Consider the following 60,948-nt stretch of genomic DNA (forward strand, 5'->3'; position numbering starts at 1 on the left):
TACTGTGTCCACAAAGAGGCACCGAACGAGAGCAACTGGGCGTGAATTTGCCATTAGTAAAGGAAATATTCTTCAGCAAGTAGACCGCGTTTCTGTATTTTCTTGCCAATCACTTCAAAAGACCCAAGACTTGTGGATACCCACAAGCAAGTGAAGGCTGGTCACCTTTTGTTTACTGAGCTAAGGCTTGCTTACCAAGAAGCGCAACCAACCGAAGGCAGAAGAACAGGCCAGATCCCTCAGAATGGATGAGAGATGTCAAAGCAATGAGAGACCAGTGAGAATCACTACGTGCGTCACAAAGGACTGTTGTCAAGATGGGGTCAGGGTTTAAGGGGCGGTGGGTTTTCTTTTTTAGAGATAGTCCAGCTAATGACGGGTCTTACCATCCAAGGTCTCTTAGACTTGATAAGGCATAGCGTTCTCCCTTTTGGAAAGAAAATAAGTAAATTCGGCATAATGTGAGTACCGTCTCAGGTCTGAAGTCGCACTGGGATCCGGACATGACAGGAGCGCCAGAGCGGTGGACCCTGCTGCCCCCAGGAGTGGCGGTAGGGGAGGGACCTCTGCCTTCCTTCCTGATGGCTTTGCCCTTCATGATTCCTCCTCCTCGCAAGGCCCAGCTGCGCTTCCGGCTCTGAGACACCCTTTCATCCTTGTAGATGGAACTCCCTCTACCTTCTTTACTTTCCTCATTGGCTGGGTTCTTCTCCTGCGGTCATGATAGTCTTGCTGAGGCATGAGTCCTGCTACCTACCCTCACCCATTAGTCTGCGTCCCCAGTTTGGATTCCTCTTTCTCAAGGAGTGATCGTGAGTTCTACGGACTCACCCACTTCCTTGTTTAGACTCCGGACAGCCCAAGATGCGCAGGTGGTGATCCCGAGGAAGTGAGAATCTTCTGACTGAGAGATCACCACCACAACCACCCTGACTCTCCCCGCAGGTTGGCCTATGGTTTGTGGTAAGATAGTTAACATTAAGCGTTTAAATAACCATTTAATATAGGGCAAAAAAATTAGTTATCTGAAGTGACCGAGTGTGGTGTGGTCTACTTAGATAAATGTTCTGATTATTAGATAAATATCACACACTCCATAAGCAAATAAAAATACAAAGAACGATAACAGAACGCTTTATTCTGAGCACAATTGAACCTTGCAAGATGTTATGGTTCTTTGTTGTGAATATCAACTGTCTTCATCCTGTAGGGTTGAAACTCCAGGTTCAATAAAGAGACCTGATTAATAGAATGGTAAATCAGCATTTCCTGTCTGAGTTTTAGAAGAAACTTCTGAGAAGTTAGTTGCATATTCAGTGTGCCTTTCATTAGTTTCAAGTTTTATGTCTCCTCTAAAAATGATAAGGACAGGGGCGCCTGGGTGCCTCAGTCCACGGAGCATCTGACTTTTTTTTTTAATGTTTATTTATTTTTGAGAGAGACAGCCTGAGCGGGGGAGGGACAGAGAGAGAGAAGGGGACAGAGGATCCCAAGCAGGCTCTGTGCTGAGAGCAGACAGCCTGATGTGGGGCTCAAACTCACAAACTGCGAGATCGTGATCTGAGCTGAAGTGGGACGCTTGGCTGACTGAGCCTCCCAGGCGCCCCTTGATTTCTGCTCAGGTCATGATCCAGGGTCACGGGATCGAGCCCCACGTTAGGCTCTGTGCTGAGTGTGGAGCCTTTTTGGGATTCTCCCTCTCTCTCTCTCTCTCTCCCTCTGCCCTCTCCCCCGCTTGTTTTTTTTTTTCCTCTCTCTCTAAAATAAAAATAAATAAATGTAAAAAATAAAATTAAAATGACGAGGACAGAAGTCATTTCCCTGAAGCTGTTCGTGAAGCTGAACGAGCTTAGAACATCCACATTCCCCTCCTCTCAGAAGCACATTACCATCTCCAGCATTGCCGGCTGGAGGCAGAATCTCATTTCCAAGGAGTGAACCCTGGATGCCCAATGATTATCTAGAACCCGCCCCCCATGCAGGGGACCTCTTGGCGCCGGGGCACAAGTGGGGCCCAGCCTTAGTGTTGCCACTGCAGTTCCAAGGGCAGGGAGGCGAGGCAGGTCGGAGGATGTAAGAAAGCTGAGTATTCTGGTAAAGCCGGAGACTGGGATTTCTGACCCTTGTATGCGGAAAAGGATGTGGCCGTGTGGCCCTGGGGCACGTTAAGGCCCACATGCAGAGCGCGCGTTTGAGAATTAAACCATCCATAAGGGAAGGCGTTATAAATGGGCTGTGACTGTGGCAAACATTTACGTTGGGCCACAGAGGTCTGGATTTGCTAAGCGTCACGGGTGAGTGGATGATGGGCGTCAGAGCCAGGAGGGCCCCAGACTCTGGTCTGGGGCTCTGGAGTGTTTGCAAGTCAATAAAACTCCCCCGGGGTGATCTGGTGGTGGCCGAATGGGACAGTATAAAAAACCCCCGCAGAGAGACTCCAGCCTCGTTCGTTGTCTTTTTAAATAAAATCGGGTGGGCGGGGGCGGGGGGTTCCTATTAGAAAGTTTCGGGGGGGCCTTTTGTGGCAAATTATGAATTCCACTTAGGAACCAAACAGAACGGGCTTGAACATACCGCTCTCTGAAGCTGGAAGGACAGGCCGCCCGCGCTGGCTGGCTTTGCTCACCACCTGTCTACTCGCGGAAGAGACAAATCACCCCTGTGGTCTCGTTGCCCTGGCTCACCCCTTGAGAACCTCCTTTTTCTCTCTTCCCTGCTCCCCTTCCTTTATGTACATTTGGTTCCCACAGGCTTCCTTTATCAATATTTCAATTGGTCGCTGCTGACCTATACTTGAATCCAAATATTTGCCCTATTCAGCGTGAATTGTGCATTCAGCCAAACGCTTGATTACGTCTGTGCTCTTTTGAGCACACTGAATGGGCTACTTGACTAGGTAATGCCGATACAGCCTGGTCATTAGTAGTATTTGTTCGCGCTGACGAGATGCCACAAGGAAAGAAGGAGAGAGAAGAAGGGGTTTATGTTCAGGTTTCCTCCCAGCACAGCCACGGGGCAGAGAATGAAATTGTGTACTTTCCGGGGCGCGATTGCAAACTGTCTCCGTGCTCTTCGGAACAGACTCGGAGTCCAGCGTGAAGCAAACGAGCCAGCAACCAAAGGGGATGAAAACCCCTGAAGGCTCACGGTTGTATTTGCTCCTTGGCAAATCGTCCCCTGTAAAACGAATATGGTATTTTTCGTGGTGGCCGGCGTGCTAATTTCCATCGTTCAGCTGAGGACGCAAAGAATGAAATCGAGCTTTCCACCCCACTTGCCTTCCGTCACCACCCGTCCCTGCAATGCCGCACGAGCGTGGCATTTTGCCCCCCACACAGGCTGACCTGTTGTGAAAATCCGCAGGACGGCACGCTTTCCCACTGTAATACGCTAAAGCATTATTCCTACAGTTACATATCCACCTACAACGCGCCCAGGACTGAGTTGTGTTGCAGAAACACTTGGCGTGGAAGAAACCGGAGTTAAAATTCTTGGCCCTGACCTGGCGGAGGAAACCAGCACAGGTCCCCGAGGATTTTGCCAGAAACAAGAGTGGCTTTGAAAGAGACGTGAATTTGGCCAGCACCCCAGAGCAGGAAGTGGTAGTAAGAACGCACCTGTGTGTTTGCACTTGCCCTCGAGGAGTTCACAGCCGGTTGGAGGAGGCAGACCCGCAAAGGGTGCAGAAAAGGCAGGAATGACAATACTTGGGGCAACATACAAAGTGAGGTAATTACGGACCCAACCAAAGTGTGAATGAAAGGACTCGGGTCCTCCAGGAGTCCGTTAGAGGAGATCATTCACAGACACAAACAAACAGTATCCAAGGCAGACTGTGTTTTAAAAGATGACAAGGCAACGTGGCTATTCAGAGCCACGAGAAGTCACATCCAAGTACGCTGGGTATGTCTAACCTATGTTTTTTAAAGCCTTGCTTGAAGCCCATGGCTCTGCCATACCCGGAAGTTCACACCGTGCATATTTTACATTTGTCTGAAGAGTTTACAGAATTCTTTGAGTATGTCCCACATAGCGCTTTGATTAAAAGTGGGTTTGCTAGGTGCACCTGGGTGGCTCAGTCGGTTAAGCGTCCGACTCTTGACTTGGGGTCAGGTCATGATCTCGCTGTTTGTGAGTTCGAGCCCCGCATCGGGCTCTGTGCTGGCAGCGTGGAGCCTGCTTGGGAGTCTGTCTCCCTCTCTCTCTGCCCCTCCCCCACTTGCTCGCGCGTGCGCACGCGCGCGCGCACTCTCTCTTTCTCTCTCTCTCTCTCTTTCAAAATAGAATAAAAATAAAACTTTAAAAAAAGAGTGGACTTGGCTGCCTGACCTCCCTGTTTCTTTTATACTAATGCCCTGTTTTATTTCTTTTAACATCTTATTTATTTCTGAGAGAGAGAAAGAGGGCACAAGCCAGGGAGGGGCAGAGAGAGAGAGAGAGAGAGGGAGACAGAGAAGCAGAAGCAGGCTCCAGGCTCCGAGCTGTCAGTGCAGAGCCTGATGTGGGGCTCAAACTCACAAACCTTGAGATCATGAACCCGAGCCAAGGCCGGACGCTTAACCGACTGAGCCACCCAGGCGCCCCTAATGCCCCGTTTTATAAAAGAGGAGCGGGGTGGACAGAAACGGATGTCTCTTAAGCACTTACTATGCACCAGCTGTTGAACTAGACAGTTTCAACTTTGTTTCTCATTTCTTTATGTAAAAGATTTTCACTTACTCCTTTGTTCTTGATTCTGTCAATGCCGTACTTACATCATTTCTCCTCTGACTTTTGAAACGTACATATTATCTTCATCTTAACAACGAGAGATGCAAGTGACTTCCCTTAACGAGAAGCTCACCTTGACATCCGGTGTTGCTCTGTGGTCAAGAACACCACAGAGCAAGGGCGAGACATTGAAGTGGCCCGCACATATGGTATTTTATTTAGGGGGTGGGGAAAGGGACGGTATCAGAGAAGTGACTCAGAATTTTTTTTTTTTTCTGATAAATATCCACCAGTGATCAAACTGTTACTGCTTGACGGTCTTTGGAAGGAAAAGGATTATATGAACAAAAAATGAATACATAAATATTGTGCTAATAAGAGCATACGAACATGATTTAGATAATAAATCACTATATTACTAATAATTGTGATGACAGAAGAGTAAGGCCCATCACTTATAATGAGGTTAAATAATAGCTTCCTTTTTTTAATGTTTATTTATTTTTGAGAGAGACAGAGAGCCCACGTGCACACACATGCACACGCGCACGTGTAGGGGAGGGGCAGAGAGAGAGGGAGACACAGAATCCGAAGCAGGCTCCAGGCTCTGAGCTGTCAGCACAGGGCCTCATGACCGGAGCTGAAGTTGGATGCTTAACCAACTGAGCCACCCAGGCGCCCCTAAATAATAGCTTCTAAAAACATTTGTATCCCACCTGTCATTCTGGAGGGCTGCCAAACAAAGTACCGTAAAAGGGGTGGCTTCGAACGCAGAAACTTACTATCTCACAGTTCTGGAGGCTAGACGTCAAAATCAAGGTGTTGGCAGAGGCACGGTCCCTGTGAGGACTCTGGGGGAGGCTCCATGGGTTAAGTCCGCCCTATGCTAATAGGACCTCATCTTGACTAGTCACATCTGTAGTGACCCTCTTTTTAAATAAGGTCACATTTCCAGATATGGGGGGTTAGGACTTCAAACTCTCTTTTTGCGGGGAACACAAGTCAACCCATAACAGCGCCTATTTGCCAATGGCCTTGAAGCAACTTGGTATCTTATGTGGACTACACGGCCAATACAATACAATATGTTTCTAATTCTAGAACTGAATCACAGTGGTCTAATGATTTATTGATATCAGTGATGTGCCAACAGAAAATCCTCAGTTAAGGGGAAGCGCACAAAAAGGTGCTTCCCAAACCCTTCTCTTTTGGTATCAGAAGCCTGAGGTCATGTCTAAAGATTGCACTGATGGAGTAAGGGGAAGGGGAGCAGCACGGCTGGAGACACCATTGTGTAGAACATTACATTTAATGAGGTATGTTGTCCACATCGCTGTGCCTGACATGTCAGGAAGACCAGAAGGCTCACAATCCAAGCCAGCCGAGGTTTTAACCTTTCTCAATGTCACACACACACACACACACACACACACACACACACACACACACACTGACCATAAACAGGGAAGGAGTGGGAAGCTGATTTAAGTAAAACAGCAGCCAACATGAAGGAAGCTTTCCCTGAGAAGATCCGGCATTCCCAGCTCTCCCAAACCCGAGTATGCTTCATGTTTCCAAGTCAACAAAATAAGAGCCTTGATCCAAAACACACAGTGGCCATTTCAACAATGAGCAAGTCCGGTAAATTATAACCAAAGACCAGAAAAATATTGGTGCTTACATTGGCATGAAGGATTATTTGCTAGAACAACTGATATTATATTAATGAAGGGAGATAGTTCGTTTTGCAAATAAATAGTTCTTTATTTTTTTTTTCAAATAATATGCTTGGCTGTGACAACAAAGAAGAGGTTAAAATTTGTAAATTATCTGATGGAATTACGTGGACTTGATGTAAAAAAACCCCACATTTTCCCCATCGTCAGTATTTTCTTTAATCTCAAGGGCTCAGAAATGTATAAAGTCTATAGTGGCATGATTTTTATAGTGACATGATTAATATCTGGTAGTTTTAAGAGAGTTATTACTTAAAATATGATCTTGTAAACCATACATATTAAAGTATATGAATTAATACAAAAACATGTGAATTGATGCATCTTTCCAAGATACGGAAGGAGTTTCGCTAGGTTCAATAAATGGTTATTTTTAATACCATATTTTTCTTATGAAGGGGTCCAGAATAAGCCATGGTGGCATAAAAATTTTGTTAAGCTGAAACCATTTAAGTTCCTGAAACCCCTTATCTGCCTAAAAGCAGGGTCTCCTAAAAAGGAGTCAGTTGTCATAAATCCTTTCCCCCTAGAGCAACTCTAATCTCTACTTGGAGGGGAAGTCTACACCACACCCAAACCTACACGGCCACAAAACTATCATATCTCCGTCTATTCTCCCAAGGGCCATTTGTTTTTAAATGCCCTTTCTTCCTCTTCTCCACCCTGTTTCTAAGAAGCCATTTGTTCTCCCAGAGGTGCCCCTCTGCCCCTCCCCATCTCCTGTTAAAATGGTATGTGTAGTCCCAGATTCCTCCTTAAGTCACATTTTCCCGTGAATAAAAATCTGTCTTTTCTCTTGAGAACCTGTCTTTTGTCAGTTTCACTGGCAGGCCTCAAGTATAGAACCTAAGAGAGTAGAGGGAAAATATTTTCTCCCCAACATTTACTCTCTGAAACTTGTAAGGCCCTGTTTATTTGTGTACTCTTTTCATATGTCATCTCATCCTTACAAATTGGTTTTGTTATTCCCCTTGGACAAATGAGGTGGCTGAGACGGAGAAAACAGAAGTAAGCTCTCCGTGGTAGAGGTGGGATTTTTAAAGCAGATCTATCTGACCCAAGTCCCATACTCTTTCTATGGAGTCCCTTTGTTGTTTAGATGGTGGGGTTTTTTTAAAGATTTTATTTTTAAGTAATCTCTATACCCAGTGCGGGGCTCCAACTCACAACCCTGAGATCAAGAATCCCACACTCCACCGACCGAGCCAGATAGTCGGTTATGGTTTTGATGGTTATGGCCATAAATTCAGATTTTAAAAAAATGACCTACTCCATCCACTTGTGATTCGTATGTGTGACATGTAATAAACCATGTGCTACATGATTATATATACATATGTGTATATATTGCGTGTGCGTGTGTGTGTGTGTATGTATATCTCACCGGGCAATATATTTCAGATAGGAGAGTATTTAGTATTACCTGGCAATGTAAACTTTCCTTTATTTACACATTCAGATTGAGCCAACGTAAACCCACTTGAAACTCTGGATGTTACAAAAAGGCAGCTGTGTCCTCAAAACTGGAGTATAAGGGCGCTCCCCCCAGCTTGCAGCGTCGTAGCTTCTGGTCCTGCGTTTGCCACTAGCCGTGATTTTTTTTTTTTTTTTTTTTTAGTAAATCCCTCAGACTCCCTGAACCTCTGCTTTTTCACCAGGCACTTAATATCTAAGCCTTCCTTCCTAGGATTGTTGTCTCGGATGAGAAAATGTCAAGGAAAGAGGTTTCTAAAGGTTAAATCCCCACAGTGCTATAACTTTAAAAATCATTATGAAACACGCCAGTGGAGCTCCCTTATCTGGTGCTCCCCGCGCTGAGGTGTTAGGTCAACCACCCGCTTGCTCGGTCCACACACTTAAGGGTTTGTTTTTCCCTGGAAACAGAGGCATGCATGGCGCCCCTCAGGACTCCTGCTAGAAAGCACGGATAATAAATTATTAAGAGAACAAAGACTGAGCTCATCGAAAAGCTATTGCTCTGTGGGTAAATACAACCCCACTGTGTATTAAACAAAAATTAAACCCCATTTTCTTTTTTGATAGTTAACTTGCCATCAATTCAAATAGAGGGAACAAGGCACTGGACACAGTTAATAGTCTGCAGACCGGCCAGGCCCGGCTTTGAAAGCATTTAAGCTTCTCTGAAGTGCTTCTTGTGCCCAATTATAACTCACTACTTACCATCTTCATAATTTAAATCTGTCCGCCCCTTAGGGGGGAAAATTTTTTGCTAATCAAAGCCATGAATGCACCTTTTTCCTTTTGACAGCATTAAATTAAAGCTAAATGGTCGGTTTTGAATGAGTTACTGTGGAGAATAAAGGCATTAATGAGGTAATTTCATTATGGAGACTCATCCAGGCCTATGTGAAAGCGAGGGAAGTAAGCGGAGGGGAAAGCGGCGGAGGAAATTAGGGTTCCTTCCACCCTAATTAATGTTTGGGGGCATTTAGTACAGGCACCAAATTAACTGCTCCAAAGAACGCTCATTGAAAAAAAAAAAAAATACATTGTTGCCCTCCTGTGTAATTAGAAGACACTACAAGGAGAACCCTCTGTGAGGATAAAGCCAGGCTTTAACTGAGTCGGCTGCTCCCAGGGAGCTCGCCATTAGGGAGGCTGAAGTTTAGGGAAGCACCAGGCGGACAATATAGGATTGTTTAGGTCCGGGCTCCGGGAGCTGTAAACAGGTAGCCTCTGAATTAGGAATTATGAGACTCCCAGGAGGCCTGTCTTCCCAGCAAAACAGTCTTAAATGCATCCAAAAGGAAGAAAGAAAGGTGAATAGGCCCAGAGTGGTTAGCAAAGAGAATGGTCAATGCTTGTCTTAAGTGATTACAGGAGGTTGTGCCAGCCTCTCTCATTGAGTTATCTTTACACTGCCTTTGTCTCCTCTAATTGGAGCTGATGAGGTGCTAATTGGAGGCCTTTTTTAAAAGCCCACTACTTTAATCATTGGAAAATCTGGGGAGACTGAGGGAGTGGAGTTAATGAGACCAAAAAAGAAAAAAAAGAGAGAGAACTATGAAGTGTAGCCTGACAATGAATAAAGCTGTCATTTGTGTGTGTGTCCAGGAGGGGTGAAAGGGGAAGGTTCGGTGGGGGAGACAGGGGCGCGTTGGAGAGATTGGATTTCCAGATCTTTCCAGAGCATCTTCCCAGGTTAGCCAGGACGGGAATCATCTGGTTAGTCGGGCTGTGTCCCCACCCCCCACCCCCTTAATTCCCATATTGGGCTGAATGCGGGCTAAAACCTTTGTGTTCCAACTCCCTGGCTCCCCTTCAACCCCGCAGGGAGAGACTGTATGGAGACAGGCGTGCGTCATCCCGACCTCTGTCCCTCTTCTCAAAGAGAAAAACGTTTTTGGATGTGATTTTGTGATTTGCCATTTCTTCTTGCTGCGAAGGAGTCTCCATCTCAGACCTGCCCAGGAACGGAGTGATACGCGGTCACGAAAATTTGTCTTCAAGGAATATGAACTAGTGAAAAGAAGGGAGAAGTGACTTGCCAATGCTGCTTCTGAGGGTTGAATGTGTTGATCTGGTTTGTTTGTTTGTTTGTTTGTTTTTGCTTCTTCTTTATGCTTTTCTATGCTTCCCAAATCTTTAGCATGAGCCCGTGTGACTGTTATCAGCAGCAAAACAGCATCTTAATCCCTTCAGTCAAGGTGACTGTTTAAAGTTGTAAGTAGCAATGAAGAGGGCAGGAGAGGCGTGCTGTGGAGCAGGGGGCTTCCAGAAACACCTTCTGGCGGGTGGGGCGCCTGGCTTGCCTGCTCTGGCTGTGTAACAGGACCCCGTAGAAAGGATGCCAGGTGGACCCGGAGATAAGCATCGAGCACGTGGCTACACAGGCTGCGGTTCACCTCTCCCTTCCCTGCCCTCTTGGAGGATTTAGAAAGTATGCCAAGGGATTTAGCACTTTATATATTATCTTGCACTGTCGTCAAACGCTCCTTACAGCTTGCAGGTTAATTTCCCGACACATTGTAACTTCCTTTAGGGCGCTGACCCTGCCCTCCGTCTTCCGTTCCCACCTAAGGATTCTCAAGTGCTTAAGTTACCTTTCCATGCCACCTTAATGTAAAATCTAGCCACCCCAGGGCCATCAGTCAAAGAAATAAGTCGACTGCCACAGCTCAGCTGGTAATACGAGCCCCCGACGGGAGCAAACCCTGGGGCAACTGTACTTTATCCTTGTGAAATGAGTCGACACGTGTCAAGTGCTTGGAACAGTGCCTGGCACAGACGTTAGGTGTGGATAACTGAAAGCCAACGCAAGGGGACCAAGTGAGAGATGGACAGGAACCCAGGGAGCAGACAGGGTCGTAAAAGGCAACAATGGTTGTGCAGCATCGGGTCTGAAAACTGTAAATCTAAGGAAGAGTTTGGTTTAGGGGGAGACACTCGGAATGAACCTCATTTATGTCAACTGTGGGCCGAGAAGGCAGGCAGCCTGCCGGTACCCTGGCCCTGCATCGGTGAGACCACACTCCGGCGCGTGGAGACCCTTAGGATTGTAACGCTGGGAAGATCCCTACAGGTGCCACTGTTCTGCGGGTGAAGTGATGAGCTTACAATCACCCAGGGCTGAGCCTGCCCCAGATTCTAGATCTTCAACCTGGCGGGTCAATGTTTGTTTGTTTTTTTGCCCCCTAATGACATGCAGCCCCACAGGACCAGAAACGGGCCAGTCTCCTCCTGTGAAGTCCCTGGGTATGTTAGATTCGAACAGGAGGGCCCTGCTGTCCGTTACATACACACACGTGGATCTGCACACACAGTCGGATACTTAGACCTATGTGTCAGCCCCGCCCCCAGGGGCAAAATCCTTCTTTAATTGTACGTGGACAATTGGAACATCAAAAGGAAGGTCTCTGTGTGTCCGGGTGGCTCGCCATCAAACCACTGCATCTGGTCCCTCGCGCACCTGTGCATTCAGCGTCGAACAAGTCCTGGGATGCCTACAGAGCCCCATACCCTGAGCTGAGCACAGGGGCTATGAAGGTGAGCAAAACCCAACACAGCCTGCCCTCATGGAGCTTCTTGTCCAGGACGGGAGGCAGGCATTGCACAAAGATTGATGCAAGAAATGTCCTGATTCCTGATGCTGTCAGAAATGCTGCGGAGGAAAAGCTGTGCGTGATGCCGGAGTATGGATCTCGTGGGACACGTTTCCCAAGGTCTCTGGGTGACACTGAGGCAGGTGCTTGGAGCTACAGTCAGCAGACAGCAAAACCTCCCCTCAGCTGTCCTCAAAGCAGCTTCTAATGAGTTAATGAGCAGCCTGGGGATGGGGGTCGAGTAGGCAGGGGTGGGGTGGGGGGGGGGAGCGAGGCCACACCGCAATCTGCAGAGCCTTCGCAGATGCTTCAGCAGGAGGCGGGGGACCCTATTTGCCAGTTGATTGCAGCTTCTGAAAGAGCAAGCAGAAGGGTCAATCAATGTGGCCTCTGTTAGTTCGGTGACCATATTTTTTAATATTAAAAAAATAAAAACAACCCGAACGTGTATCTAATGATGTTTATGTTTTACAAACGAATTTCATAAACTAAGGTGCACGGACAAAAATGAAATTGAACCCAGTTATATAATTATTTAATGGACTCCATCGGAAAAAATAGCTTTGAGGTCTGAGACACAGGAGGGCCAGAAAGTAGAGACACGTCTCCCGATTTGATAAGGAAGAAAGGAAGATCCAGAAAGGCAAGTGACTCCCTCACAGATCATGCCAATGGCAAGATGAGAGAACAGGGCTCCTGGATAATAATAGAAGTGGAACAAAGTGCATCAAATACAATAAAGCGATGAGTTCAAAATGACATCATCCAACAGAATGCCAACAACAAGAAAAACACATAGGTCACTCCTGGATGATGCCTGGGAACTAACTCTTTAGTTTGGAACTGTTGGAGAAGAGGGAGAAGAAGAGGGAGAAGGAAAGGGAGGAGGAGGAGGAGGAGGAGGAGGAGGAGGAGGAGGAGGAGAGGCGCCTGGGTGGCTTAGCTGGTTAAGCGTCCAACTCAATTTCAGCTCAAGTCACGACCTCACAGTTCGTGGGATCCAGCCCCACGTTGGGCTCTGTGCTGACAGCATGAAGCCTGCTTGAGATTCTCTCCCTCTCTCTCGGCCATCTCTCTCTCTCTCTCTCTTAAAATAAATAAACCTTAAAAATAAAAAAAGGAAAGAATCAAGAGTTTCCCTGCCCTTGTAAGAACAGAAGATCAAATTAAATGGATGAGAAGTTGGTTTTCATAGAACTATCCAACTAATAAAGGACATAGAAGTTATGGAGTTAGAATATCGCCATCTCTCAGAATGTACCAAATGTGAGACTTTCGCTGCCGAAGGAAAGGACACCGATGGTCCCCCTTCATTGCTCACCCCTGCTCCCAGTACCTCTTGAGAGCAGACTGTTTTCCTGCTCTGTGGTGGGTGCTGGGGGCATGTGAGAAGTCCAGTCGAGTCCTGCAGTCCTGGTCTACAGGGGGCGGTGCTGTAAGGGGGAGGACCCCGTGATCAGGGGAATCACAGAGTATACAAGAGGAGCACCGTGGGAGGTGCTCCTGAAACCTCCTGATCAGAGAAAAGCTTTGTGGAGCCAGGCCAGAATTCCAGGCCAGAATTAAGCAGAAGGAGGAGAACCCCAAGGCCCAAGGGTCTACAGGAGGACCTGTGGGCAATAGTAGAAGGAAGTGACGATTTTCTGGAGAAGAGAAGCTTCGGAGTTCAGAGGTGAACCCGGTGCACACCGGGAAGGGGCCAGCTTCCTGGGGACCACAGAACTTGGGCACGTTCGTGAGGTTAAGTGGTAGGTTTGGATAGACAGACGCCATCTTGCCTGGGCATAGTTTTCACGTTCTTGCTTTTGTCATATTTCATTTTGCCTCTAGATGGTTTCAACAGCATTACTTACCATTTACTCGTGGGTTGGGTTTTTTTCTTAATTTTGATCAAAATATTTACTAAACGCGTTCTATGTGCCAACAAAAATATCACCAGCTTATCACACCCGATGAAATACTGGATGGGATGGCGGAAAGAATCGTCAGTGCCTTCTCAGAACCAGACCCCATTCGTCTCCTGGTAAAAGGACACATTCCTCACTGCCTATGAACTGTCCTTGCCCCAAATTCCAATGAGACTGGCTGGTGCTTCTGATGGCTCAGCGTTCTTAAAGGTGACCTTTGTGCAGGCCTCAGGAGTTCTCACTGTTTTGCAATAAACCCCTAAGTGGCCCTCCAACATCTCATGGTCCTCCCATTTCCTCATCTCAAGCCCCCAGAGCAATCCACGTAAAATATGTATTTACGTGCGTCTCTCCCCTGGTCTTAAAAGGCCAATCCCTGCCTTAGGTTGAATTGTATCTCCCCCACCTACAACAAAAGACATGTTCTAGTCCCACCCCCCAGCCCCGTACCTTTGAATGAGACCTCATTTGGAAATAGGGTGTTTTCAGATGTATACAAGTTAAAATGAGGCTATCCTGGGTTAGGGTGGACTTTTGTTTATTTAAAAAAAAACACTTTTTTAATGTTTATTTTATTTTTGAGAGGGAGACAGCGCATGAGCAGGGGAGGAGTAGAGAGGGGGAGACACGGAATCGGAAGTAGACCCCAGGCTCTGAGCTGTTGGCACAGAGCCTGACGTGGGGCTCAAACTCACAAACTACGAGATCGTGACCTGAGGCAAAATTGGCCGCTTAACCCACTGAGCCACCCAGGCGCCCCTAAGTTTATTTATTTATTTTGAGAGTGACAGAGAGAGTGCAAGTGGGGGAGGGGCAGAGAAAGAGGGAGAATCTCAAGTAGGCTCCATTCTGTCAGCACAGAGCCCATGCGGGGCTCGAACTCACGAAACCACGAGATCCCGACCTGAGCGGAAATCAAGAGTGGGATGCTCGACCGACTGAGCCACCCAGGTGCCCCAGGGTGGACATCAATGACTAGTCCCCTTATAAAAAAGAATCAAATTGAGACACAGAAACACACAGAGAAGCGGGCCACGTGAACAGAGACTAAAACGGACTGATAGAACCACAAGAAATGCCGAAAAAACCCTGGCAACCACCAGAAGCTGGGAGGGCCGGCTTTCCCCCTCATCTGCAGGGATGACCCCCTCACACCCTGTGTCAGCCGCACTAAACCAGTCACAACTCCCCAAGGAAGCTAGGTCTTGCACACCTCTGACCTCTGCACATACTGTCCCCTCTGGCTACAACGACTGCCATCCCTCTCCTGATCTACTCAGATGTCCCCCGGTCTTGGAACCCTCACATTTCCTCCCGGGCAAAACTAAAGTCCCTCTGGGACCCCAGAGCACCTTGTGCCCACCTCTTCCTTTGTGTTTGGCAGGGGGCACTGCAGCTGCTTCCCTACCAGATGTGAGCTCTGCCATCGCAGGGAGAACATCTTACTCTCTCCATGATCCCAGTGCTCTGCCGAGTAGGGGTAATTGGCCGCTAATGGGATCGAGTGATTCCGGGGTTCCAAGCATTTCTCCGAGTCTTTTCCATGCATTGACTCAATTCATTCTCACAACTCTGAATCGGAATCTCGTGTTTTACAGTTGAGAAAACAGAGGCGTAGAAGGTTAAGTGACTTGCCCCGTTATCACACCCAATAAACGGTGGTGGCATTATTCAAGACCACTCTAGACCCAGAGCTCTCATACTCTACTCCCTCTCAGGACACGGAGCCGTGGCAGGTGACAAGGAGACTGGCCGAGGGTGGAAGACCAATAAGTGAATGGATTTGCCAAACTTCTCTTCACGGGTGTTCATAATCTACCAATGCATGGTTCTCCTGTGCTTCCCACGTTACCAGCCCCAGCGTTGGAAACGCAGTTCGAGAATGTGTCTGAGCCATGTTGAATGGAATGGTGATCCAACTGGATGGTTTCTATGTGATCTGTAGTCTACCCACCCCTACATGAATCCAGTTACCAAAATTGACTTTCTGTCCCCAGAGCTCCCTCTGGCCATGGCTTCTAACTCCCTGATTTTTTTTTTTTTTATCCCTTGTACCTTTTTTCAGTTCCTTTGCTCGACCTTGTTGAACTGCATGCTACTTGATTCACATCTAATTTAGGCAAGAACATTCTAATTCTAGCTTCCAGCAACTTACTACCAGGTCTGTTAGCGTGTGTTTTCTCAAAACAGTGTATGTGCATTTTGAAGTTTCACTATCCTGGGGCACCCGGGTGGCTCAGTCGGTTAAGGGGTTAAGCAACTGACTCTTGATTTTGGCTCAGGTCATGCATGACCTCACAGTCTGTGAGTTCGAGCCCCACAGCCGGCTCTGCAGTGACAGTATGGAACCTGCTTGGGATTCTCTCTCTCTCTCCCTTGCTCTCTGCCCTGCCCCCACTTGCTCTCTCTCTCTCTCTCAAAATAAATAAATAAAGTTTTAAGTTTATTGTTAAAAAAATAAAGTTTTACTATCCTGATCATTCATGAAATGTTACAAAATCAAAATACAGTTTCGCAACCACACACTACACCCACGAGTGGCCCTTGAGGAAATACGATCTGATGTGTCTTCCACTCTTATTCTTTACAGTTCTTTTTTTTTTTTTTTTTTTATTACGGTACAACGCACGTAACATAAAATTTGCTATAAGTGACAGTTAGTACACTTAGAGGGTCGTATGACCATCCCCACTATCTAGTTCCTGAACATTGTCACCACTCCTAGCTGGAATCCTAGACCCATTAAGCAGTCAGTCTCCATTCTCGACCACGGCCTTCCCCCACCCCCGCCCGGCCCCTGGTAACCACCTGTCTGCTTTCTGTCCCTGTAGATTTGCCTATTTTGAATGCTTCATATAAATGGAGTCACACAGTGTATGACCTAGCGTGCCTGGCTTCTTTCATGTAGCATGCATGACATTTTCAAGGGTCGATTGTATTATAGCCCATATCAGCTCTTCATTTCTTTCATGGCTGGGTAATAATATCCCATTGCATGGATTAACCACCTTTTGTTTCCCCGTGGCCAGTCAATGGACATTTGAGTTGTTTCCACCTTTTGGCTCTTGTGAAGAAGTGCCATTACAAACATTCACGGACAAGTTTGCCTTTGAACACCTGTTTGCAATTCTTTTGGGTATGTGCACTCAGGAGTGGAGTTGCTGGGTCATATGCTAACTTATGTTTGAGTTATCGAGCGGCAGCCAGACTGGTTTCCATAACGACCGCAGCATTTCACGTTCCCACCAGCAATGAACTAGTGTGCCTACTCCTCTACAAGCTCACCAACACCTTTTTTTTTTTTTTTTTTTTTTCAATTACCGTCCCCTTAGGAGGTGTGCCTCGGGGTCTTTTAAAATCACAAATACGATCACAGCAGTGCTTCTCAAAGTTTTACCTACACGTGCAGCGCCTGGTGATCTTGTGAAAATAGACAGTGTGGGCGGCCCCTGGGTGGCTCAGTTGGTTGAGCGTCCAGCTCTTGATTTCGGTTCAGGTCATGACCTCATGGTTCATGAGAGAGAGCCCTGGGCTGTCAGCACGGAGCCTGCTTGGCATTCTTTCTCTCTTTGTCTCACTCTGCCCCTCCGCCACACGGCGTGCACGCACTCTCTGACTTTCAAAATAAATAAATAGAACTTTAAAATATAGGTAGGTGGTAGGTAGATGGATTCCGATGCCCTTGTTCTGGGATGGGGTCTGCGATCTGCGTGTCTGACAAACTTCCAGACGATACTGGTGCCACTGGTCCATGAGATTCATTTATTGGCACAGATCACAGAGGAAGATGATGGGAGTCCCTTTCTGGAAACACGTCAGTAGCTTCCAGCAACAATTTGAATAAGATTCAAATTCCTCACCGTGTTCAGAAAGCCCTGCAATCTTCTAGCATCTTGTACCCTTTTCCAACTTCTGACCATACCCCAGTCATTCTTGGTTTCTCTTCTGCTCCCTGAACAAGCCACAGCTTTCCTGTCCCATGGACTTTGCACTATCTGTCCCTTCTGCCTGGGACACTCTGTCCCCTGATCCTCACTTAGCTGCCTCCCTCAGTCCTCAGATCAAATGTCTCCCCATGGCGAGGCCTTCTCACAGCCCTCACCAGCTCACCCTATCCTGCCACTCACTCTCGATCCCTTTCCGTTTGTTTTTGGTATTGTTGTTGGTGGGTGTTGTGGCATTTATCGATATCACAATTGGAAATTTCCTTTTTAAAAAATCTGTTGAGGGGCGCCTGGGTGGCTCAGTCAGTTGAGCACCTGACTTCAGCTCCGGTCATGATCTCACAGCTTGTGGGTTCGAGCCCCGCGTCGAGCTCTGTGCTGACAGCTCGGAGCCTGGAGCCTGCTTCGGATTCTGTGTCTCCCTCTCTCTCTGTCCCTCCCCTGCTCACGCTCTGTCTCTCAAAAATAAATAAACATTAAAAAAAATTTTTTTTAAATCTGTTGATAGTTTTATTGTCTGTCTCCCGTTATGAGCATGTAAAACACTGACACCTAGGCCTCCTCTGCCCGGCTCATTGTTCTATCCTTTCTTGGAGCGGGACTCAGCACATAGATGAGAACTACAGATGCTAATTAAATGGGTTACTGAGTTGATCGCAGTTTTAGGCCCTTGTTGTGGTTTTTAGATGTGGCCGCACATGTCTGAAATCTAACCCAGAGAAGGTTATAAATCATGACCATAATCATAGGTGCCGAACACCTGCCTGCGTGCTGCCAGACCATTTAAACAGTCATCAGACAAATGGCTTCAGTTTATTTCTACCTCCCAGGTGGCTCATTGTTTCTGCTCTCAAATCTACTTCCCTCCCCACCCCAGTGCTTTTATATCTGTTTACAAATACAGAATGGAAAATACGATGCCCCCTTACCTCAGCCCATCCCATGTGGCGGGCGAACATCTCCCCTAGAGTCCTCTGCCTCCACGAGGAGATTTCCCCAGCCCCATCTTCCTCATCTGAGTGTCTCCACTAAACAACAAAGTGTTTTCACTTTCCCTTGGTAGGACCTGGTATCCCTTTATTCTCTTTTGCCTTTGGGCCTAAAGACTTTGAATTTCTTTGGACCTTCTTCGGGGGCCCTGCCTCTCATGGAGTGGTCTTATTTGGGTTTCAACTGCCCAGAGCATGGGTTTCGTTTCGTCTTTCTCATCTTTTGGTCAACGCTGGGCATTCATTCCCTTATCAGGAGAGCAGTTTCCTAAATAAATGCACAACCTTCGCAAATCCCATCAGCCTTTGTATCTCTGTGTCATGGAATCTTAAGACTGGTTCCCGAAGACCGTGATATCGGTTCCTGGTCCAATTTACTGTCATGTTAAACCAAATTGTCTCTTTCCATTTCCTGTCATCTAAGCCTGGTAAGTTTTGGATCGCTTTCTTCTCTCACGTACTCAAATCTGTCCTGATGGAAGAATTTGCTCAAGGGCGTGCATACCCCAGCAGAGGCTGAAAACACATCATCCTGGACGGATGTTCCTGGTAAGGAGGCTGGAGTCAATCTGCCAAAACATCTTCCCTGCTCTTCACCCTTCTCTTCCTTAACCCAGAAGTTCATCACCCCTGCTTTTCATCTGTGCCTTGATGTAGTGATTACGAGCTGATACTTTCAATGCCAACATTTGCCAAAAGCCTATCCTCAAGTGCTGTGGTTTTGTCAACCACCCCATTGGCCTTAGTGATAAATCATCTTTCTTGTTACTAGCTCTCTTATTACTGAATATCCAAGGGCGCCCGGGTGGCTCAGTAAGTTGGGCCTCCGACTTCGGCTCAAGTCATGATCTCACGGTTCGTGAGTTCAAGCCCCGCGTCGGGCTCTGTGCTGACAGCTCAGAGCCTGGAGCCTGCTTCGGATTCTGTGTCTCCATCTCTCTCTGCCCCTAACCCACTCACATTCTGTCTCTGTCTCTCTCAAAAATAAATAAAGATTAAAAAAAATTTTTTTTAAATGACTGAGCATCCAAGAATGTACAGCATCCTGTGTATGCCTGGCTGCATTTATCTCGGAGTTTATGGCACACTTCTGCTTTGCTCACCCGGCACTTTCACTGGTCTGTGAACCCCTGCCGTCAGATACCATATCTTTTTTATCCCCAGCACCCAACACGGTGCCCACCTCACAACTGATTCTTAGTAAATATTTATAGAATGTTGACCGAATACACCATGACTCACAAGCAAAAGGGACCCAAAAGCAAGGCAGGAGAGACTGCTCGTGAACACTGACACAGGACAGACAGTTGAGTGTGAGATGCGTTTCAGTAAGCTTTTAAAGGAGGGCAGTGAACGAGCGTTCACGAAGTTGTGAACTCATGAAGTTCATGAGTTCACGTGAGACTCAGCCTTGGCCACTGGGGAGAAAGAGGTTCCTGAAGGCGTCAGCCAGGTGCTCGAGGTCTCCGCTCCGTCCCGCTTGGGTTTCCTTGTGGGGCTGCCTTTGACTTCCGCATTAGGTCCTCGGTACCCTCCCCTTCCACCTCTACTAACCTGGTCAGAAATCTTAGGGTGCTTATCTGTGCAACCTTATCTTCGTTTTTAGCCCAGCGTGAGATATCAAAGCCTCTGTTGGACAATGCCACCTTTGTCTCCTCTTCCAAAGGTCCCTTGGGCCAATCTCCCAGCCTTGGTGTGGTTACTGAGGCTGCCCCTCTGGAGAAACTAGGCTGTGGGGTAATTAGGTCATAGGAAGCCCTGAAACGGGAGGATTCAGCTGGAGACGAGGCTAGAATTCGTAAATAAAGACCAGTGTAGCTTGAATTCGAGAGAAGCTAATTTTAGATCCATAGGCTTGATCTAGCGGAATAGTGACAATTACATCCTTTCTCTACATGTTCAGCCCGCGATGGCTTTTGAAACGTTGGTTTTCTATCAGGGAATCATTCACTAGCACTATGATTGTTATTTCTATTTCCCTGGCTCAACCGGCTCTGGGAGCCAGTTACCATTCCCAGTTCATTAACCGGCTGGCCTTTGCATTAACGGCCCCTCCCCCGGGGGTTGCCTTGGAGACAAAGCTTCCTGTGGGTAATCCAAGATTATCCAGCTCTTTATCCCGCATGTGACCCTTAATTACTTGCTAAATTAGAATGGTTCTCTGAAAATCACAAGCGGAGGTTAATATGTTCTTCCAGAGCTGGTCAAGCTAAGATGACAGTGAATTCACAGGGAATTCAAGTTACATGATCCCTGAAGGCGTCTCTTTGAGCAAGAAGATGAACTCTCCCCCTGGGAGGCCCTGCCCCCCCATAAAGCCCCTGTCACTCACTGTTCCTCCGCCTGCTTTTCTAGTTGTGGTTTAATCTTCTCAGGACAATTCACTGTGTCAATATTGAGCAGACTCATTCTGGTGCAGGATCCTGCATCCATTGGTAACTAACTGCTTTAAATGTAAGCACATATTTTTACCATAACTGCAGGGTTCTCTATGCATTTAATCTGTGCAATTACCAAGCTTCAGGTGCCCGGTTTGGGACGAGCAAGGGAACAGAAGAAACTATTTTAAAAAAACAGAAAGTAAACCCTTTGGGGAAAAAAAAGATGGGGCATTGGCATATCCTCCCTTACATTATGTAGGTCTCAAAGGGAGATTAGTGGAAGGAGGGATCTTTAGAATGCACCTAATAAGATGCCTCTTCAGATGGTTTTTGGAAGCAAAATATGAGAAAATTCAAGTATGGAATGAGAATGATCATGACAGCATACACTCAGCATTACTAGGTGTTTATTCATCTAGACTATAATGACACCATTGAGTGTAGTTCTAGAAGCTTAACTTCTAGAAAAGGAACTGTTTTAAAATTTTAAATATTATAAATAGTTCTCCGTGAAAGTAACAGACTAGAAATAGTAGAGACCCTGGAATCTCACAGGTGTCCATCCAGGAAGTGTTTAGGAAACTCAACTGAATTGAATGTGTTAGAAATAAACACCATTTGCGACTGGGCACCTCATATTCGTTCAGACTTTTGAAGGAGTTGCCGGCAAATTGCTAAAATCCTATTCAATCAGAATGCTCGACTCATTACACATAAAGCTTTGCGTGTTCGTGACTGTATTTCTCAGCTATGTACCACCTTTAAAAATAGTTAAGAATCTGTTGTGTCTAAGGCATCAGAAGCCCTCATTTTGTCCACCTGAAGTGGTCAAAGGAGAAATTAGCAGCGAAATTCTATGAAAATCATTTTATTACATTTGATCATAGCTTACTCATGGTGTGTGTGAAACATTCAGATATTGATTTTGTCTATGGTATCCTCAGGTTAGCCATCAGAGTGAATTGCTTTTAGAGAGAAGTTTGGTAAAACTTGGAGTGGTTGTTAATGGAAACAAACTGAGATTTTCCTTGACTCGATGGTGTGGTAAAGTCCTTTTGTTCAGCATTTCCAAAAGTGTGTTCCACAAGACAGAAGTCCTGCAGTATGTTAACAAGTGTTGTGCAAAAAGGCTCCTGTAATCAAATAACTTGGGGAAATGTCCTAAAACGACATCAATTGGGTTTCACCCCTAGAGGATTTCTATGCATTTTCAACACTTTACTGTGCATAGGAACATTCGCGTCTCCTACACTTACTTATAAAACTCTTATGCTCCTAGTATCTCATAGCATCTCTTGGCACCCGGGGAGTTTTAAGGAGCACGCTCTGGGAAACCCCTTTTTGTTTCTCTTACCCTGCTTTGGCAAATGGGTGCAGAGACAGCTGATTAAAAAGATTGACCACTCAAAACATTCCATTATCACACTCTCAAAGGTAAAAAGTAAAGGGGCGCCTGGATGGCTCAGTCGGTTAAGCATCCGACTTCGGCTCAGGTCACGATCTCGCGGTCCGTGAGTTCGAGCCCCGCATCAGGCTCTGGGCTGATGGCTCAGAGCCTGGAGCCTGCTTCCGATTCTGTGTCTCCCTCTCTCTCTGCCCCTCCCCCGCTCATGCTCTATCTCTCTCCGTCCCAAAAATAAATAAAAACGTTAAAAAAAATTTAAAAAAAAGGTAAAAAGTAAAAAGGTATCCTAATTAAAAACCATCCTGAGAAGGATGTCAGCAAGTTGCTTATGGCCTTGCCCTAGCAGTTACACACCGGCCTTTCAGAGACAATAATGACTCCACAAGGCGATCCAAAGAGGGGAGAAACTGTTCTATGCAGAGGCTAGATACGACTCGGTGTCCACCTTCCTTAGAAATGTTACATCTTGTATCCCTGTTGATTAAAAGGATCTGATTATTTGAACTATGGTGTAACCTTGAAAACTCTTTGTTCTTATAATCAGTTGTCATGTCCCCCTAATGTAGATCCCTCTTTCATTTGCAGCCTTCATCGTCTATAAAAGCTAGGACATTATCATGTTTTTGCCGAAACGTGTGTAGGAGATGCTGCTTCTTGTCTTTCGGTCTTTCGTGTCAACCTTCTTTCTAAACAGAACCCCAGCTTTGGTCAAAGAGTCACCCCTCCCACACGTAGCCCTGGTGGCCCAGCGGAGCTGACTCCTTCCCCACTTCCTGAGGTAGATCATGACTTGTCTAAGCCGCTGATTCTCACAGTAGGGTTCCCAAACACACCGCATTTAGGCCCCATCCTTGACCTACTAAACTGTGAATGCTGGGGACGGAGTTCCACAGGTAATCCTGAATCACAGTGAGATTTGAGGGCCACTGTTCTTTTTTTTTTTATTATTTTTTTAACGTTTATTTATTTTTTGAGACAGAGAGAGAGCATGAACAGGGGAGAGTCAGAGAGAGAGGGAGACACAGAATCTGAAACAGGCTCCAGGCTCTGAGCTGTCAGCACAGAGCCCAACGAGGGGCTCGAACTCAGACCACGAGATCACAACCTGAGCCAAAGTCGGATGCTCAACGGGCTGAGCCACCCAGGCGCCCCAAGGGGGGGCCACTGTTCTTAACCAAATCTAGTAATCCCATCCTCTTATCAGTAATTGACTCAGTGAGTGGTTTTCCCTTGGCTACTGTTAATGTTCCAAAGATAGACACGTAACCTAAGTTGAATAAAGAACAGACACTTGATTCCAACGTTGGAAGAGATTTTTTTTTTCTCTCTCCCATGGAATATGAAGAAGAAACTGCCATCTTAGAAGCTGGAGAGAAGCCCAAGGATAAAGTCAATACAAAGTAGAGCCAAGGAACTTTCAAAAATGCACAGGGGCACCTGGGTGGCTCAGTCAGTTAAGTGACCGGCTTCAGCTCAGGTCATGATCTCATGGTCTGTGAGTTTGAATCCCTCATTGGGCTCTGTGCTGACAGCTCGGAGCCTGGAGCCTGCTTCCAGTTCTGTGTCTCGCTCTCTCTCTTCCCCTACCCTGCTTGTTCTCTGTCTCTGTCTCTCTCAAAAATAATAAACATTCAAAAAAAAAAAAAAAAAAAAGATGCACAACAGAGCCATGTAACTTCCTGCACCCAGTCCTACCTCTAACTTACAGTTCCATGAGATAATAGTTTTCCTTACTGTTTCAGCCACTTTCAATTGAGTTTTGTTTGTTTCTGTAGCCCAAAGCATCCCCTTTAGTACAATATATTCTGGGGGTACCTGGCTAGCTCAGTCAGTAGAGCGTGTGACTCTTGATCTCAAGGTTGTAAGCTTGAGCCCCATGTTGGTTGTAGAGGCTACTTAAAAATAAACTCTTAAAAAAACATATATGTATAAAAGATGAAATCTGAATTCTCTATTGAGGCTGTATGCTTACTACCTGGCCTTTAGGATAGTGGAGTACTCAGTTATGCTTAATGAGTGAATACAAATGAACACATGCGTGAATGAATGATCACACATTGAAGGATCAAGCAGATAATATCCTCATGTTCATTACTCTTATCAAGTATGATTGATTTAAAGTCATTATGCAGCCCCCAAATTAGTTAAGCATTAACGGAACTAACGAATTGTCACGTAACCTTAGTTTTAACACTATATTTGCTACAACTAAGTGAAATTTTTTCCAGCGAGCTTAAATGAAAATGAGGGTCTATTATAAGGTCACTGAAGTGTCTCATAGACATAGAAGATTTTTTTTTTTTTTTTATGGCCCATAGATTTTTTATCCCCGACTCCAGAGAACAAGAATGAATGTCACTGGTAAGGGGAATGTAGATGGATTTAAAAAAAAAAATTCAAATCGATCACCAATTATGGAAAACACCGCATTGATCCACAAGGCTACCTCAGTGAGTGGAAAGACCAGGAGGAAAAAACACTCCCAATCTGCTCCTAGTCTCTTCACTCATTTAAAAGCAAAACGTCACCATAGGTTTGAAGTTTATTCTACTTTTGAGAGAGACCCAGTGAGCGAGTGGGGGAGGGGCAGAGAGAGAATCGCAAGCAAGCTCAGCACTATCGGCACAGAGCCTGAGGCAGGGCTGGAACTCACAAACAGTGAGATCAAGATCTGAGCCGGAATCAAGAGTCGGCAGGCAGGCCGCATAACCAACTGAGCCACTCAGGCACCCCTAGTCTTACCATAGGTTTTTTAAATGGGATAGTCCTATCAATCTTCTGGCATCTAAGATATTTTTGCTCTCATAGAAGAGACATACAACTAGACTCCGCTGGCTGGCCCTTACCAGGAAAGAGTTACAAAGAATCAGTTACCAAAGTGAGTTCATTTCTCAGCCTTGTGCTGGGCTCAGTAGGCTGGGGAGGGCCTTCCGCAAGTTTGACTTAAAAATTGAAATTTCCTCAGGCATTGGAGAGTAGTAGAAAATCCCTTCTTGTTGTATTTTACAAAACTTATATATTAAAAAAAAAAACTTATAATATGGGATTGACCTTAATATAAAACATCATCCTATTGTAAACAAGCCTTCCCATTCCATGACTGATTTATAATTGGTGAAGCTTGAAGAAGGGCTTTTCACATGTTCGACATACTATTTAGGGAAGACAGGCAGATAGTTTGAGCAAGAGGTCTATTTCTTATCAATGAAATAGCTAGGGCAAGGCCTTGATGTTAGATGAAAATATTGGGTTAATTTCCTCCTAAATGAGTAAATGTATGTTTATCACCCTGAATAGTGCCTGATACATAGTACATGTGAGCTATGATTATCAGTTAGGACTGCAGGTGACAAAACCCAGAAATAATAGCTTAAATGAGTGGGGGTCTTATCTCAGAAGACAGAAGGCTGGAATAGGCAGACTTGGGAGCTCAGGACAATCATTAAAGATAGGGGCCCTCCTGGCTTCTTGTGCCATCATTTTTAGCGGTCACAAGATGGCTGCTGCTCTCCAGACATTGCATACACATTTTAAGCAGGAAGAAGGACAAACAGGGAAAGGGACCCCCTTCATCTAGTGAGGTTTTACCTTTTTATTTGGTAAGTGACTCCCTCAGACCTTTCACTAGATGCCCTGCAGGCTGGAGAAATAAGTATTTCAGCTGGATATATTGCCACCCTGAACAAAATGGTGTGTTAATCAGGACAGAAGGAGGAACGGATAGTGCGCAGGTATTTAGTAATATCCAGCCAGGCTATCATTACCTCAACTGAAAGCCAAACCTAAAGAAATACGAGGTGGAGGGCCTGTTGAGGTGGGATCAGGGGAGAAACTGGTAGTCTTAGGCTTTGAAGTTATTCGCTGTCAAGTTCTCTCTCTTGCTTCTTGTTTCTATTGTCCCACTCACGTTTCACTCCAGACACTAGTCACCTCTCGTCTAGGTGTTCTCTTTCAACAAGAACCTGCCCGTTTTTTCTCCTTTAAGGCCATTACAGACACTTCTTACTTTCAATGGCAGTATCCAAACTCCCTAGGTTAATATTCATGGCCCTAACACAGGTTGATGGAGCTCAGCGAGCTGGGACCATCATATTGGTACCTATGCCTTGTTTCTGGAAAGACTTGTTTCTGCAAAGTCCACCTAATGAAAACCAGCTACTGAACAATTGATATCACATCAAAAAGAAAAAAAAAAAAAAAAAAGACTTTTTTCTAGGACTGGAACGGTTTATTGTAGGCCTGGAAGACAGATGTGGGGAGTCCACAGGCGTTAGGGCTCGCGAATTCCACCTCTAACGTGTGTTAGGAAGCAGGAGAAAGCTTCTTGCAGGGAAGCGTGCGCGGTGCTCCCCCAACGCTCCTCGTCGCCCGGGAAGGGAATGTAGGAGACCCTTCCCCCCCCCTCCCCCCCCCCTCCCCGGGAGAGGACGGGCGGGGCGCGTAGACAGCGCCGCCTCCAGGCCCCGCCCCCTCCCGCGGGGCCCCGCCCACAGATGCCCCGAGTCCTGCGGCCGCCGGGCTGGCGGAGGCCGGGGGCGGGGCTCACCCTTGCCCTCGGGGTCCCTCGGGCTCCGCCAATCAGCGAGCGCCCTGTTGGCCGTCCGTAGCTCCCGCGCCCCTCCTCCTCCCGCCGGCCTCCGCTTCCCAGAATCCAAGATGGCGGGATCCAGGCATAGGGGTCCCCAGGCCAGAGTTCGGTCTCTTTTCTGCGCCCTGCTGCTGTCGCTTAGTCGTTTCGCCGGGGCCGACGGCATGGGGGGCGACCCCGCGGCCGCTGGTGCCGCGGGCACCGCAGCCGCACCGCCGCACCGCCGTTTCGAGTACAAATACAGCTTCAAGGGGCCGCACCTGGTGCAAAGCGACGGGACAGTGCCCTTCTGGGCCCACGCGGGGAGTAAGCCGGGAAAGAGGGCGGGGGGCCAGGGTCCCCTCCTCGCCTTGCGTCCGTCTCCCCCTCTTCACCCTCTCCCCGCTGCACTCCACTGGCGCGGTGGACCCTTCTCAGCAGCCCCTCCTGCAGGTCGGCTCTGGTCCGCAGGGTTCTCTTCGCCTGCCCCCTAAGGCTCCCCCCAACCCCATTCTGCCACCCCTCGTCCTCCTGTCCTCTTTTCCGTGATGTCGTCTGTTCTTTCCGTTCGGGGTAGAGGTGTTTTGTTACTTTCCTACACTTGCAGGCACTCCAACTCTCTTCTAAGCGTCGCGTTTCACCCTGATGCCACGTCTCGCCGGGAACGTCCCGCAGCCCCACCCCCGGCCATCCCAACCTGAGACCTGTTCAGGCAGCTTCCCTCCCTCCTTTCCCGCTTCTCCTGGGCCTCCCCTGCTGTCTTTTCTCCGGTGTCAGTAATGGTGAATGCTCCTGGTTGTACCCAGTACCTACTGACGCCTCCGGAGATGGCATACGTTAGTTTTAGAGTAGTTTTTGAGTCTTTTTTTTACGTCTGAGGACATTGTTGTGTTACTGGAATACCTTGAATTTGCCTCATAGTGACTTGGTGTGGTCTTTGAGCTTTTCTCTCGTATTAGGTAGCAAGAGTCACGCTCGTCCCTTTAGTAACAGGGATTTTTTTTTCGTATTGATTGTTTCTGCACTTGACACTGGAGAATAACAGATGCAGCCTTTTAAAAGATAGTTTTAGTTTTTTTGAAAATTGAAAGTAATCTGTGCCCCGAGTTTTATTCACTCTGTGTGTTTGTCGCTGTGAGTAGATAAGAGAGCCTTGCTACACGTTGACATGTGTGGAAGAAAACGAATCTGTACTTTCTAGTGCTGATGTGTCACTGCTGACTAAGGGACCAGCCGTGACACTTGGCATGCTGTAAGCTCTGTTCAGTGACCATCAGATGTACCCCTTGAACCAAGTGGCAGATGCCTTGATACGGGGTGAAAAGTCTGGCAGTTTCAGTTCCATCTTTGTGTGTCATGAAACAATTATTTATAGAAGGTGTTTGTATGCATTGTGTTAGATTGTCCAGTGCTTGAAATAGAATATCCCATTTCTAGAAAGTGATGACTGAACTGGAAACACTGTTAGCAAGAGCCGTTTCACTGAAATTAATGTATAAACTCAAAGGTATAAAATTTCAATTTGACTTAATGACCAAGTCATTAAGTATTCGAAGTGGAGTGCAAAGACTTTGTTACTCAGCAGGTAGGTATTCACTGTGTGCCCACTCATCAAGGGTATATTGCTGGGCTTTTGTTAATCAAGGTGATATCGGTCCTAATATGTAATGATGCAGATGCGCCAAACACAGGTTTTCGGAGTTTTTGTTTTTATTTGGGGACGACGATAAAGTTTTCAGTAGTGGTGATGGATTTGTTCCCACTTTTTCACTTCTGCATCCGTCCCTTGCCTGCTTGTTCTGTCTTTGCCACTTAGCACCACATACATCAGCCAATTGGGAATGTTAACCAACCACTCAAATTAGTCACCTCGACTTTCTCTACAATCTGTACTCAACCAAACTTGTCTGCTGCAGAAATGTCATAGAGAGTACCTGGGTGAATTAAAGTTGATGACTAGACTGAATGTGAAATAAGGGGATTCATATTTTAGTCATGATTTTTCTACATACTGACTCCAGGAATCCCTGCTGTGAATACTTCTTGTTTTCATTATCACTGTAATTTTTACAGTCTCACTGTCTTCTTAACTCCATTGATCATTTTTTTCCTTTTTCGTTTTACCCGGAGAGCCATTATTTAAAGCAGTTTTTTTTCAAATAGAGAAATTTAAGATTTAGTTTAAACATGGCCCATTACATTCATCCCCAAATGAAGGCCAAATCGACAGTGTTTCTTTTCTTAACTCCAATGTCCTTTTGTACTGTTAGCACACATCCTGGGTTCATAAGGGCACAAAAATGATCACGACAATTTGTAACCCTTTGTAGCTAGGTCTCAGGGCTCTTTCCCCTTCATTCTCTGATTTGATCATTTGTAAGCAAGGCAGGTGTTAGCTGCTTTATAGATGAAAAAAAACTGCCGTTCAGAAAGGTTAAGGTTCTTGGAAAAGGTTACATAGCTAGTGTCAGTAGAACAGAACACAAATCAAGGTCTTCTGATACTGTGTCCAGTACTCTTTCCATGATGTCTTCCCCACCCTTTTACGCATTTGAAAGTCATGGTGACAGATAGTTACTGATCTTACTAAAATATCTCGACTTGTCTTTTTGTCAGTTTCTCCTGGCTGTAAAGACGTAATACAGGTATTTCCAAGCATGGATGTCAGAACTGGTTAATATCTGAGAGGGTGTGTTAGAATTGTTTGAACTTAGGCCCGATAGGTGCTTTCATAACATCTAGTTCTATTAACAGGACTAGCTAACACTTATTGAAATACTTCTGTGCCCGTGAGGTTGTTAGAGAAATGGAGTAACTTTCGTACAAATAGCTAGCAAGTGATGCAGCTGGGACTTGAGCCTAGCTTGGAGATGCAGACCACTGTTTTGGGGATCACAATTCTCTTTGAGAATCTGCTGTTGCTAAAAAACTGTTCATTGCCTTGAAATTCACTTGACCCTCTCCCTAGAAGAATGTATATATGCACAGAATTTTGCATATAACTTTTGGGGTGTTTCTGGAAGTGATTGAGCCCAGCCCCTTCATTTTACAGGTGAACATATGGTGAACCCAGGACAGTAAGAGAATTATTTGCTCAAAGTCACACAGCTGAACTGAGACTAGGAATAAGTCTTGATTCCTAGTGGTATGTTCCTTTCACACCGTTTGAGCTTCCTACATTTGTAAACTGGTAAAATCCTTCGCAGTTAAAAAAAAAAAAAAAAAAAAGTATGCAAGTTTTTGAGGTACTTGGAAAAGAATATTATGGGAATCAAATAGTAGGTTTGCTTTTTAAGCCATAATTTCTTTCCTCCTGCCCCTTGAATTTTTAGTGCATGGTTGCAGCTTTAATCTTCCTTCCTCCCTCCCTCCCTCCCTCCCTCTTTCTTTCTTTCTTTCTTTCTTTCTTTCTTTCTTTCTTTCTTTCTTTTTCTTTCCAGAGGTATGTCACTGTTCAAAAGATGGTAAGGGAGCTGTTAGAAGCATCTAAAATTTTAAAGTTGAAACCGTCAATGTGTAATTTTTTCCTAACAAAATTTTTGTACAGCTTACTGAGTTAAAATTAGATCTCTATAGGTATATGGGACAGTTTGGTGATGGTTCATTGAGTTTTACCTAACTGTAACTTAAAGCTTTCCTTCCCTGATTTTTGTTTTAGATGCTATCCCAAGTTCAGATCAAATTCGAATAGCACCCTCTTTAAAAAGCCAAAGAGGATCAGTGTGGACAAAGACAAAAGCAGCCTTTGAAAACTGGGAAGTTGAGGTGACATTTCGAGTGACTGGAAGAGGTCGAATTGGAGCTGATGGCCTGGTATGAGAATTTAACATCTAAAATGTATATCAGTGCAATACCACTAGCCTCTAAATGCCTCCTGTTACTTATATTTACAGGCAGTTTGGTATACAGAAAATCAAGGCTTGGAGGGTCCTGTGTTTGGATCAGCTGATATGTGGAATGGTGTTGGAATATTTTTCGATTCTTTTGACAACGACGGAAAGGTATGCTTGTTGTCAGGACTGTTAACCTGCTTGAGTGTACCTGCTAACGAAGTTAGGCTGTGAGGAATTAGTTTATTTAATACTTTTGTCAGGTTAGTAGTAGAGAACTCTCCAAACCATATTTTAAATTATGATGATTAGTCTTTATATAGCCAGGAGTTTAGAAATTTAAAGCTATGAGTTCATGATTCGTTGTACATCAACCGGAGGTCATAATGGAGCTCTAACTCTGAGAACTTTGCAGTGACCTCCCTCCCCAGCCCCCTGTGTATGCTTAGTAATTTTGATGGATAAGCATGGATCATTTAGACATAGGCAGTGAAACCAATAGTGTTTAGAAGACGGTTACAGTTTATTTTCATGAAAATATCCATGTGCATTACTACTGCTAGCTCACATATTCATACTTTTTCATGTTAATACTTTCTCATATGTTAGTCACTTCACTTTTTGATCAATTTCTCTGATGCTGTCCTTAGGAGAGCCTAAAACAGTAAGAACAAAGTCTACTTGTGAATTGGAAACATTAACTTATGTGTTAGCGGCCTTAAGATTGATGATCTTTGTTTCAGCTGGTAGTTTCTCTGCTGATTGTCAGAGGTCATTATTAGCACTTTTAAAGGAGAACTTTAATAACTTCTTGAACGCTGAGGTGTGTTAGTCCTCTGGCCAGTTAAGCTCCCTTGGGTCCCACACTTCTCCCACGCTCACAGTGGTTCCTCACATCTGTGTTGTAGTTGATTATTCACACAGGGCACATCATCGGTCTTTCTTGAAGTGTTCAGTGACTCTGTTTTTGAATGATTAGAAGAGTTTACTAAAATTTTTCTAAATAAGTAGAAATCTTTCCTATTAATTATTTTAACATTTTGAGCCCTAGAATTTTTAGAGATGTAAGAGGCCTTATAGCACTTCTAGAATGATCTAGCATTCTTCGACCTAAGGATTCTTTAAAACAAATGCGTTCTTTTTGTTTTTAGAAAAATAATCCTGCTATAGTAATCATAGGCAACAATGGACAAATCCATTATGACCATCAAAAGTAAGTGTGTGCTTTATATATTATTTGATTTCAGCTTCTTTTTGAAAACCTTGGAAAATACACTGTTTCAAATCTGAACATTTTCCATCCAAGTACTAACCAGGCCCGACCCTGCTTAGCTTCTGAGATCGGGTGCGTTCAGGGTGGTATGGCCATAGACTGAATATTTTCCAGATGAAATAAGATTGTTCCTTTTCTTGATATATTTTGTAACTTGGTGGAAAGGTCTTATTTTAATTTGGTCCTGTTTTAAAGTTCAGTCTATTGACCACCTCAGATTTCAAACATAAAAATGTGTTGTTTTATTCAACCTAAAGTTATGTAATACGTTGAAAGGTTTATAAAAAAAAAGGTTCCTGGTTCTCAGTAATGCCATTAGTCATGTTTCTTTCATCTTTATCTTTCGAAAATAAAGTTCAAAGTCTTGACCAGACTAGTGGCCAAGCAATTTATGCCACCTTATTCATCCTTCATGTTGCTGTATTTTTTTTTTTTATTTAAAAAAAAAAAATTTTTTTTTTAACGTTTATTTATTTTTGAGACAGAGAGAGACAGAGCGTGAACGGGGGAGGGTCAGAGAGAGGGAGACACAGAATCCGAAACAGGCTCCAGGCTCTGAGCCGTCAGCACAGAGCCCGACGCGGGGCTTGAACTCACGGACCGTGAGATCATGACCTGAGCCGAAGTCGGCCGCTCAACCGACTGAGCCACCCAGGCGCCCCCATGTTGCTGTATTTAAAGATTCTCAGCAGGCTACAAAACTTGTGTTTAGTATATTTATGCTATGTATGAATTAGGTATGGACATTTTTTATTTTTACATGTTTGTTGTGGGAGGAATTACCTTTGAGCCAGTCAGTAAACTATAAGAAAAATTAACTTATCTGCACTTTTTTTTACTGTTTCCTACCTTAGTGATTTTTAATCCTCCTGGTTCATCATGACCACCCGTGGAGCTATTTAAAGTAGAGGGTGCCAAGGCCACTCCTTGTGAGTCTGCTTCAGTTCACTTGGGGGGGGGGGGGTCTAGCAATCGGCAGTTTTGAAAGCTCCACACATATTCAATTGGGCCGTAAAGGACTGTGGCTCTAGTCTCGCGTGGGAGAGGTAACTTTCCTCTTGGGGTCAGCACATGGGAACACTGGCTTCTGACGCTATCCATGGTTCCGACAGGAATCACGGGAAAAAAACTCGTGCCTTAACTTTGTGTCTTTTGAATAAATAACTTCAAGGATCCCAAGACTTTGTCATAACTTACTGTCGTTTTCTCTCTCTGGACGTTGGTCATTTTAAATAGTGAGGTTTTAAATATCAGGAAGTTTTGTTACGTTTTCTGTCTGTTTTCCTTTTCTCCATACTGTAGTGATGGCGCCAGTCAAGCTTTAGCGAGTTGCCAGAGGGACTTTCGTAATAAACCCTATCCTGTCCGGGCAAAGATCACGTATTACCAGAAAACACTGACGGTACGTAGCATGCGCTTGGAGATAATCGAATGGACAGTATTCCAGCGTGACTTTTCAGGTTGAATCTTTGGTAGACATCAGAGGCATGTAAATTTGGATATTGTTTATACACTCAGCGTTACTGTGAGAGGGCGGAAGTGGCTTCAAAGTTCGGTGTAAGTGGCGACCGACGTGTTGTAAAACCTTGCCAGTGGGTTTGTCGTCAGTGTATGCTTAAGCATCCGACTTACTGTGTCTCACACATCATATACATACGCAAGCCAGCAAGATAGAAATATGAGTAAGACAAAGGTCATTTTCTCCAAAGAGCGTGTAGTCTAGTGGAGTGGGGACACTTCCGTAACGTTGCTTACGCTATGTGACACATGCTGCAACACGCATGCCATTAAGTAAGCAAGGGCATAGAATCTTCCAAACTGCCGGGTGGGAGCGGGGAGGGTCAGGAATAGTTGCTCAGAGTTGAGCTGCACCCGGAAGGGGAAATAGAAATTTCCTAAATGGGGTGCATATACCAGGCAGAGAAAACAGGCACAGGGACTCGAAAGATTTGGGAAAGGCACGTAATTTGGCTGGAGGATAGAGGAGACTGTGGGAAGTGGGGTTGAAATGGCGGCGGTAGCCCGTCTTGTAGGCCTCAGGTGGTTTGTCCTGTTGGCAACTGTTTCAAGTTCTAAGCAGGAAAGTGAAATGATTAGATTTGCAGTTTGGGAAGATGACTTAGGCAGCTGTGTTCTTTAATGGTATCTGTGAAAGGAGACTCCGACTCTTAGGGGCCACTCCCTGTGCTCGGTCCTTTCCATGCAGTTTCTCACTTATTCTTTCCAGCAACCCTGTGGGGTAGGTATCCCCATCTCATACACGGGGCAATCGAATATGGGAAATTTTAAGTGACTCAGAGTCATACCCAGTAAGTAACACAACTGTGATATGAACCGAGTGCTCTCTTAGCTGTAAGACTCCACTTGTGGTCTGAACCGAGGGAGAGGGAAGAAGAGAGGGGAAGCGATTAGGAGGGAGAGACCGCAGGACTTAATACTAGTTTGCTTGGGGGTGGGAGGCTCTGGGGAGTCAAAGCCAGTTCCCGGATTTCTGGCCAGTTGTACAACTAGGCCGAGAAGCAGCACCTTTGTTTGTGTTTGAGTGAGGAGTGGAAGACAGAGGGGTGGTGAGAGTTTAACTGTAGACACATTGAGTCCAGGGTAATATTTAAAGTGGACATATCTAAGTTAGCAGTTCGATGATTACTAATATCGTGTGAACTTTGCTTGATAAAGGTGTCATCAATACCTGGTTATAGCATACTTGTAAATAAAGAAAAAAACCCGGCTTAAATTTTGCTTTCTCCTAAATCATGAGCTAGGCTTGCACAGGCTGTTCTTTGGAGAACTTTGTATAGGCTCAGTCTTACATTCCAGACCAGTTTAGAGATCTCAGAGCAGATGAGGCGTCCTGTCTGTCACGATGGACTTGGACCTGAGTTCCACTGTAATTGTTACACATCCAGTACAGTTTCATTAGGGTCATCAGTAAGTCGTGCTCACGTTCATGTGGCACAATCCAGCCACCAACCTCGGGGGGGGGAGGGCAGACCCACGCTTTAGTTCACAGATTGCCCCGGGGGGCTGCCCACAGACACAGTGCACCGAACCCCACCGACAGTACCCAAAATCGTCCTACAAAACGTCCTCCCGAGAGAGTTCCACATTCAGAAGAGATTGGGCACGACTGTGCATATTAGCTCATTAAAGCTCATCCTAGGAAGTCTTGAAACAAACTGTGAGTAAACTCTACGTTCTTCAGAATTACTTGTTCACCTAACATCCGTGAATGTCTGTAGAGCTAGTGCTGTGAAGAATACATCTGAGAGAGACTTGGCAAAGGCACGTGGCTGATTGAACGGTCCCGGCCTTTATGTTTGCTCAGTCGCTTCTCTCTTCCTGTAATGCACTCCCTCTTCTCTCTGTGTGGCAGAGTCGTGCTCCTTGAACACACTAGGTCACATCCCTGTTCCATCATTATCAGGTAATGATAAAGATAATAATTATGATAATAAATGATAATAAATAATAAAGATAATAAAGATAATGATCTTTCTCCCCAAAACTCTGGTTTTTTTTTTTTTCCTAGTGCGTATGTGGCCTTTAAAGTATATTGTCTTGAATTACTGGTCAACTGTGGTCTGTATGTCTTTTTTCTCATCAATATGATTGTAAATTTGCCAGTACAGACATTATACCCTGTATTCTTTTTTTTTTTTTTTTAACGTTTATTTAGTTTTGAGACAGAGAGAGACAGAGCATGAACGGGGGAGGGTCAGAGAGAGGGAGAACAGAATCTGAAACCGGCTCCAGGCTCTGAGCTGTCAGCACAGAGCCCGACGCGGGGCTCGAACTCACGGACCGCGAGATCATGACCCGAGCTGAAGTCGGCCGCTTAACCGACTGAGCCACCCAGGCGCCCCTCTACCCTGTATTCTTTATAGTCCCTCATATTTTGCTCCTTTTAGTAACTCAGGGGATGTTTATTGAATTGGTACTTATCCATTTTTCTTGTCCCACTTGTTTGAACTTCAGAGGGAAAAACAGTAAGGGGAGCAAGAAATGTTGTTAGTGGAGGAACATAGTCAAAACAAGTGCAGATTTGCGCAGCGGCAGTACCATAGCCAATGAGGTTTATCCGAGGCACGATTGTTGCCAGTTGAAAACCAAGTACGGCTAGTGTAGTAGTTAACAGTGGGTTGAAACTGTAAGATGAATAAAGCATATGAATGGTACCTGTATAGTCACAGACCTGACGTTCCTCCAAACTCATAGTACGATGAGTTTATTATTCTCTCTCTTTTTTTTTTTTTTTAAGAAATAGTACTAGACAATAAAGACTCCTAGTGGATTTTCAGGTTGTTGAGGTTCAAGGAAAAAATATTGAAGAGTTGAAAGTTTTTAGGATTAGAACTACAATGTGATTAACTAACACCTTTGTTTTCTTTCTCTCTCAAAGACAAATGTCTTACCGGGTCTTGATTCCGATTTGAGACACTGTAGAGGAGCACTGTTGGCAAATGGTGGAAACTGAAATAGTGTTACCGATCGGGGGGAGCAGAATATTACTATTAGTCAACTATAGACGGCAGGTGGTTTTGAAAAATTGGTAGGAGTTGACGTTTCCATTCTCTATGATATAGGATTTGCCTTTCATATTGACAAGTGTCTTCCTTTCTTGCTAAAAAATGTGGGCAGAACACTCTAACATTTTACCTGTGTAACTAAATCTTCACTGTCACAAGTGATGCCGGCCTCTGGCAGTAATAATAGAAGTGCCCCATGCTAGTACGACATCTCTCTCCCTCCTCCTCCCGCTCTCAGCCCCTCTTACGTTGGGTTGCTGGGAGCGAAAGGCTCGGCCACTGCTTGATTGGGATCAGGAGATCAGTATCTGTGTGTCTGCTGGGTTCTTTGCTTTCTTGGGATTCCAAGATTCTTTGAAGACATTTTGGGTTATTACTTCCAAAATACCTTCTGCACAGGGACGTCTGAGTGACTCAGTTGGTTAAGCGTCCAACTCTTGATTTCAGCTCAGGTCATGATCTCACAGTTTGTGGGTTCAAGCCCCATGTTGGGCTCTGTGCTGAGGATTGTCAGCTCAGAGCCTGCTGGGGATTGTCTGTCTGTCTGTCTCTTTCTCTCTCTCTCTCTCTCTCTCTCTCTGCCCCGCCCCCACTTGCATTCATTCTCTCTCTCTTTCAAAAATAAATAAACTTAAAAAAGTACATTCTGCAAAATAGAAACTTAGGCATCCTTTTAGTTTTTTCATTTTCTGCCTTTTTGTCAGTACAACTTCTGTCACTTCTGGTGTCTCTGCTAACTTATGACTGTCCAGTCACACCCCCCTCCCCAGTTTAATGAAGAGAAGCTCACGACTTGCTAAGTGAATCTATTTAATTCTCAACCAGCTGTAGTAAAAGTTGTAAATTCCTCCTATTCGTTTTGGCTCTGTCACTGGGGTTTCAGAGAAAGTCTGATCGCTCTTCTGTACGAACCGTTCGAAGAAAGTAGTCATGCTTCCCTAAGTCTTCTATTTCAGAAAGTTTTTCGTGGAATGGTACCAAATATTTCTCTTTAAGCCTTTGACACATAGTAGGGTTAGAATAAAATGAAGTGTCTTGTATAATGATTCCAAGTAAGTGAGGTTAGTTAATGGACAGCGGATGACCCTTTCTAGTAGTGAGAGAAAACTGGTAGCTTTTTGACAGTTGGTTATTAGACCAAATATAAGGATCAGTTAGTCACACATTGACTATTTGACGTTCATTTTACAATGCCTGTTATAAAAGCTATAGCTGTAGTCTCTCTTTTTAGGTGATGGTCAATAATGGCTTCACACCAGATAAAAATGATTATGAATTTTGCGCCAAAGTGGATAATATGGTTATCCCTCCTCAAGGACATTTTGGAATATCTGCTGCAACTGGAGGGCTCGCAGGTAACTCTTGCTGTCTTCTAGTGTTGAAAGTTTGTGAGTTTCCTTGGGAATAGTGTGCTGTAGAGACACGCGGACTCGTGTCCTTTCAGCCTTTTAAGACTGGCTGTGACCTTTACGTGGGCCGCGGAGCCGGGGTCCCGCTCCCGCTCTGTAGGTGTACAGCTGGCTGGGGCTGCGTCCAGGGAGGTACGGAGACCATCAGTCTTACGGTGAGGGAGACGTGCTTTTAGAGCCAGGCCTGTAAAAGGTTCATTGTCAAGTGGTTTACGATCCTGAAAAGTTGTCCCGGCACATTTAAGTGAATTTGGTAGCCTGAGGAAATATTGGGGACTAAAGTCTCATCGAGGTATATTTGTCACTTTTACCGCTTTTTCCCCCTACATTTTGGCGATAAATGAACTTCTTATTTGACATTAATACCATCTTGTGTTCACATGGTACATTGTATGATTTTCTATTATTTTCAAATATATGATTGTTCCTCTCCTCATCACAGGGAAGGAGGGAGCGGATCGATTGTATTTACTCTATTTTTACTTAAGTTTGCCAAACCTTGGATTAAAGGACATTATAAGTATACATGGCCAGTAATGGCCAGACCAAGGCAAGACTTGGTTTGGATTTCTGACTCCTGTGTCCAGTGCTGTATCACACTGTACATCTTCTCCCCAAATGATGTAACTCACACCACGGTGGTACAATATTCTCTTTAATCTGGCTGCATATCGAGATCTCCGTAATGATGGCAGAAAGCATAGAGGTTGCCAGTTGAAATTAATTGCTCTTGCTTTGTGGACGTGACTGGTATCCTAGCCAGGATTGGTAATTTAGGTCAACGTTACGAGGTATGATCTGCTAAGTCCCTGTTTTCAGCTTACGCAGCCTGAGATTAATTTGATTTTTAAAATACGATTTTAGATAAAGTAAAATTGTTAATATCTGCTATGTGAGGGAAACAAATATGAGTGATATTTAGATAGAGTGATCATATTATCTAAATTGGAAAGCTCTGAGAGTAAAAGAAGATGCTATTATAGTAATGCCAGGACAACATGGATAAATCAGGGCTGTCCTAGTAGGCCAGGACAAAGCAGTGTCAAGTGGGTAACAAGAAAGTAAGGCGAGAAGTGGTAAGTACCGTAGGAAGGGTTCAGGGACAGCTATGGAAATACACGAAGGACAGAAATTCGTATCATTTCACTGGAGCACAGCCTGTGAAGGAGATTTGTGGGAAAATACGGGAGGATCTTGGTGCCAGTTTTAGGAGTTTGGGCTTGTTTTGACCCTTCGTTTGTTTGTTCGTTCCCTTATCCCTTATTCATTATGATCCTTTATCCCCTTATTTTATCTTGTTTTTCTAATGTTTATTTTTATTTTGAGAGAGAGAGACCGAGTATGAGTAGGGGAGGGGCAGAGAGCGAAGGAGACACAGAATCTAAAGTAGGCTCCAGGCTCCGAGCTGTCAGCACAGAGCCTGATGTGGAGCCTGAACCCACGAACTGTGAGATCATGACCTGAGCTGAAGTCAGACACTTAACCGACTGAGCCACCCGGGCACCCCTCTCCCCTTGTTTATTAAACGTGTTACTTATTAAGCAGTGTTAAATATTCTAGTTTAGAATAAAAGAACGTGAATTTTAGTTTATTTCTGACGTAAATCTTTCTGGTGAATTTTTATCTCTAAGCTCACAGAGCACCATTGCCTTTACCAGATTAGAGCTAATATTTGTTATTTTTCATACTGATTATTTTTAAAGCAATAGCTCTAAGGTAACTTCACAACCATAAAAGTAATCTGTTAATGGAATTTTCTCAGTGCTTTTTGTTTTTGTTTTTGTTTTTTTTAATTTGTAGATGACCACGATGTCCTTTCTTTCCTGACTTTCCAATTGACTGAGCCTGGGAAAGAGCCGGTAAGTATAATTTTCTCAAAAAGTTTATTTTCGCTTTATTGGTAGCTCCTTGTAGCTGAAAACGGGAAGCCCAGCTTAGGTTTGGGTCTTCCTCCTGCCTGTTACTGCCACATGACCTTGTAAACGTTACTCAACTTCTGTTACCACCCCGTTTCTTCCTAGTAAAACTGAGACATTTGCACTGGTCACCTTATGGTGTCGTGAGCATTAAATCAGACCGTTGGACTGCTGGCAGGCACGCGGTAAATGGAAGTGCCTAGCATTATCGTTCTGTTGTAATTATTAGTAGCAAGAGTCAGTTGGCTATGATCTAAATAAGAAATGACATTTTTACGTTAGCCTTTCAACTAGTGGTAGAGTAGTTGAAATGAAGGGCAGAAAAGTATATGGAGGTTTAGTATTTTCTTACCCTTCTAATTTTTTGTTTTTTTAATGATTCTAAATTCCAAAAAGCCTACACCAGATAAAGAAATTTCAGAAAAAGAAAAAGAAAAGTATCAGGAGGAATTTGAGCACTTTCAACAAGAGTTGGATAAAAAAAAGGAGGAATTCCAGAAGGGCCACCCTGACCTTCAAGGGCATCCTGGTGAGTTGGAGGAAGCTGTGCTCAGAACCGCACAGGGCTTGTGGCGCGTGCGTGCATCTCATCGTTGAGCTCCTGTCTGGCACGTCCAAATAGTTTCCGGAAGCAGTATACGAGCGCATCTTCTGCCATCACGAGGCTTGGAGGTTGACGTTCCCACCAGTAAGAGTGTGGCTTAGGAGAGCGTGCAGTGGGGGATACCAGGCGATGTGGACGGACGGCGATCCACCGCGGGGCAGGGTCTGTGAGGACAGGGATTCTGTTTGTGTGCTTACTGCTCTGCCCCCTAAACCTAAAAAAAAAAGAGCCCCATTGCTGACCTGGTAGTTGAGACTCAGTAAATATTTATGGGATGAAATCATCTAAGGTGTATGTCTTTCATTTTTGAGTGGCACACGTTACCTTATTAATAGAGGGATACCACTGGAAAAATGTCAGAAGGCTTGTGGAAGTAATGAGAAGGGATTCTCTGGCTCTCCTTCCCGTATACTGCTTGACAGAACTCTGGACTTTGAAATTGGCGAATTTTAAAATAATTAGTCTTAAGCCAGTGTAAGTAAGAACTCGGGTGTGCTAGCTGTCAAAAACAAAACATGAGAAGTCCAAATAGAGTGGCTTTAGAGTATCTGCTAGCTTTTATTTGGATTGTTCCCACCAGCACAGATGATCAAAGCCGTATAATAAAGCTCACAGCTAGCTTTTGTACTCCAGATAGCATGTGATTCTCTAAATTCTCTAAATAATATGAATCAGACTTCATGCAGGTAAAAATGAAAGGTAAATTTAATTCTTTTCTTGGATTTGTTTTAAGTATTACATATGGTTTGTGACTGTGTCCTGAAGCTTATTGTAATAAGTGTTCAAATGAAGTAATCTTATTTTCAGCATAGGTATGGAAGGAAAATGCTGTTCTCAAGAGACTCCATTTTTTAATTAATTACATAAGTAATAATTTAAAAATAATTTTAATGCACAGATTTTAAGAGCGTAGTTTGATGAATTTTGACAAACGTATACCTGTGTAACTGTCACTCAGATCAGCACGTAGAATATTTTTCTCACCCCGAGAACTTCCCTCGTGCCTCTTTCAAGCCAGCGCCCTCTTCACAGAGGCAAAACCACTGTTCTGATATCCGTTAACGTAGATGAGTTTTACCCTTTCGTATAAGTAGAATTATACAGTATATTTGAAAGAATTATTTTTAGGTGAAAATTCAGAACTAATTTATAGTGAGTATTCAACCAGCAGAGATGGCGAAAAACAAATAATAATTTTGTCCTGATTGAATTGATGATCTTGCATGTTTACTGTTGGGGAGGTCATACCATTGGAGTACAACATAGTGGTGACATATACGTTTTTTTATTACTATTATTTATTTTAGAGAGAGAGATGGAAGCAGGGGGGAGTGATAGAGGGAGAGAATCTCAAACAGCCTCCATGCTCAGTGCGGAGCCTGACATGTGGCTTGATCCCACAACCCTGGGATCGTGCAGAACCTGAGCCGAAATCATGAGTCGGACGCTCAACCGACTGAACCACCCAGGCACCCCTAATTTTATTATATATTGATGCTTTAGTAACTTACGGTATTTCAAAAACTACATGTGTTGGTGAGTTTAATAATTTTAAGTTGCAATTTCCATTTCAGCAGATGAAATATTTGAGAGTGTAGGAGATCGTGAGCTGAGACAAATCTTTGAAGGACAGAATCGTATTCATCTTGAAATCAAGCAACTGAACCGACAATTAGATATGATTCTTGATGAACAGAGAAGATACGTGTCTTCCTTGACCGAGGAGATCTCTAAAAGAGGAGCAGGAATCCCAGGGCAGCATGGACAGGTAGGCTTTCCAAATATACGTATGAGCCTTAGGTGGCCTCTGATGGAGAAGTAGAAAAGAAAGGTTGCTTGCTATGCAGTATGTTTGTACAGAACTGGATTCTTTTGTTTTCCCTCCAGATCACTCAGCAGGAGATGGATACTGTTGTGAACACTCAGCATGAGATTCTGAGACAAGTAAATGAAATGAAGTAAGTCAACAAAAGTAATCGCCGAGTGTTAAGTGATAAATTTATCCAAAATTCATGACTTCTCTCTGTATATATGCAAGCACATTATTATTGTAAGAATTCTGCATGGGGATAAGAATCATGTTTTAGATTTTTTTTTTTAAATTTTCTTTAACGTTTATTTACTATTGAGAGACAGAGAAACACAAAGCATGAGCAGGGGAGGGGCAGAGAGAGGGGGAGACACAGAATCTAAAGCAGGCTCCAGGCTCTGAGCTGTCAGCACAGAGCCCGACTCGGGGCTCGAACTCACGGACCATGAGATCATGACCTGAGCCAAAGTCAGTCGCCTAACCAACTGAGCCACCCAGGTGCCCCTAGTTTTTTGTTTTTTGTTTTTTTTTTTTTTTTTGATTCATTTTGAAATAGGGGAATGTAAAGTACAAGAACTTTGATATTTAAAAGCTACCAACATCCCTAAATTTTCAAATTGTTCTAAGGCAGAAAAGAAAAAAATGCTTCAGTACTTTTGTGCTTTGTGCCAAAGTGAACACCAGAAAAATTGCTTTAGCAACTTACAAGAAAATATGTTTGTCACAGCTACTTGACAGCCAGGAATATTCATACATTTCTAAAATAACAAGAATATATGTAATGTATAGCAATTCTATGAAAAAATGCTAGAAGAGTAAACGTGCATAGTATTGTAGGGCGACAATACAAACATACCTCATGCAGGAACTTTTTGATGGAATAAAAACCATATGGAAGGAAATACGCTGTATGTGACTACCTCTCTTTCACTCCATCTTGTACCCTGAGAGTTGTACCCAACAAAGAGTTGGAGCAGAGAGGAGCTACTGTGTCTGTGGAACTTTGATAAGTTTCTAAAAAGTATTCACTTAGGCAGATAATTAACAGCTTTTGATGCCTAGTGTAGAGAAACAGCCAAAATGTTACATTTCATAAGCTAACACTTCAGAGCACTGCCCCGACCAATACAACCCTTGACAAACAAGAATGTCGAGGTGAGTTCTTTAGCCCTGGAAAACTAAACAGTATTAGGTTAAACAGAAGGTGATAATATCTACACCTAGAGATTAGAGGCAACCCAACTTATAACTGCAAACTGGTACTTCTTTCCCTTGTGCTATTTGGCATTTTAAAAAATCTTTGAGTTGCGAACTCATGATTAAAATATTTATGACTCTAAACGAATAGTTAAATTCTTTCAGAAATAGACTGGATCATGTGGCATTATTTTTAAAAGTCTTTAGTTTCATATAATTTTAGACTTTGAACATTGCAAAAATAGTATAATTTCCATATATCCCTCACCCACCTTCCCCTAATGTTGACACCTTACGTAACCATAGCACAGTCAGAACTAAGAAATTAACATTGGTACGGTACTGTTAACTAATGATCTTACTCAGCTTTTGCCTGTTTTCCACGAATGCCTTTTTTTCTGTTCCAGGATCCTGTCCAGCAACACACATTGCATTTAGTTATTTCCCTTTAGACTTCGGCAGTCTGAGATAGTCCTTCCTTCCTTCCTTGTCTTTCATGCCCATGACAGTTTCTGCAGTGAGCGCTTTTTTGGTCCACTGCCTCTCGGTTTGGGTTTGTCTGGTGTTTACTCACGATTGGATGGAGGTTCTACACTTTTGAGAAGAATGCACCATCGTATCATGTTCATGATGTCAGTATGTCTCGCTCCTGTTGACATTGGCTGTGATCAGTTGATTATGGTGGTTTCTTCCTGCTTTCTCTACTTTAAAGTTACTGTTTTTCCCTTGGTGATTAATTATATTTCAGAAAAGATACTTTGAGACTATGTAAGTTTGTAATGTCCTGTTTTAGTTTAAACTTTTGCTTGCTAATTGTAGCCTCCATTGATGTTGTGCCTGAAACAAGAATGAGATGTTTCCCAAAAGCTATTTTTTTCCTATTTTCATCATTCCTTCCCACGTATTTTTTGGAATTCCGAAAGGACCAGCTTTCTGTTCTCCCCCATTTATTTATTCAGTCAATCACTTATTTCATATGGACCCATGGATATTCTGTGGATTGCGATCCAATATTATCATTATTTGTTGCTCACATTGTTCAACTCTGGTAATTAAGAACTCCTTCAGGTTGGCTTCTGTGTTTTTTCAACAAGCCCCATCTTTTTTTTAAAGCATTTCTTTACTTTCTGGTGTTACACTGTGTTTCAGGCACATCTTGTATTTTCTCTGTCCCAGCTCTAGAATCAACCACTTCTTCAGTGAGCCCTGATTCCTTTTATTGGAGAAAAGTATTTAGAAACCCTAGATCTGGGCACTAGGTGTGCTCATTACCACTGTGGTGCCACTGCTTGTAGATATCTCAGTAGACAGAGGTCTGGAATATATGAATGTGTAATAACCCACATGTATACGATAATCTTTATTTTTGTACCCATCACTCTACATTTGCATTTAAAAAAAAAAAAAAAACCCGAGATTAACCACACACTTTGGATTCTGGTTGGACCAGACTGGACTGAACATTACAGCGTTGATTTGTTACCTCGTCCTTCCTGATTTGAAAATTCTTTCTCTGAGAGGGAGAAACCTGGTTCTTACCTATGATTTTTTTTTACTAATTTTAGTGTGCACGTAACGTACCCATAAAGTGGTTTCAAATTGTCAACTTCTATCACTGTGAGAAACATATTTACTGATGGATTTATGTAAAGTTCCTTTTGCCTCTAGACTTACAGTCTGTAATGCAGACCCTATTTTCCAGACAGTTACTTAGTTCATTTCTCCTCTTCCCCATTCTCTTCAGTGTGGTTAGGATATGCATTTAGAATACAGTTAGATTTCTTTGGTAGTGTTTGTGTTCTTCCTACATCCTGGTTGATTTTCAGTGTGTGTATTTTGGGTATGTGAAGGGAATGTAAATACTATGTTCTGCAAGGTTCTAAGAGTTGAAATGTATGTGTTCACTGAAGTATAGCTCCCTCTTCACCACTAGCACCCATCCCCACTTCTCCCCTTCTTTCTAGCCTTTTCCCACCCACCCCCTGTTGGTCACCTGTCCCATTAACTTCTAGTTTGTTCATCCTGTGTTTCTTCTGCACATGTGTATTTCCTTAGATCCCCTTCTTTCGTATGTGAATGGTGGCATATTCTAGATACCCTTTTGTGCTTTGCTTGTTTCACTTAAGAGTAGTACTAAAACATCTTAAGATTCAATTAGTGGTCATCCTAGCCATCTGACTGTATTATCCATGAAGGACTTATTTAGGGTAGTTAGCAATCCTTGTAAATTCCCACTTGCCGATTGAGAACAAATGTCATGCCTACCATAAGTGAGTGTAAAATCTGAACTCGAGTTTCTAAATTTGTCCTCTAGAGTTTTTTCCTTCTGGATTAAGCTTCAGAAAAAAACTGTAAAGAGACAGGAAATACTTGCCTTTTATGGAAAGGGTGATTTGTGTCTTTATGGATTTTCATATCCTTAGAGAGAATCATAGAATTTTTTGAGCAGAAGCATGAGGTACAGTCCCCTTCAATTTACAGAAAAAGGAAAAAAAGCTCTGAATGATAGAAGGTCACAACAGTCAGAACTAGTTTCCTTATCTCCTTACTTTGAAGTGCTATTTTCTAGCCTACCGGAAAGCCTTGCCAATTGTTATTTTCACTTTAGAAAATTTCAAACATACAGAGAAGTTGAGCATGAAAGCCTTTCCTCATATCCCCATGCCCCCAGGTTCAACAGTTATTAATAACTGGTTGGTGTCAGCCTGAGCTATTCATTATGAATTACCCTCATCAATTTCTCCAGATTTTAGTGACAGTGATGGCTGGAGCCTAAATCCCTCATTGCCTTAGAGGTCGTTGAAAGGTGGCACTCTCTTCTCAGGTTCCCTGTCCGGTTAAAAAGAATTTCTCCCATCACTTGTTTGTTATTCTGAAACAGTCCAAGAAAGGCAGAATAAATACTTGACTCTTTTTTCCTTACCATTTTTCAAAATCATGAGTTGGTGTCCTGGCACCGTGCAAGGTTAAATGATGAGGTAGTGAGGGGTGGTTTTCTTTATTTTCAACCCATGGATTTTAACATATTTTGCCCTTATGATTCTTAGTCTTTACAAGTAATATTCAGAGAGGCTCGTCTTTGGTCACTAGCAGCCCGTTAGCTCCTGTGTCATTTTGAAATAACCCCAGAACTTAGTAGTGTTTGATAGCTTCTTTTCTTTAAGGTGTAAGACTTTCCAGGTTTCAGGGCACCCGGCTGGCTCCGTCAGTAGAGCTTGAGACTCATGATCTCAGGATCATGGGTTCAAGCCCCTCATTGGGCATGGAGCCTACTTAAAAAAAAAAAAAAGAAAGAAAGACTTTTCCATGTTTCTTTTGTACGTTTCCATCCCACACGTGGCAAAAGGCATTTTTCTTTGGATCCCTTGTCTTCTTTTTAAGTTTATTTAGAGAAAGAGAGTGCTCACGTGAGCAGGGGAGGGGCAGAGAGAGAGAGCGCGAGAGAGAATCCCAAGCAGGCTCCGCCGGGCTTGAACTCACAAACTGTGAGGTCATGACCTGAGCTAAAATCAAGAGTCGGATATTTAACTGATTGAACCACCCAGGAGCCCCTGGATCCCTTTTCTTTTACTAGGAAATGGAGTATATTGTATAGACAGTCTGGTGCTTATTGCTACTGGGTTGTCATTGCTTCTAGACCATTTTATTTTATATGTTATGTTATGTTGTTATGTTATGTTATGTTATGTTATGTTATGTTATGTTATGTTATGATCTATCTTTTTTAGTGGTAAACTAAAAAATGTGGGCTCACACTCACAGCTCAGATGTCAAGAGTCACATGCTTTACTGACTCAGCCAGCCAGGTGCCCCACTTCTAGGCCTTTTCAATGAACAGAGTTACAAATGCTTTTCAAGCTCTACCATTTGTGTGTTGGTTTGTGTCATCTGTTAATTAGTTATATTTTTTAAATATTGAATTCAAAGTATAAATGCCCTTTTCGGTGAGTAGGGAGTGTTGAACATTTCATGTTTACTTTTACCTAATTTATTGAGTGCCTTTTGCATTCTAGGTACTGTGCTAGGCATTTTTAATTTTTTTTTTTTATTTTGAGAAAGAGCACGAGCTGGGGAGGGGCAGAGAGGGATGGAGAGAAAGAATCCCAAGCAGGGTCTCTGTACTGTCAACGCGGAGCCCCGTGTGGGGCTTGAACTTGCGAACTGTGAGATGGTGACCTGAGCCGAGGAGATCAAGAGTCAGATGTTTAGCAGACTGAGCCACCCACGCACCCCTTGCATAAATATCTTCACATATTCTTCTGGGACCTTGCTCTTGGTTACCCGTTTCTGTACCTTCAACCTGGCCCTGTAATGCGATACTTAAGTGCTTAACAACCTTTATTCCTTCCTGATCATCACGTTATCTCACCCAGGATACTCATCCTGTCCTCAAGCCCTGTAACCCAGGCCCTCCTTCGCCCCCTCCACGTCCCTTTTCTCTGCTCCACCCCTCGACACATAGGGTAGACCAGGCCCATCCTTAGCTCTGGATCCCCTTCTTTCTACCACTGCTGACCCTTGTTCCATCAGTGATTCTCTGTCTTCTACCTTTAACTTTCTTTCAGTGCTGCGGCTTCCATTTGTAAAAGGGTTTGCTTTTCTGGTATCTAAAACTAATTTTAAACTAATTTAATTGACCTTTTTAACTGTTGCTTTTCTTTTTTCTTCCCTTTTATCTGAGTTCCTAAAAGAGTAGACCAAACTACCTGTCTTCACTTCCAAACCACGGTGATTTGCCATCGTACCCCTACTGATCACCTTCCGTCCCGTCTTCACTGGGAAGGGCTTCCTGGGGCAGCCGGCGCTTTCCCACCCCTTTCACTGGGGACATTTTAAGACGTCCCCGTGCAGCACTCGCTCTCTGGCCCCTCTGCTTCAGTTTGGCCTTCTTCACTTGTGGCTCCTCCTTACATCCCTCAAAGGGTGTTTTTCTCTAGGGTTCTCCAGCCCTCTCTCTCTCTCTCACTTGACCTGTCCCCTCCTTCCACCAGTCCCACCTCCATGGAACCCTCCTCATCCTTCAACACTCCACTCTCAGGGCCCCGCTGAGATGAACGCCCCTTCTTCGTGGAGCTCTAGACGTGCCTCTGTCACGTTGCTCTCCTGCCAGACCACCAGTGTCGGCAGGGTGGGAACTCCGCTTTTCTCTCCATTTCTGTCCCTAAAAATTGCCTGGCTCATAACACGTACCAAATCTATGTTGGCACGGTCAACAGGCGAATGAATGAATGAATGATTGAATGGGAACACATTAAGTGACTCAGTCTTTGTGTATTAAAGAGACATTTATGTGTAAGCAATTGCATGCTTCTGGGAAGCAATATTCTTAAATGCAGATTTGTGAGGAAGTTCTATATTTTGGGATACTTTGTTCTTGCTAAGTATTTAGGCATATTAAAATATAATCCTTAATTTGAGTTTTAATGGAAGAGCTTAGACTCCCGTGAGTTTTCTCGAGCATGTGTGCCGTTAAGAAATTTTAATCAACACGTGCCATTTATTCAGAAAGCACTTGAGATATTTTGTAGCAAGTTTTAAAGTCTTGTTCATATAACTCAAATGTGATTTTTGGAGATTGACTGTACTTAACATTCAGCCCGATATACTGTTCTTTCTAAGTAATTCTGACATTTGAGTTCCTCTTTTTTTTTGTTTTCTTCCAGCAGAGCTTTTACTTATTCTTGTTTTTTATTTTTTTAATTTTTTTGAACTTTTACTTACATGTATAAGTATTTCTCTGTTTTTTTATGAAAATTTTTTTTCTTTCTCCAAAGTTTTATTTAAATTCTAGTTAGTTAACATATAGTGTAATGTTGGTTTCAGGAGTAGAATTTAGTGATTCATCCCTTATGTACAACACCCAGTGCTCATTACGAGTGCCCCCCTGAATACCCATCATGCATCCAGTCCATCCCTTCCAGTAACCCTCAGTTTGTTCGCTATAGTTCAGTTTCTTATGTTTTGCTTCCTTCTCTTTTTTTTCCTCCCATCTATGTTTTGTTTCTTAATTCCACATATGAGTGAAATTATATAGTATTTGTCTTTCTCTGACTTCTTTCACTTAGCATAATACTCTAGCTTCATCCACATCATTGCAGATGGCAAGATTTCATTCTTTTTTATAGCTAATATTCCAGTGTGTGTGTCTATGTTTGTATACACATATATATACATGTACACCACATCATCTTTATCCATTCATCAGTCCATGGATATTTGGGCTGTTTCCGTAACTTGGCTATTGTTGGTAATGCTGCTGTAAACTCGGGGTACGTGTATCCCTTCAAATCGGTATGTTTTGCGCTACAGATACCTAGCAATGCCACTGCTGGGTCGTAGGGTAGTTCTGTTTTTAAGTTTCTGAGGAACCTCCGTACTCTTTTCCAGAGTGGCTGCACCAGTTTGCATTCCCACCAGCAGTGTAAGAGTGTTCCCCTTTCTCTGCATCCTCACCAACATCTGTTGTTTCCCGTGTTGTTAATTTTAACCCTTCTGGCAGGTGTGAGGTGATATCTCATTGTGGTTTTGATTTGCATTTCCCTGATGCTGAGCGATGTTGAGCATCTTTTCATGTGTCTATTGGCCATCTCGATGTCTTCTTTGGAAAAATGTCTATTTGTGCCTTCTGCCCATTTTTTAACTGGAAAAGCTTTTAGTTTTTAAACTACATTTTACTCCAGGGAAATAAGTTAGATAACTTATTTATGCATTTATCCAAATTGAACTAAAACTGTCAAAGGCATTGTCAGGAAATCAGAGACATGCCCCCTTTTCTGGGGGAGCATGTGCTCAATGAGGAAGAAAATCCATTTATAGTTACAGAGAAGAAAATGTGTGTGTGTGTGTGTGTGTGTGTGTGTGTGTGTTTAGGGTATGGCTGCACTTGGCATTGAAGGTTCACGGGAAGGAGACTAGAGGAAGGCAGCCACTTGAACTAGGCTTTCCATTTTAGGATGTTGCTCTTGGAGGGAAGGGTCAGAACCAGGAAAAGCAACATGGACCAGAGGCTTAAAGTGAAAGATATCTTCAGGGACAACAGGAGTCTAGACATAAAATAGAGCATTAGGAAATAGAGTTAGAAAGATGAGCCACAAAGAGGTTATGGAGACCCGTAAGGATTTTTAAAGACTATGGCCGTTTTCAAACATACACACAAGTAGAGAGATTAGCGTGGTGACCCCCTGCATCTCCATCAGTTTGCCCATCCACTCGTATTTTATCTACCTCACCAAAAAATCCCTACACTTGGAGATGTATCATAATACAAATGTTAATAACATAAACTGCTTGCATTTATAGAGCTTTTTAAGTAAAACGACGTTTTCGGGTAACTTGAAATTCACGAATCTTCCTTTCTTTCTTAGTAAATAGTTTTGTTACATTTCTGCCATTACTTAAAACAAACCAAAAAAAACCTTTGTAGTCTCTTACTGTCGTGTTCAAACTCGTAACCAAAGGTCACACTCAGTGTTAGAACTCTTTGTCTTACATCTAATAGTGGAAGCAGTCTTACAGGGAAATTGTATTTGAAGTCGTGCATCAAGTAAAATGTTCTGTAAGGTCAAAATTACTCTCCAAAAAGACACCACATCAGAGACTGACACACCAGTATGTCAAACAGCCAGCTTTCCCTTCGTATTTGAAACAGGTGCTTCTTTAGTTGGGTACTAGTTGAAGTTCTAGGTTTGTATAAAGAGCTATATGAGGGAACTGCGTACAAAAATAGGTAGAAATACGTTTGTCTAAAGGGTCCCTGAGACTACCCCCAGGTTCTGTGATTTCCTGGAAGTATGCACAGTTGTGATTTATTGTAATGAAAGGATATAAAATAAAACCAGCAAAGATGGAAGGCGTATGCCTGGTGTGGAGTCCAGGAGAAACCAGGCACAAGCTGTCCTCCCCCGTTGTGCTCCCCAGTAGAGTTGCATGAACAGTGCTTATTCCTCCCAGCAGCGATGAGTGACACGCACAGAGCTTTGCCAACCAACGGAGCTCACCCAAGCCTTAGTGTCCAGAGTTTAGGGGTCAGTCACATAGGCGTGGAGCACGCAGGTAACTGACCTTAACTGCTCAGTCTCCAGTCCCCCTAGAGGTCAGACTGATACCACATGGGCCGCATGCAAACAAAAACGTAAATCACATTGTTAGCATAAACCATCTGGCATGGCCCAAGGCTCCGGGTAGAGAAGGAGGCCCTTATTAGGCAAGATATTTCAAAGGCAGATCCTCAAAACCTTTGGAATATGCAGGGTTTGTGCAGTCCAGAGCTGATGAGTTAATCCTTTATTGCACAACATTAAACACTTAGATCTGACTCCATTAAGAGTATCACCCATTATCGGGGCGCCTGGGTGGCTCTGTCAGTTAAGCATATGACTCTCTGGTTTCGGCTCAGGTCGTGATCTCATGGTTCACGGGATCGAGCCCCACGTCGGGCTCTGTACTGACAGTGCAGACAGAGCCTGCTTGGGACTCTCTCCCTCCCTCTCTCTCTCTCTCTCTCTCTGCCCCTCCTCCTGCTCACGCATTCTCTCTCAAAATAATATTTTAAAAAAAGTATCAGCTGTTATATTATTCAGTATCCATTTACGATACTGGTTTTAACACAAATTATTTAGCGGTATTCCCTATGTGGCTGTTTTTTAGATGATCTGTGTAGTAAAAGAAAGATGCAATGTTAAGTTGTAGTTTTGTAAATTATTTTCCAATCTTGAAGACAATTCAGTATTTCTAAATACTGATTTTTTTAATAATCTACCATATTGGGCTTAGAAATACATCTAACCACTTGAAATATGTGACTGAAAAAATTATTTTTCTAGCACTTCTCTTGTTTAAGGGGATTTTCTGTTTCAGGAATTCCATGAGTGACACCGTCAGACTGGTCAGTGGCCTCCAGCATCCGGGATCTGCAGGGGGAGTTTATGAGTCGACCCAGCACTTCAATGACATCAAAGAACACCTCCACATAGTAAAGAGGGACATAGATCACTTGGTGCAGCGAAATATGGTAAGCTCTTTTCCTTCTGCTTTTATAATTGTCAGCCTTCCTTAGAAAGGGAAGAACGCATATTCTTTTTTCTTTTCTTTTCTTTTCTTTTCTTTTCTTTTCTTTTCTTTTCTTCTGTTTTCTTTTTATTAAGTCTTTTTTTAAAAAAAAGTTTATTTATTTTTGAGAGAGAGCACAAGCGGGGGAGGGGCAGAGAGAGAGGGAGGGAGACACAGAATCTGAAACAGACTCCATGCTCTGAGCCCGACGTGGGGCTTGAACCCACAAACTGCAAGATCATGACCTGAGCTGAAGTCGGACGCTTTACCGACTGAGCCACCCAGGAGCCCCAGGGAGAACGCGTATTCTGCTGAAAATATTTGAACTTTTTAGTGAGTGCTAATGTTCATTTTTAATATTTAAGGTGAAATTATTCCATACGATCCAAATGTCTATATGTTCCATGCTCCCATACCCTACTGAATAGAATTTTTTAAAAAACTTGTTATTCCTATCATTGGAGCTGTCGCGGTTTCTGACTTATTTTCCTAGATTCTTTCCGTAAATTTTCCTTTAAAAAAAAAAGGTCTTATTTTCAGCAGTGGTGTCAGATAAACAGCTTAAAAAAAGTGGTATCTCTTGACCCTTCACCGAGACACAGCAAGACTCACGGCTGCTGAGTAGCCCCTGTGTCTCTGCCTGGGCTGTGGGAAGCACACGTCTGACGCTGGCTGACTGTGGCCTTTCTTTAGGCGAGACTCTTCTTTTTCCCAACAGCTTTTCCTGTCTTACTTCGTGCACTTTTTAAAAGTTCTTCTGGTTTTTTTTCGAGGAGGGGGGAGGGGTACTTCACTTCCTTAGGCCTGTTTTTTAAGTATAAGCCCCAGGTACGTTTTTAGAGAGTGGCCATAACGATAAAAATAGGTTAACAGTTATCCAAGTTGGATGTGCATAAGAGACGACACTGGACAATGGGCCTGTGGTGCTTGTTAAGTCTTTTGCTTGGAAGTTTTTCCTTAACTTCCTTACTGCCCTTCAAACCCCTTATCAAATTCACAAGTGCTTGTAGGACTTGCCGCTTCCTCTTGTGATCCAGTCTCCTCAAAATGACCGACACTAAAACTTCAGTGTGAAACAACCCAATTACAAATGTGCTGGAGAAATGAGTGGTGTTCATGGGAAAAGCTTGTACCGGGGCACCTGGGTGCCTCAGTCACTTAAGCATCTGGTTCTGATTTCGGCTCCGGTCGTGGTCTCACAGTTGGTGAGTTCGAGCCCCGCGTCGGACTCTGCGCTCTGCACTCTGACAGTGCAGAACCTACTCGGGATCCTCTCTCTCTCCCTCTCTCTACCCCTCCCCTGCTCATGCTCTCGCCCTCTCTCTCAGACTAAATAAACAGTTTTTTTTAATCATTAAAAAAAAAAAAAGTAAAAGCTTGTACATGTATGAAAAGATGCTCAAGCTACTTCTATAATGAGAGAAATGAATTGGGGCGGGGGGCGGTCTGTAGTTTATCCCTCCATTGTTTCTTTTCCTAATATAAGCAGAAACCATTGTCAAATCTTCCCCTACTCTTAACGGATGGTAGCATATACTGTGCGTCTGTCTTCTCCCTGCTTTCTTCCCTTCTCCACGCGGCCACAGGAGTGTGCACGGCTTCCTTACTGCTTTTATAGCCACGTGAGCCCCATTGTGCGATTGTATCATAGTTTATACAATAATTTCTAACGAGAAGTCTGTCAGTCTTTTGTTTTTCTGTGCCCAATGTGTTTTTTTCTGCTTTTAAGATTTTAATCTAATACTGATTTTCAACAGTTTCATTATGATACGCTTTGCTTTTGTTTTTCTTCTGCTTGGGGCTTAATATCTTGGTTCTATGCATTTATAGCTGTCTTTAATTTGGAAAATTTTTAGCCAGGTTTCTTTCAGGTTTTTTTTTTTCCTGTTAGACTTTTTCTTTTCTTTTCTTCTAATGTGTGTTTGTTTACTTTGAGAGGGAGAGAGAATTCCAAGCAGGCTCCCTGCTGTCAGCTCCGAGCCCGACGTAGGAATCAAAATCGAGAGTCAGATGTTGAACCAACTGAGCTGCTCAAATGCACCTCTGTTAGACTTTTTTTAGTTGTGGATCACTTCTATTGCCACGTCTTCGGGTTTCTTGATGTTTTCTTCTGCAGTGTCTAATGTCCTGCTAATCTCCTCCAAAGTATCTTTTTATGTGTTAGTCTCTGGAAATTCCATTTGGGTCCCTTTTTTATATCGTCCATTTCCTCATCATGTTTGTATTTTTCTCTGCATTCGTAAGCCCAGACATGTTTACAGTATGTTTTAATGTCTTTCTTGGGTAATTCCATCATCTGTGTCATTTCTGGGTCTATTTTTACTGATTAATTCTTCTCCTAAGACTGGGTCAAGTTTCCTTCTTTGCATACCTGGTAATTTTTCATTGGATGCTAAACATTTATACTTTTATGTTACTGGTTGTTGCATTTTGTTGTATTCCTTTAAATAGTATTCGACTTTGTTGTGGTCTACAGTTAAGTTTGGGGGGTTAGTTTGATCTCTTCAAGGTATGTTTTTAAGCATACCTTTTAGGATGGGTCTGGTTAGGATTCCTCAGCACCGTTGATATTTTGCACCACAAACTTTTTTTGTGTGGGAAACCGTTCTGTGTGTTATTGGCCTCTACCCACTGGGTGCCAGTGGCACTTCCCAGTCGTGACAATCCAGATGTCTTCAGACGTGGCCAGCTGTCTTCTGGCCAAATGAACTGCCCCTGGTTGAGAACCACCAGTCGAAGAGTTCATTTCTCCCCACTATAGTGGTGTCTCTGGCTGGCTGGTGGGAAAACAGACTGTTCCCAGCCCTTCCCGTGAGCTCTGGGAGTTGTCTGGCCTCTTGCTTGGAGTAGTTCTCCCCTAGCCATGTGGAGTTTTGCACCACGCATGTACAGATTAGATTCAGCCAAAGATTTGAAGGACTCTTCTGCAAACTTCAGAGACTTCTGTCTCTGCTGTTACCCTTTTTCTTATTCTGTCACATACAGCCGCCTTAGCCTCCCTAAAATACAGTATCTGACTTCTTAGCTCAGTAGGACCACTCGCTTCTCTCTGGGGGCCCTCCCTGTGTGTAGAATCTACCTCCGGGCCACTGCCTGTGGCCACAGTTTGTAAACAGGTGTTTCGTATATTTTGTCTTGTTGTCAAGGTGACTGAGCTGTTCCTAGTCAGCCCTTCAGAGGTGGAAGCAGAAAATGTTCCTCCTATCCCATAATTTTTTATATGGAGTATTTATATGAATCTTTCGATAAACGTTTTTTTAACTTCCATTTTAATTTCTTCTCTGACCCATGGTTTTTTCTTTTATTTAAAAAAATTTTTTAATGTCTATTTTTGAGAGAGAGAGAGAAAGAGCATAATCAGGGGAGGGGCAGAGAGAGGGAGACACGGAATCTGAGGCCAGGCTCCAGGCTCTGAGCTGTCAGCACAGACCCTGATGTGGGGTTTGAACTCAACAAACCAAGAGATCGTGACCTGAGCCAAAGTCCAGTGCTTAACCGACTGAGCCACTGAGCCCTGATCCATGGACTTAAAGTTGTCTTCCTTTGGCCTTTTTTTCCCCCCTAAAATGCTGATCCCTTAATTTCTTGCTATCTTGTTTGCTGCCTTTGCCTGCAGACAGGTGTCTTTTGTGTTTTTTTTTTTTGTTTTGTTTTGTTTTGTTTTGTTTTGTTTTGTTTTGTTCTTAAGAGAGAGCGCGCGCGTATGAGCAGGAGAGAGGGGCAGAGGGAAAGAAAGAGAATCTCAGGCAGGCTCTATACTCCACATGGAGCCTGACTCGGGGCTCGATCGCCCAATCCTGGGATCATGACCTAAGCTGAAATCAAGAGTTGGACGCTCAACCTAGGTGCCCCCAGACAGGTGTTCGTTTTAGATTGGATTTGTTTCTAGGTTTGCCAGTTGTCTTCTGTGAGTTGGTCCATATTATGTAGTCTACCTTCCTGGAAGTCCTAATACCAGATTTTTAAAAAATATCTATTGTTGTTTAGGAAAGGAAATTAATATGTTAAATAACTTTCCTGAGGTCATTAGCTAGTATGTGGTAGAAGGGAAGAACTTAGGTCTTTAACATGTAATCTTGTCTCCTTTATATTTTTAGATACTGTCTTTCTTAACTATTTTTTTATATATGTCTTGCATATACATATTTTTCAAATATGACTTAATAGTTTTCTTACTGACCATCACCTCTCATCCAAAGCATTATCGCCTATTCCCTTAGCTCCGTTTGAGGTTATTTTCTCCCAACTTCAGCCTGTGTTGCAATGACCAGGTTAATGCTGTGGATACATATGTACCGAAGAATGTTGGCAACCACATGACCAACCGCAATGTTGGTGCCGAAGAATGTAACCATGTAATTGCCTGAACCAGAACACTTTTGAGAAGGGGATACTGTTGATAATTACTCTAGTACAGCAAGTATAAACCGGATGTGTCCAGGGAATTCGTGGTTTGTGACCATCAAGAGCACAAAATATTCATCGTCACTGTGGTGACGATTCGGGCCAGATGGCAACGAGTTAGTGACTGGACCACGAAGGTGGAGGCCTTTCAGTATCATCTACTCTTTCAGAAAGTCAGGTTGTAGGGGCGCCTGGCTGGCTCACTCTGAAGAGCACGAGACTCTTGATCTTGGGGTCATGAGTTTGAGCCCCACGTTGGGTGTAGAGATTACTAACAAAATTAATAAATGAACTTTAAAAGGTGGTAAAAGTTATGGGGGTGGAAGATATTTATGGGATGAATAAATGAAATGCTTTAGTTTATGTAGTTCACCATGAATTTTGTAAAGATTGCACATTTACTTCTTTTTCTAGAATACCAGTTTGACTAACCATAACACAAAGTCCTTTGCCTTACAGCCATCAAATGAAAGGCCAAAATGCCCAGAACTACCACCATTTCCATCGTGTTTATCTACGATGCACTTTGTTATATTTGTAGTGGTACAAACGGTGTTATTCGTGGGTTATATCATGTATAGGTAAGTCTCTAACATGTAACTGAACATTTTTCTGTACTTGTTTAATTTTAAATGCTCGAAGTCCTCAGTGCTCATCACAGAGCTTTCAGTGCTTATAGAATTCAGTTTACACAAAGCAAATGTTGTTTCTAGTCTATTTCAGTCACGTGGGAGTGCACATATAGAATATTCATATGTTTATCTTAGTGCATCTTCTACTCCAAAAGACAATGTGTATTTCAACTTTAAACAGTCCTGTTCTTTCTAAAGTAAAACATATAGAACTTTCAGGTTTTTTTTCTTTCTCTTTTTCCTTAGGACTCAGCAAGAAGCAGCTGCCAAAAAATTCTTTTGACCACCATTTTCCTATGTGTTCATCATGTATGTGTGTACAAAATGTTGTCTTTTTGAGGGAATTTAAGTATTTAAATTGCTTCATAGTCTAAATTATTAAATTTTGTATAAAATAACTGTTTAAACCTTGATTTGCGGTAAGAATAAACCTTAAAACAAAGACAACCACATGTAAATTTGTGCATAATACATAAATCTATTTAAATTTCAGTGAATTTCTGGCCAGTAGAATACAGCCACTGAACAGAATATTGATAAAGAAGATGGTAAATAATAGAAACTGGGGGCACCCTCCAGATGTGAAAGTTACCCCTACGTCTCCAGTGTTGGAGGTTTCTTTATTTAACATAAATACACTTGCCCTCCTGCCCCCCCCCCTCCCCCCCACCAACTCTGTGGTCTAAGAGCTCCCCATCATGTCCATTTTGTAACCAGAGTCTTTTCTTAGAGATCAGAGTTTCCCACTCTGTGACCCAGTCCTGCAGGCCTTTAATGCAGTTCCCTTTGAAATCAAAGAATATTTTGTCTGAGAGCTTTAGGATCTAGAGAATAGGCTTCAGAGTGTTGAAGTATTTTTCCCTCCGATTATCCATGATACATTTCACTTCTAAAGGGAATTTCGGAAGAAAGTTAATAGCTGCTCTTTGCCTGAAAAACCGTTTAGGTGAAAACGTTCCTCTGATCATGGTTTTTATAGGTCTTCTGCCTGGTAACGTTCATTTCACGGCTGCTCACGTTCTCGAACGCCTGCATTCCAACAGTGTCCGTTCAATATTAATGAAAATGATTTTCGGGTTATTTGTAATTTAAGGAACTCATTTCTGCCATGTTGTACAGTGTGTAAATTCAGCTCTGATGGCATGTCCTGAGGGTCAAGTTCGCAAAACCTAGCACTACGTTTTGGTTAATGTGACTCCATGTCATCTGGTGTCGTTTAAATCAAGGAGTCTGTAGTAGAAGCAGTGTTAAGATTTTGAAGGCAGCATTTGAAAAATAGAATTGATAGTTCTGATTTCTTTTTTTTTTTTAATGCCAGAACTAAGGATATTGTGAAGCACTTGTGAGGAAGCTTGACCTTGAAATGTCAGGCCGGAAGGGGTTATTGTAGTCTTTGTACATAGTTGTTCTAGGTATTCTAGAAACGGTCGGTAAAGGACATTTTAAAATGCAGACCTCATGTTTTCACAGCTGATGTAGACCTATTTTTTACTGGCTGCAAAATACTCTTCAGTAGTTATCTGTCCTTTGTCACAGCAGCCAAAATAATACTGTGTTACAAAACAGTACGGTTTCATTCTTCCAGACCTTCCTGAATTTGTTCTCAAATGTCATCCACAGATGGGGCTAACTGCCTAAAGTCTCTACGAAGGCTGTGGGGAACTCTGCCTTTCAGCAGTCCCTACTCCATACTGTATACGCACACAGTCCTAGCCTTGCTTTCTAGATTAACGTTCATCCTGGAACGCTGAACGAGAATATTCTAGTGACTGCCCGCTCCGCTTGGGTCACTTTCACAGAGAACATGCTTCTCGGATGTGTGTCCTTGGGAGCAGTAACATTCTGAAATTCACATTTCAGAGACATCATCACAGAATTTGCTTTTAATGTGTAGAAAACCAAAAAGACAAAACCCTTCCGAAGCATGTTGAGGTTGCGGGCTGGGACAGTTGGGAGGTCCTCTTGAGATGAAAGGCTGCACGCCCACTGTCCGGTGTTACAAAACCGCGGTCACACGTGCCCGGACGTCCAGCAGGAAAACCGGACATGTGTGCCCCGCGTCCACCGCGTGCGGAGGGGCCGTGCGGCCGCTCCTGACCCGGGTGGTGGGGGGGGCAGCCGCATCTACGAGAGCGCGTGCACCTTTTTCTCCTTTACTTAGTAATTTCATGTACTTGAAAATCACTTAGTAAAGCAGTTCGCACAGGCTCTTCGTCATATCATTTGAAATTCGGTTTCTTTTCCTCCAAATCACAGACTTCAGGTAGCTTCCTTTCTGAAGAAAAATATTCGCTCTGTGGAGAAATCAGTCACTGCCAGGATCCTTTCATTTCTGTACTATTTTGTATAATTGAATTTGTTGACTTCTCTCACACCAGCAAGTATTTTACAGGTGCCTTGGATTAAAACAAAATTGATTTTAAATTTTTAGTGCAACTCATTGTGCTTCCGATGCCACTTTTAAAAAGAAATCCAGTTACACCATGGCTAGTGCTTTTATTTAATGTATGTACTTGTGTTCTGATTGTTCGAATGTCTTACTCAGCTTGAAACTTCCCTGTGAAGCCTCAGACAGTAAACGATGTTTTGGAGGTATTCAAGGAGGTATTCATCAGCGCCTCTCAGAGTGTGGTCCGTGGACCATCTGGGTCATGGTGTGCTTGTGCAGAATGCAGATTCCGGGGCTCCATTCTAGGGCACCTGCATCAGAATTCAGGGGCGGGGCTTCAGGATGTCGTGTTCCACAAGCACCTCAGCTGGTTCTGAGCACACTAATGTCTGAGAACCACTAGGATGAGGAATGCAAAAAAAGAAGTCTTTGGTTCTGTTGGTTTAAAGCTGAGCCGAGAGCATAATATAACATTGTCATCATCAATGACATTAGCAAATGTGCACTGATTCTGTTATAATTAACAAGTGATGTTCTTTTTACTAAAACTCTTGGTTTATTAATAGCCACACGCCAAACCCAGGTTGTTGCCTGTAGCTCTTGGCACTTTGGTTGATGGCTTTTAAACTTACAAAATCACCAGATCATGGTGAAGCCGTGAGAACTCCCATCTCAGAGTCCGCCTGCTAAAGCCTTTTGCTTTCCTGATTGCAATTTTTGTGGCATTTTATCTCAGACAATTGTACTTTTTGATAACTTGGGGAAAACAGTAATTACTTGAATAAGGGATTGCCTGACCCGATGCATTGCAGAGATAACAATCTTTGTAAAGAATTTCAATAACAGTTGTGAATATTAAGATGTGATTATCTTTTCCTGTTCATGTGCTTACTGCAGGGAGATAGTGAACAAACGACTATATGGGGGGTTTTTTTATTTATAAGATCTAATGTAAAATCACCACTTGCAACTTTTTAGACCTGTATGTTTGCCTGTTTAATATATTTCTTTTAAAGTTTAAAAGGGTTTTCTATCCACTGTTAATTTCAATTGGATAACATTTTGTCAAGTGTTTTTTTTCTGATTGTTATTTGATGCTAGCTGAAATTCGAGAAATGACATTGACCTTATTCAAATAAAGAAATATTTTAGTAAATTGACTTTTCTCCTTCCTTGATCTCGGGTAATAAGGAGTTCCTTATTTTCCA

The 60,948-nt window shown here is 43.5% G+C and overlaps 1 protein-coding gene and 1 pseudogene across 2 annotated transcripts; both read left to right on the top strand.

The window, feature by feature from the left end:
• Positions 1–26,762: 26,762 nt before the first annotated feature.
• Positions 26,763–60,678, top strand: LMAN1 (lectin, mannose binding 1). 2 transcript variants are annotated; one of them, XM_049620279.1, is made up of 13 exons: positions 26,763–27,029; positions 30,361–30,515; positions 30,596–30,703; positions 31,684–31,745; positions 33,108–33,207; positions 37,563–37,686; positions 39,541–39,599; positions 40,053–40,185; positions 41,835–42,028; positions 42,148–42,218; positions 52,124–52,277; positions 57,179–57,300; positions 57,598–60,678. In XM_049620279.1, the coding sequence occupies exons 1-13, from the start codon at positions 26,792–26,794 to the stop codon at positions 57,632–57,634; spliced, it is 1,557 nt and encodes a 518-aa protein (XP_049476236.1). In that variant the 5' UTR covers positions 26,763–26,791; the 3' UTR covers positions 57,635–60,678. The 2 variants fall into 2 exon arrangements, with proteins under 2 accessions (XP_049476236.1, XP_049476237.1); XM_049620280.1 differs by having other exon boundaries at positions 41,838–42,028.
• LOC125914980 (uncharacterized) lies at positions 35,844–35,920 on the top strand (annotated as a pseudogene).
• Positions 60,679–60,948: the final 270 nt, after the last annotated feature.

Source organism: Panthera uncia (genome assembly GCF_023721935.1).
Source record: "Panthera uncia isolate 11264 chromosome D3 unlocalized genomic scaffold, Puncia_PCG_1.0 HiC_scaffold_8, whole genome shotgun sequence".
Taxonomy (NCBI): Eukaryota; Metazoa; Chordata; class Mammalia; order Carnivora; family Felidae; genus Panthera; species Panthera uncia.

Excerpts from the sequence above, each read along its gene's own strand:
- LMAN1 (XM_049620279.1), top strand. The coding sequence starts at position 26,792 with ATGGCGGGATCCAGGCATAGGGGTCCCCAGGCCAGAGTTCGGTCTCTT. Across the intron at positions 31,746-33,107 it reads ATCCATTATGACCATCAAAA|TGATGGCGCCAGTCAAGCTT; the intron begins GTAAGTGTGTGC and ends TCCATACTGTAG. Across the intron at positions 40,186-41,834 it reads TGACCTTCAAGGGCATCCTG|CAGATGAAATATTTGAGAGT; the intron begins GTGAGTTGGAGG and ends TTTCCATTTCAG.